The sequence below is a fragment of the Saccostrea cucullata genome, unplaced genomic scaffold (assembly GCF_032062105.1).
Source record: "Saccostrea cucullata isolate Sc308-1 unplaced genomic scaffold, CSIRO_AGI_Scuc_v1 ctg1331, whole genome shotgun sequence".
NCBI classification, from domain to species: Eukaryota; Metazoa; Mollusca; class Bivalvia; order Ostreida; family Ostreidae; genus Saccostrea; species Saccostrea cuccullata.
Genome location: NW_026940045.1, coordinates 411 through 72,499, shown reverse-complemented (window position 1 = coordinate 72,499; position 72,089 = coordinate 411). Strand labels below are relative to the sequence as shown.

The window sequence follows — 72,089 nt, the reverse complement described above, 5'->3', positions numbered from 1 at the left end:
TGAATTTGTTGGTCCCCGCCCCCCTGGGGCCTGAGGGGTGGGGCCAAAATCACTTAAATTATTGCAATCTTTAAAAATCTTCTTCTTTACCCCTGGACATCAAGCAGGCAAACTGTTGGCATGAATGTAATGAGCATTGAGTCCTCTACCGAAATTGTGAAATTCATGGCCCCAGGGTCAGGGGTTCTGGTGTTAGTGCGGGGCTATATTGATCATATAGTGAAAATGCATGATTTCTTTGAAAATCTCTCTGCTCCTAGGTATTAAATAAACTAACTAAGTACATAGTTATGATGAGCAAGAGTGCCTTTTCCAGATTTGTGAATTTTATGGCTCCAGGGTCAGGGGTTTTGGTGTTAGGGCGGGGCTCTATTGATTATATAGTGAAAATGCATTTAATCTTTGAAAATCTTCTTTTCTGCTTCTGGGTATTAAATAAGCTAACTAAGTACATAGTTATGATGAGCAAGAGTGCTTCTTCCAGATTTGTGAATTTTATTGCCCAAGGGTCAGGGGTTCTAGTTTAAGGGCGGGGCTCTATTGATTATATAGTGAAAATGCATGATTTCTTTGAAAATCTTCTTCTCTGCTACTGGGTATTAAATAAACTACTGTAACTAAGTACATAGTTATAATGAGCAAGAGTGCCTTTTCCAGATTTGTGAATTTTATGGCCCCAGGGTGAGGGGTTCTGGTGTTAGTGCGGGGCTCTATTGATTATATAGTGAAAATGCATTTAATCTTTGAAAATCTTCTTCTCTGCTTCTAGGTATTAAATAAACTAACTAAGCACATAGTTATGATGAGCAAGAGTGCCTCTTTCAGATTTGTGTTAGGGCGGGGCTCTATTGATTATATAGTGAAAATGCATTAAATCTTTGAACATCTTCTTCTTTGCTTCTAGGTATTAAATTAACTAACTGACGTTATAAGCCTCTTTTTTCGGTGGCTTTTCCTACTGACATCAAAGAGATGCTTGGGTTTCTGATTGACCAAATCTATGTGGTTTTTGAAGACCAGGTATTCCAACAATGTATTGCAATTCCAATAGGTATCAATTGCACTCCGTTATTTGCAGACCTATTTTTATATTCATATGAAGCAGAATATGTACAAAATCTTATGCGTGAAAAGAAGATAACACTTGCTTTGGCCTTCAACTCGACATTAAGATATATCGACGACGTATTGTTAATCACCAATGGATATTTCCATTTCTACGTCGATATGATATATCATGGTGAGCTTGAGATAAAAGATACCACAGAGTCCGACACTTCTGCTTCATACTTGGATATTTTACTTGAAAAAGACGTTAATAGTAATCTAACAACCAAGCTATATGAATAACGTAATGACTTTAACTCTTCTAGCGTCAACTTCCCTCACTTATGCAGCAATATACCTACATCACCAGCGTCTATATATATATATATATATATATATATATATATATATATATATATATATATATATATATATATATATATATATATATATATATATAAAGCACTAAAAAACCAACAACACTGTATATCCTATATGTCGGATCTACCAAGTAGATACAAGGTCACGGATGGAAATTTATATAAAGCAATAAAATGACCAACGACAAGAACAATAAAAATTGTCAAATTTTCGGGACGCCCTGTCCCTTCCTCAGGACAAAGAATAAAGTTAAAAGGTCATAAGAACAAAGGAAAAACAAAAACAAAAACAACTAGCACTACTACTAAAATACTAAACACTATATATTTACAAACTTAGTTACATGTTGAATTGGAAATTTTTAAGAACACTATAATTAAAGAAAGAAATCCGGACCGCTATGAAATGCGTCCTGTCTATCGGGTATGCTCGGGTATATATATATATATATCAGTAGATTCGAAACGCAAGAGCATGCTCAACGTATGAACATTTTCTAAAAAAAGGTTAATTATTGACAAGCAAGTTGATGAAACAAGAATATCAGCAGACTTGTTTAACGTCATCATTTCGTAAGTTCTATGGTCGATACAATGACCTTGTCGGCAAATACAATTTATCATTGGGACAAATGCTGACCGACGTTTTTCATACTATATTAGTACATTATTTATACACTGAATTGACGACGGGTTTTTCCGTTATTTCCTGATCATGACAAGGAGCACAGGGCGGATGTGACCGGTCAGCAGGGGATGCTCACTCCTCCATGGCACCTGTTTCGGAGGTCCGTGATTGTTCTGCTCCTATTTTGTTTTGTTTTATGGATGAACTTTAAGATTAAATACTGTTCGTTATCTCCATATCCTTCTTGAAACTAAATAGATTGGCGTTTCATACTACCGAAATTATTAAAATTTGTATGTTTCTGACAGTGATGCATGTATCACATTATATCAGTCGTGAATAGACCAAATGATGCTGATAAGATCAACCTTCTTCTTTCATAATGTTTGGAAACAAATCAACATAATTTATCAATATATGTAGTCAGGCTTACGACAGGGTTATTTAAATACAATGTAATACTATGTGTCAACAAATATTCAAGAGTTATCAGGCTCAGCGTGTATAACAATTTATAAAATAAGATGGTAGTTTTCCAATATTATACGTTAAAATATTTCGATTTAAATAAAGTTTAACATTGTACAACTATTATCATAAGTGCGTAAATTGGTTCATTTATAACTTTATTTATTGCAATTAAAGTTACAAAAAATGAGAGCTATTGCCATACTAATTTTGGGTTGTCACTCTCTCGCCCTACAAAACAACAAAAAAAGATATGGGTCATATAAGATTTTATTTTGTAGCAGTTTATCCTTATTAAACATTGAATAAATTGTCAGTTTTCTAAATGATTGTGAAAACACTGTGAGATATAATTGGGTCATAGACAAAACTCCATTCAGTTTTAGAGATGATGTTTATATTATCAATAATCATTTAATCTAATGTATCTGAGCGAATTTAATTCTCACTGCAGGATTCTCCACGAGCTGTTTTACTGTGTCGGTTCCGACGCAGTAACATTTTTTCCTACACAGTAACGATTCAAATTTTATGCGTGCGACAAACTAAAACAAATTCCGACACAGTAAGATCTGTGATAATCAGAAAATCGAACCACATAAATTATCTCTATCTGAAACATGATTAATCAAACAATTCTACCGTCTTTCTATTCTAAAAGGTATCTAGATGAAGGAACAAAGACAGCTAATTTGTTTTCACATTCATGAAATGGTTGATTGGTAGTTGCAATAAAAATACATTGCATTATTTAAATAAAAATCTTTCAATAATTATGTCTTTTCTGTAAAGTCACGGCTCTAGAATTATGTAGGCACTGTAAATTAAACATAACATCGCACCATGTAATTGATGTAAATAAATTGTTTTAAATTTTCAGGAAACTCTTACAAGCATTTTACTATTCTGAAGTTTCTTTTTTGTGCAATTCGCTAATTTGATCAAGAAAACTGACATAAAAATCACAGTAAATTTACTTTAAAAATCGTAAATCGGCCAGAATTACATCTGCTTTTCAGAACATGTGCTTTTATTTTATCAATATGTACGACATACCATTTATATAAAGAATAACTGATTTTTTTTTAAAGTATGTGCATGTATTCTTCGGTAATTATAATGTTGCAAAGTTGATCGCGAAAATACCACGATCGATATTTTGGTGCTTTTCGTAAACTCTGCAACACAGTAAAATTTCAAACGATGGAGGCCCTGACACTGTATTATATGTAAGATCATATACTGCATTCTTTAAGAATTCACATAAATATTATCATGCCTTAATTAACATCAAAGTCCATTCCTTTCCATTTACTTCTTAACTGAAAAGACAAAGAGTCATCAATGCACTGTATGCATAACACAGTATCATTTTAATGCATGTTTATTTAATTATTCAAGCTAATGTACGTGAAATGGTATTCTTATCTTTAAAGTCACATGTTAAGAAACAAAGCTAATGGTTGCAAATCTCTTTAAAAAAGTATTACTTAGTAGTTACATGTAAGTATGAAGTAATTTATATTCTGTGATGCTATTTAAAGCTTTATTTTCAATTTGAGAAGGACGTCCATTTTCGTGAATATTTGAACTTTAAAATATCGATTTTTAATGAAATTGAAACATGTTATTCAAGTAAAGACTGTTTTTAAAGACGCTGAATGTTTTGATTTTTATTCATTAAGGTATGTGAAATCCTAGGAGAAAAAAACATTCTTTCTGTACGTATATTCTAAACTGTAGCAAATCGGAAAAATATTGTATACATTTTTTGAAAACAATTCTGATATCAGATAAGGAAAGGATTTTTTTTTTACTCTTTTTAATTTTCCTTGTGTTTAGAAATAGAATGACTTACTTAGAATTTTTTTAAGCCTATATTTGTATCTTTATCTTTACATCGGATTCTGTAATGAAGTTTTGTTATTATTATTATTTTGTGTGTCTTTCATTCAAGAGATTCAAAGTAGCCTCATTTAAGTTGTTTAAAAACAATAGAGAATGAAACAAAAGCCTTTTTTTTAAATAATGTGAATGTGAAAAAAATAATATTTGACACAATTTTTTTCGCTTCAGAATTACATGAAGGAATTTCTTGCAGAGGAAGAAAATGTAGAACCATTAGGTAAGCTTGTTTGATTTCACAAGTAAAGGTGTTTTGTGTTCAATGATTGATCAGAAAAAAGCTTTTCAGTGAATGATATTTTTTCGTCTCACAATTATGATAACAGTAGTTACATGTAGACAATAGAAATAAAACTGTTTTTGTCTTGTTATTTTGATTTCCTATTTTTTTTAACTATACGAAAAAGAAGTATTTGACAATTAAAGACATTGTATATTGTTTTATCAATTTACAAAATTAATTTGATTATCATCTATTATTGGAGAGTACGCCCGCTCCTCATTTAGAAAAGTTGATGCGATATGAAGGTGTTCGTCGTTTGTCTGCATTTATTTCAATCTGTATGTTTGTCTGTAGGTATTTTTTTCAAAATGTGACTCATTCTACAGTTTTCGTCCGACTTCAGTATAATTTGGTAATAATTCACCAAGATACATGATGCTATGCATTTTTTTTTATCTCAATGAATGATGTTCTCTGGTAACTAAAAACAAAAATGTCTTTGAAAGCTACTACAGTTTTGGGTTGATTTCGATATAACTTGGTAGAAAGCTATACTAAGAAAGATTATTCTTATATCGGATTATGTTTTTTTTGTTTGCCATTTTTCACCATTACTATATTAAAGTTTGTGAAATTCTTTTCAAAATCTTTCAAACTATTACAGTCACACGCGAGGCGTAGTTTAGAGTGTCTGCTCTAGAGTCGCGAAGTAAGGATTTGTATCCCACTGTTCAATCAAAATGGTACTCCTTTATACTGTTTTTTTTTCGATTTCAATTTAAGTTGGTGTACAAGTAGACTATATTAAACCTTATTCTGTATATAAGTTTTTGATTTTGTTGAAGTGTTTCCATGATAATTATTATTTTCATAAATGTATAAAAATCCTTCAAAATGTCATGTCTACTCTATTTTTGACAAATTAATAGTATTATCAATCTTGATTTAGAGAGGTATAATCAAGAATCATTATTCTTGTTATTGCTGTTGCCATTCTTTAAATTTCAAGTGCTACCTTTATCCCTTTTTGCTAAAGAAAACCAGTCAGGTTATAGTTTTGCTAAAGGTTGAAACTTCTGTTACTGTAAATGTATCTTATTTTGTAATGTGTTCTATATCCATCGTTTACTAAGATTTCCAACTGGAAATGTTAAATTCGATTCACTGTTTGCTGCCTAATGAAAACTGTCATAGTAATACTGGTATGGGAACACTATAAATTTGAAGAACAAACGCAAGTTTAATTGAGTAACTTAACAACAAATCGCTGAAGGAAAAGAAGATTCAGATTTAAGATTTTCTTTATTTTGTTTGTTCTAAATCAGTTATTTAAAGATGATTAAATTATAAATAGAATTTTTTGGATATTATGTAACCCATATCTTCATATCTGTGAATATCTTTAATTGATCCCTATTCTGTATTGCAAGCTCCTTCATCCTATGAATTCATTTTTTTGTAGCTCGTGAAAACATAATGGTGATGTTCCTCACTGTTATTTTATGTAAGTTAAGAAGAAGAAATGAGATTGATTTATGCAATCATCGACAAATATAACAATATGTAAAGGCATTTTGCAAATTGCTATTTAAATACGTCAATGCTGAACTGTTTTGTTTTTCTGTGAATTGTAGTATTATCAAACTTCCTGTCGATGGTTATTTCCTCTCGGAGCAAAAAACGATATTTTTTACTTTGGACGGACAAAGCGCTGTTACTTGTGCTATGGACATGTGGAGATGTGGAACAGAATCCAGGACCAAATAAAACCACTCCTGGAAAGAGAAGATCTGAAATTCTACGCGAATTCCGAAGATCCGTCCAGACAATACTACTGGAATTGATCTACAAAGCTTATGGCGAAGAAATGCCATCAAAACCATATAGCAAAAATCCACCTGGATGGGATGAGTACCAACCAGAAATAAAGTTTGGGAACATCTCAAATCTCAAATCTAGAGAAGATAAGATATTCAACAAGATGATATATCTCCTAAAGAACCAAAAGCCCGTGCCTTTATCATCTGAGTGGGAAGCTCTACTGAGTCACTACACCAACCTACATGAAAAACTTGAGGTCGCAGAAAGTAAAAAAGCATTAAATTGTTGGATGCTCGAGAAAAATCTGGCTCCATTGTTAAAAAGTTACTCTGAGGATGTAGATGACCCATCAGGAGAAGTATTGATCATGTGCGTAAACATTTTGAAGGTATGTGTTATTATAACAATAAATAAAAAATTATATTCTTATTTATTTTGAGTCAGCTTTTTACATGGACGCTAATGAATGAAACTGATTTTTTTTCGAATTTTGGAACCTCACTATATAAAACAATACACATTTTCAAACATAACAATCATTCACAAAGTATTTTCGATTAAAACGATTACTAATGTGAAGTAATTTGAATAAAGAATGATAACATTTGAATTTGCTTTGGAAAATCCAATTAAGTCTGATGGCGTACATTGTCTAATGAAGATGTGATTTTTATAAATATTTTTATGTGAAATATTGCTTTTAACTTTCTTAGCATATAGATTTCGTTTTTGAAAAAGTGATACAAAATTGAATCAAACCTCTTAATGTTTCCATTTACAGTAAATTATTTAAGTAATGTTCAACATTTAGTACAAACAATCTTTAAATTTGTTTAGAAGGCCCATGGAGGTGTTTTAGAGACCAAGGAAACCGATGGCAAAGATTGGAAAAAACAAGAGAGTAAAACAAATGGGCCAGAGCAGCTCATTGCAGAAGCAAGGAGAGAAAATATTTCCTCGAAATTATTCAAGCTCCAAACATATGTTTTAGAGACCAAGGGAGACGATGAAAAAGATTGGAAAACACATGAGAGTGAGCCAAATGGATCAGGACTGCTGATTTCAGAGGCAAGAGAAAAAAACCTTTCCTGGAATTTATTGAAGAGTAAAGAAGAGTGTAAATCTGATTTTGAGGAATCAGCAGGTTCGAGCAGTTCAAGTGATCATTTTACCGAGATTCAACGTGTTGAAGTTCCAGATCATTCGCAGGTACTTGCAAATAATTTTTACACGATCACCAACGAGCTAGATATTTTCATTTAAAAGAATGGACTGAAGAAATTACGTTTACCATCGCAAAACATTTCAAATGTCCATATAATTCATCAGAACCTTTTGCATGAAATAAAAAGAAAAATATTAATTTTCTGTTATCTCAAGTGTGCGAAAAGTTTTTTTTTTGTACATTGTGAAATATTTTGATACGTATGCTTGAAATAAAACTGTTTTTTACATATGCTTGAAATAAACAATATTGTTTTATTTTACAGAGGAAAAGAAAAAGAATGGAGACAATAAGTACAGTAAGAATGATTAAATATTTTATTTACAAGCGATTTGTGAGTAGACTGCAGAACAGAGCGGTAGTAGGGGGTTCACTTTACCCGGTTTCCGAATTTCTGTCCTTCAAGCAATACCTATATATGTCAAGAACTGTAAGATGTATGGTTTCGATATTTTGCACATATGTAGCTAGAAACCATTGCTTTTGTAATTCAGTCTGCCTTCCGACCTAGGTATCCTTCAACTTAACATTTGACCTTTTTTGAATGACTCTGTTTTACTGGGAAAACTATAGTCTTTCCCATAACCTTTGATTGAAAGAGGTTTTGTCTATTATGTTGTATTCCTTTTGAAAAGACCAGTGTGACATCTTCACCATGACCTTATAGTTTGACCCACTTTAACAAAGAATACTAAACGTCAAAGCCGCTTAATCCGAAACATCCATATATATATATATATATATATATATATATATATATATATATATATATATATATATATATATATATATATATATATATATATATATATATATATATATATATATATATATATATATATATATATATATATATATATATATACACATATACATATACAGTGGACCCTCATTTATCCGGACGCTTTGGTTCCCAGTCCATTTGTCCGGATATGTGAAGCATCCGGATATCTGAATCACCAATTAAACAAGACAACACAGCATTTAAAAATTTCGTTCCGATGGAAAATCGTCCGGATACTGAAGCATCCGGATATCTGGCGTCCGGATATCTGAAGGTCCACTGTATATATATGGATGTTTTTATATGGAAAATAATATATTTGTAAATATTTTTTTAGGAATTTTAGCAACGATGGCTTAAATTAAATGTTGTCGATTTACAGTACTTTGTCGTGAAAAGAAAATGTTCGAGTTTGTTCTTCATGAGATGTAAGCGATAAATTTAATTTTTCGAAGGTGATTTCACGCGATATCAACAAGAAAAAGACTTTATGGATATGATTAAAAAAAAAAGTTGAAACAACTTATGGACAATTATTTTTTAAAGAAGAAAAACAAATATATTTTTCGCGATTGGGATCGGACTAAACGGTTTAAATCTGGCCATTGACTAAACTTTCTTGGGCAGTGTAAATTTAAATACAATTTGTAAAAATAGTTTTCACGTAGAAAGGATGGTTCACAATTGAGAATTTTTAATTTTACATTAAATATATATTTTTTAAAAATCTCTACAAATCTTTTTAAGAATCACAGTACTGAAACTTATATAGAGGCATCTTCAGATAGTTTTGATTCTAAATTGTCATCCATGCCCTCAACGGGAAGATTTGGGGCCACAATAGATAATCTAAATACATTGCAATTCATCAGAAAAACACCTTCAAATATCTTCTCAAAAACCAATGGACCATTAAATCTGAAATCTATGTGGAAAAAAACCCTAGTTTAATGTTGATTCTAAATTTTTAAAAGAATGATCGATATGAGGAAAGGATGGACCACATTATAGATTACAAGAGGACATATCCGGTGAAGAACTACACCGCCATAGTTACTAAGGTGAGCGTTGTAGCTCTTTGGCCGAGTGTCTTAAGCTAACTTTCTATATTTTTGATGCTTGTACCACACTCTTAGATACAATTGACAACAATTATGGATGTAAACATATGAATTTAAATTTAACTATAAGAATTATTTGACAGTCAATAGATAAAAATATTACAAACTCCTACTAAAAGAGGGTTTTTTTTGGTTGGTTTGACTGTTCTTTTTTGTTATAAAGTTTTGATAATTACTTTCTTGACAGAAAACTCAGGAAACATCAAAGGAAAACAATCCATTATTCACATACAACTATGGATTAGATACCCTGAAAACGACTGGTGAACAAAATATACGGATGAATGAAGAAAATGTTGATCTAAACATGGCGCGAAGCAACAGCCCTTTTAACGAGTCAAGTCGTGACCAAAGTTCTAAGACTGGCGACAAATTCGGGGTACTAGCATTTACTGTTTAAGGAATTGCCAAATTGCAAATGAAATAAAATCTATCTTCTTAATCACAAGTGAAGCAGATATTAGACTTTTCATATTAAAGCAAGAGTTGGATTAAAATATTTTCAGTTTTATATTTGATACGTGTATGTTAAAAATGACAGGCCCTGTTAGAAATTTATTTTATGTATTTATTTTGAGATGTACATTGTCTTTGGTTTAAAAAGCAACGTCAGGAGACTTTTCCCAGCACCCTTTCCTCCGGTGAAGAAAGACATGACAAAGGAACTTGTCAAGAGCTTATTACAGATTTGAGACAAAACGAAGGAACTAGTCAGGATGTTTTTCCCGATTTAGACCTCATCCTTCACACTATCTTTGATGAAATGGAAGAGATGCAAAATGACAATTTAATTGATGTAAGAATGTCATTTAGTTTGATTGATATGTGCAACAAATGAAAATGATTTTATCTCATTTATCTGTTTTATTATTTCAGATATCTCTTTATGAGGTAGGTATATTTGATACTAATTATCAATTAAATATATTGTATTACATGTATCAGTTTCCTAAAAAAAACATCATTTGAAATAAAATGAAAGATGTACATATCTTATCTAATTCATATTGTGCAGGAAGATATGTTAAGAATGTCCCTGAGGTATTTCAAAGAGCTCGGAAATAATAAACCATCATCTACAATGATACAGTTGTGCATGGAAATACTGAATAAATGACATTGAAAAGAATACGTGAAACACTGAAGCAAAATGTGATCAAATGCATGTTGGAATGTTAAACTTCTAGAAAGAATAATTATTCTCTTCTGTTATATTTGGTAAAGGTTCATTGATTAAAAACGGTCAATTATATCAACATGTTTAATACCGTTTATAATTCCACAAGAGTCTAATTTCTGTATTGGGTTTTAAGTCCAATTTCTTTTAGATTATTTCTTTATTATATTGTGTAGCATGTGTGTTCCTCTCTTTGTGACATTTTTGATATATTTAGTTGTGTGACAGTTTTTTTAGCGGTATTAAATTGTTGACTAAATGCTGTATTTTATGATTTATATCTTATGGATTTTTATGTTATGGCACATTTATATTATGGCAATCGGTGTTCTTTGCTCACAATGGTTATAAAGGACGTGATTATACCTGTAATCTTTATATTTTATTTGAAATGGATCACATGAAATGTAAATACGAGGGTTGTCCATAAAGTAAATGAAAAAAAATGATGACAAACGAAATGAAAAAAATATGAATATTTATTTCAATCACATATTTATGAACACATACTATGTCATTTTTATTATGCAATGGAGGACCATTTAGTTTCACAAATAACGTCATATTTCATAAATTGTATGGAAAGGTCTCGCCTATCCTTTTATTTTATTATTTTTACAAAGATATACTTATATGATTGTGTGCTTCATCTACGTGTTAATTACAGTAAAAAACAATGCTTTGACTATTTGTTTTGATAACCAATTGGTTTGATTTAATGTAAATTTGAGAAAAAAGATACCACAGAGTCTGACACATCTTTTAATATTTTGATGTATAAATTTGACAAAAGACGTTAATGGTTATTTAACAGCCAAGCTCTATGGTAAACATGATGACTTCAACTTTTCTGTCGTCACCTTCCCTTACTTATGCAGCAATATACGTTTGTCACTTGCATACGTAGTTTATGTATCTCAACTGATTCGATACACAAGAGCATGCTATACGTACTTATAATTTCTAAAACGAGGTAAATTATTGACAAACAAGTTGATGAAACAAGAATAACTGCAGTTTCTTTTAAAGTCCGTTTGTTAGTTCTATAGTCGATAAAATGACCTTGTCAGCTAATGCAATTTATCATTGAGTCAAATGTAGATTGACATTTTTCATACTGATTGTAAGTCCATTATTTATACACTGAACTAATGACCGGTTTTTCCGTTGTTTTTCGATCATGACAAGGGGCACACGGCGGGTGTGAGCGGTCGGCAGAGGATGCTCTGTGGCACCTAATACCATCTCTAATGTTTTGAAATTCCGTGTATGTTCTGCTTATATTTTGAATTGTTCAATGACTTCTGATCTAGAACACTGTTCATTATCTCCATATGTTTCACTGCAAATTCCTCCTGTCATCACTGTTATTATTAGTTCTTTGTTAACAAGAATTAAATGTTCTCTTTGGACATACACATCTAAAAAGGCGTAACAATCATATTCTTATGTAAAAAAAATACAAAAAACGACAATTGAAACAATTTTTTTATTTTCTGAAAAAATTACTTTGCGGATAGCAAAAAATATTCAGACATTTCCCGAATTCTATTGACACCCTGCTTGCTTTTGAACAAACTTTTTGTCCCTGGTGCGAAAGTAAAAGAAGAAAGCTAATTCTCCTTATATGGCACAATAAAAGTGGGTCTCTCTAGGAAAAGTCTGACACTTATATTTCTAAATTGATTCGATACACAAGAGCATGCTCTACGCATGTACAATTTCGAAAACGAGGTAAACTATTGACAAGTAAGTTGATGAAACAAGTATATCTGCAGTTTCTTTTAAAGTCATCATTTCGTAAGTCCTATGGTCGATACAATGACCTTGTCAGCAAATACAGTTTATCGAATCAACTGAGATATATATACTCCATATGCCGGTGATGAAGGTATATTGCTGCATAAATGAGGGAAGTTGACGATAGAAAAGTTAAAGTCATCACGTTTATCATATAGCTTGGTTGTTACATTACCATTAGTGTCTTTTTCAAGTAAAATATCCAAGTATGAAATAGAAGTGTCGGACTCTGTGGTATCTTTTATCTCAAGCTCACCAGGATATATTGTTTCGACGTGGGAATGGAAATTACCATTATTAATTGACACAACGTCGTCGATATATCTAAATGTCGAGTTGAAGGCCGCAGCAAGTGTTTTGTTCTTTTTACGCATAAGATTTTGCATAAATTCTGCTTCATATGAATATAAAAATAAGTACGTAATTTTCTGATTAATTAAGAGTGATTTTTATTCATTGACACTTTTTTGTCTTTCAACGTTTTTCCCGATGGTAAATGCCACGCACCATATATAGTGAAAATTAGATAAATAAGCACAATATTAACTCATTTATACAATATATTTTTCTCAGTCCATAAAAATTGCATTTGTGTAGAGAGGGTCTTTAAAATGTCAACATTGAAGAGAAAACACAATAAATCAATATTTTTTAAAGACATGATGCTACAACTTGTTGTAAAAATTTATAATAATATAATGGCAAGCATGAAAAAGATATCATTCATTATCAAGTATAAATTATCAAATTATTGGTGTGTGTCTAAAAGAATCACATCAGTTTAAAAAAAAGTATTTTCAATTTAATGATAAGAAAAGTAATATCTTTATATTCTTAAATAAAAGAAAAGGATACAGATTCAAAACTGAGAGTGGGTCCCTTTATATTAACCAAATGCAGAATTTTTTTTTTTAAAAAAAATAATTGAAGTTTGAAGTTTATTTTAAAAATAAGACACATTAATTATTTCTTTTGGTTACAAAAATTTATTTACGCAAATATACAAAAACGCAAGCTTTCAATCTTTAAAAAAGCTCTTTTTTTTCTTACAATATTGGATTAAAGCGTTTCCTGAGTATGTGATTTGAATTTAATGACGGAAAAAATATTTTATACACAGCATGTCTTCGACCTTGACGAAAACAAATACTTTTTTTAATTACACCATGATGTGAAAAACAATTTGAAAAACTGATACGTTAAAATGTCAATATTGAAAAGAAAACACAATAAATTAATATTTTTGTTAGATAAAATACATACTCATATAATGGTAAGTAGAAATAAATATCATTCATTGTCAAGTAAGAAACAATTAGATTTTTGGTTTATGACTAAAAGAATCATAAAGATAAGAAAACTAATTTTCATATATTTTTATACAAAAGATGTGTATTCAAAACTGAGCGTGGACCACTTTACATTGACTTTGTCCCTAATTTTTTGATTATGTGATTTTAAACACAAAATAACGTTACATCTCATAAACAGCAATGAACTGAAATTTACAAGAAAAAAATATTCATTAGCCGTTTTACAGTATTATTCAAAGCATTATAATAACCTGATAAAAACAATGTTGTAAAATGTATCTGAAATTGAGGTATTCATATATTTAAGCAAAGTTTTTGTTGATATCTAATTAAGAAAGTGTTCGTTTTTCTCGTCCCTTTCGTCTCTTTTCATGACGATTTCCTCCTTGTAGATGATGTAGAAGTAGCAGGTGGCGGAGCACAGGATACAGTTGAGGAGGGACACCCCCAGGGGGACGGTCAGACCTATCACGACCTTCTCTTCGTGGTCAAGATTGGCGTCCTTCTCCTTCACTGTTAATTAATAATGAAGATAGATGATGTTACGAGGAAACGCATAGCTATGGATACAGAAATAAATGAATAAAATAATTTTTTTTAAAAATTAGAAAACCTATTGAAATACGCTTATGAATACTACATAGTGACATAAGCAGTATCTTTCTTCCTTTCTCTTGTGGGAATTAAGAGGCTACAACAAATCTTACAGTGTTTTACCACATTAAACATCGTGGTCAAGGTCAGAGTCCTTCTCCTTCACTGTTAATTATACTAGAAGATAAAAGGCGTCATGGTGAAATGCATAGCAATAGATACGCAAATAAATGAATATATTTTTTTTTTCTCAAAATAGAAAGGAAAACTTATTTAAATACGTTTATGAATACTATATCTTAATTATTTACTTTAAAAGGAATGGAATAAAAGGAACACGGTACCTACTATTTTTACACGCCTGACCAGTGTACCCCGGCTCACATCCACTGACACACGTGCCTGACACGTGATGACAGGCCACACCATCTCTACACTAACCACACTGAAACTTAAATTCCTCCCCGTATGTTCCGCTAGGGCACACTAAAGTTTGTTTGAAATAATTTTAATCATTGGAGAAGTGTTAACACATGTTCTTATATCTTGATAATATTTTTGTTCATGACAAGAAATATAGATCACTCTACACAAATACATATAGGCAAACTTATATTATTGTTCCTTTGAAATATGACAGTTCTTTTGACATATTACTTTTATGGTCATGACAGATTTAATTGAAACCCAAAATAATGTGGGAAGTTCTTCAATAGCAATAGATAAGACTTAAATTTGAATCAAAACCTTAACCAAACCTATTTGGACTGTTTGCAGCTGTTTCTCTGTAATAGAACGTGTTTTCCATGCAATATATGGAGATAAAAAACATTATTCAAGCTGAGAATATATTAAACAATACAAAATAGGGGCACAGCAAACACAGACTTCCAAACCATAGAGCTGGTATGTCCTAAAGCCACAGTTTAACAATTATTTGATGTCACTACAACCACCCTCTAAAACAACCGCTGATGTTTTAAAGTTCATGCTTGCTCTGCTCCAGCTTTGTGTTGTTTGAATTGACACACGGTGTATTAACTTGATTACAGTAAGTTATCTCCATATTTCAGTCAAGGTCCCAGTATTCACTCAGGAAACAAAATCCTACAGAGAGACTCAGAAAACAAGAGACTCGGGAAACATTATTCTTTTTAAAAAATTTTACTGACAAAATACTACGTTCCATATATTGAAAATTAAACTGATATTTAGTTCAATAATAAAACCTTTATCTAGAAAGATGAACACAGGGGTACACTTATAGCTTAGAGATTTTTAAACTAAATATAGTATTATGTATTGTATTTTTCAAAGGGCTCGGTCTACTTTATGCATAAAATGGCCCTCGCAGGTATGTTAAGGAAGCATATACGTCATTTCTCGGAAAATTTAGACTTTTTAAAGAAAATGAAGTTTGATGAATTACCAAAATCGCTGATAAATGTAAACTGTTATTAACTATTGCATACAGTTAAAAGGGTGTCTAGCGCAAAGACGTATACCATCCATACGGCATCATGTGACTTCTATTAATAGCGACATTTTCCTTAATTTAACAGCTATCAGAACAACAATACCCTGGAGTTTAATAATTTCTTTGAGTAAATAATATTGTTGAAAAACATCTATTCTGTCTAAAAAGTGCTGCTAGAAACTCACTGTCCTGTTAGTAAAAATAATTATTCCACACATTCGCACGAAACCTTACCCTATGTTTTGAATTTTATGCATATGAACCGAGATTTTTCGTAGAGCCATGCTTAATTCGGGATTCTAGCAGCACTTTCCAAGTTTGTTATAAGAACAGCTTTCCATCAATACCATTCTTTTGTTTTGAAATATGCAGCTTATTGTTGTTCTGTTGCATTATTTTTGTCATGAACGACAGAGGAAAGGCCGACCTGTATAGGTATATAGCTGACTGTCTTGGAAAGAGAATATAATCAATGAAAATAAATTAGCATACCTGTTTATTTAATTGAACTCCATATAAATTTTACATAATATTTCCTTTTAAACTCCATTTTACATATCTTTGTACATGTCATCTTAGCCAAATTCTCTTTACACGACATGATCGATACCCAAGTTACTTGATGTACACATATGACGTCATCGGTGGTAGATTTTAATCAAGATGACAGATACATCATAAAAAATTAAAAACATTTTATTTTTGTTAATGTTTATACGTTTCTATTCATTTTCTAGAGTTAAATTACATCTCTAAATACCAATATTACGAAAACTTGTTTTCTAAAATTGACGTCATCTTGCCTACTATGACGTCATAATAAAGCACTGATTTAGTCAAGGTAGAATATTTTGTATGCTTCCTTATCACCCCTGCGCTGTATATATAGCAATTGGTTGGTTAACACTTCATTTTCCATTTCAAGCAATAAAATAAAATGGAGACTTTGTGTTTTCATTTCCTATTAAATATTTTCTCCTGAAAGTCCATGTCTTGGAGAACTGGCTTTGTGAAATTGTAATGTTTATTAAATTTTTAAGGTAAACAGGTTTAATTGAATACAATCAGTGAAGAAAAATAGTATAAGCGCACTCTCTGATCTAAAAAAAATATTTAAAAATCCCCACAAACAGTTCTTATTTTAGATCAGAGGTTGCGCTCTATATCAAAAATTGACCGATAGATTTTAAAATGTAGACTTTTTCCGAATATAAGGAAATTGGCGCATTTTGTGGCTTCATAATGCATAGACTAGACAGAAAATAGCGTCATTTTTATTGATACGCAATCATAAAAGATCTAAGTGATTATTCAATGCATTGCTAAGTAACACTATTCAGTTTCAGTTCTTCAGAAATTCACAAGGCCAAATAAAGCAAAAGTGAACCTTGCTCTTTAATTAAGATAAAGCGATTGATGCGATTTCTTTCAATTTATATTTTAAATGTTGTGAATTGTTATTAAAAATTTTTTTTTGCCTTTCATTTAAGATTGTTTTTGTAATTCGTTATTACTTCATTTGACTTCATAAATTCTGCAATTAATAAGTTTTCGTGTCAGTTTCAGATTTTAAAAAAATATTTTGAGTTTGTTCATTCCTTATCATTTCATTTGGAAAAATGAAAATAACTGCAAAAGATTTTATTGTTATAAATAAAATCCAGTGTTTACTTAAACATATTTTGATTTTTTTTTTTATTAATACAGATATTCAAATTAAGTTATATTTCATAAAGCATACCTAATTTTGGAAAATAAGGAGAGATTTTACTATAACTTTCATAAAATGTATTTTCCTTAAGACATCAATAGGAGACGTAATGAAGGATATGGAGAAAACGAACATTATTTAAGTTTATAAAACAATACGAAACGGAACAGAACAGAGCAAACATGCGCCTCCAAAACATCAGAATTGGGATCAGGTGCCAGAGAGGAATGAGCATCTCCACCTGACTGATCACACCTGCCGTGTGCTCCTTGTCCTAACGGAAAAATCCGTCGTCACTTCAGTGTTTAAATAATAGACTAGCAATTAGTTTGAAACATCACGTGAATATATATCACCGTCAATACATATCTCAGTTGATTCGATACGAAAGAGCATGTTCTACGTATGAACAATTACTAAAACGACATAAATTATTGACAAGCAAGTTGTTGAAACAAGGACTTCACCAGTTTACTTAAAAGTCATCATTTCGCAAGTTCTATGGTCGATACAATGACCTTGTCAGCAAATACAATTTATCATTGAGTCAAATGATATTGAATACTGTTCGTTATCTCCATATCCTTCTTCTACCTATATAAAAGTTTATCTTGTTTTATGAAAATTAAATTCCTGGTCTAGAAAACGCATTACTGATATAAATTGAAGGTAGATTTTAAATTCAAGAATTCCCATGTGAAGGTTTTATAACGACAGTAAACACCTGTAATCTGGACCTCCTCTATACATATCAAGGATAAAATGTTTTAAAGCTGTTTTTTTCTTTCTTCTTTTTACAAAAGAGAAGAAACTTTAACACACATTCTTATAGGTAGGGAGATTGACCTATAGCATTAACGAAAAGTTCAATGAACTGTTTCTGTTTATATTGACAATTTTGTTAAAACAATTTATGACGTCACTGTGATAAATAAAACTAGATAATCGTTATATTTACATTGAAATCATAATCTAATTCATTGATCTGCTAACATAGATGCGTTATTTTACTAAGATCCTATGAGTTTGAAATTCTCATTATTTTTTTTCACAAGGAAATACGATTTTTCAGGTTTCGGTTTATATAGTTCGATGTTATATTTGCAATTAGATGCTTTTACCTTCTTCTTCAAAGATACATATATATATTCCATTATGAGGAATTTTCTAAATAACTTTTGAGCAACATTTGTTTGGAAACAGGGTATTGAGGTCTTATCATATAATACGTGTTTTCTCCACGGAGAAAAAATCTGTTTTGTTTAAGTGAAAAAAATTGATATGTTGACATGCATATAGTTTGCCCCTATATTGTATAATCTGAATGTAGCAATTAAAATTGGGAATTGATTTTTATAACTCAATTTGAATGAAAAAACACATCGATTTCATATCTCTTGCATTGTAAAAGTGGGGAAATAATATATAACTAAGCCAAACTGGTATGTCCTCTCGATGCAATAGTAGACATTAAATTAATTATTAAATTAATAATATTGCAAAAAGGTTCACTTGGAAATTTATTAACCAGTGGAAAAAAGGGGAAATTAAATTGCTGTTTTATTAAACAGATGGTTGAGTGGTAGTTGATAGAAGTTAACAATGGTGGATTTCGACTGTGGTGGTTGCTGGGATTGCGATGACTGTAGTAATTGTGATTGAGGTGACGTTCAATGTGGCGACAACTGAGGTTGTCAATATTGTGATGATTGTGGTGCGTTTTGTCACTGATTATTTATACCATGGACGAATCTATGTTTGTTTTCACGAAAATTGTTATATCAATGATTATGGAAATTTTGCTCTGATGAAAACAGTAATCTCATAGATAACATCATATTATTTGTATTTATCTCTATATCCTTCCTTTAATCTGACATACAATAAGCATATCTTGAAACATTCCTTTTAGCAAAAATGACTTTGTCCACGAATGTTTATAGACAACTCGAATATTACTCTAATGACAACCATATTTATATTAAGATTTGAAAACAACAAGATAATTTTTTTGTTTTATTTACAATAACAATGAAGTTAAATTCAATTGAATTTATGTGCATTTATCTTTAAATACAATTGCTTTTCCTGATAAGAAATCAATAAATGGTCTTTTTGTGTGCAAACATACATGTACATTAAATTCATAATGTAGATAAATAAAATGAATTTTCCGACTACAATTCTGTATGAGAAAAATGGTCTTACAACTTGTGTGAAAAAAGTCAGTCAGCAATTCACTCAATGATAAACTGTATTTCCTGACAAGGTCATTGTATGGACCAAAAAGCTTTAGAAAATGAGATTGATGATATTTTTGGTGAATCAAATTGTTTGTGAATAATATGATTAAGAATTGTACATAAGATGCAATAATAAAAAAAAAATTACAAATTTTAGATTTTTTGAAGTTGGAGATGTGCACTTTTATGTTATTAACAGCTGCTTTTTCAATAAAAATCGAACTCGTCAATTTACTTTTCTGGTCATTGGTCATTTGCATGATTATTTTGTTAAAAAAATATTCTGAACATGATATTAAAAGCTCTGTTTTGTTCCTCCCCTATTTGTTTATGTACTTTTGATCTTGAGTACTGTTTGTTATCTCTCGGTAGTGATATCGCTAGAACTTGCTGAAGTACAAGGGTGTCCGATGCATGGTGAATTCACCCTAATTATATCACGGTGAATGATTAAATACAGTGTAGAAAATTCGTGTCCTTTCATATTATTGATTTTTGTTTAATGTTTAGGATACAAATTGTTTAAACTCCTTTAAAGTTTAAACTGTCACATGAATTTCACCTCTTCTAGAATACATTGATAAATATTTAGATATGAAGTGAAGATAAGGTTTATTTTAGTAAAAAAAGATTATTGGAATGCATATTTAATTTATATTTCTATTTCTCTGTAGTTTAGAAAACCATTAAAAGTGAAACTCATACATTTAAAACTTAATAAGTAACCTTATCTAGATCTGATTTAGTGAAATTTTACTTTTAACCTAAGAGTGTTTCTCGGAAAGTTCATATTATGATACTCTTCTTGACATCAAATATTGTGGAATGTTATATTCTTAACCTCAAACTGATTTTTCATGACGCTTCTCAGAATGCATTTACCTCAAAAATAAAATGAAATGAAAATAGATAGAGAACAAACGTAATATGAGACAATTTTTATTATCTCTCACGAATCAAAACCATAATCCCGCATTTCCCAAGCTACGAGAGGTGATCAAAAAGTTCGCAAACTATCTCAAAATCTACAAACCACAATTCAGAAAAGAATGAAATTCGGTAAAACACATAACCATACAAAAGGTCTTTAAATAGCATATGCTTAACAAAAATATTCCCTTTGTTTGTGACGTCACAATGAGATAATTACGTTAATCACGACATTTTATGGTACATGTAGTACAAATTTAAGTGAACGTAAAGAGTGCGTTGTAATATTCTATGGGAAGTTAAACGGTCAAAGGCCATTTTTATTTCATCGTACAGCTGAATAGATAGAAAGGGTCCCTGTAACACTTAACAATTCAGATTTCTAAAACGATTTAGATTTTTGGAATGTTAATACAATGAATCAGATATCTAACTTTAAAACACTCAAACTAATTTCGTATATTGACATTTGATATTTTAGTTTAAAAATCTAAAATTACAAGTTTCCAAACACCTTTTCGAATATTAATATTTCAGATTTTTACCTTAAATGTTCAAAAAAAAAATTATCCGAAAACGATTTTTGGAATTTAAACGTTTGTTTTTTAGTCTACCGTTTGTTTAGAAAGTTTAATTTACACTAAACAATCTAAAGTTTGATAATATTTTTCATCTTTGGATTATTTTAAATTAGCTTCAAACTTCTAAAATCCAACTTTGAAACGTTTTAGGTTTCTAGAAATTTGAAATTTTGATTAAAATGTTTTAAAATTTCAAATAAACGTGAACATTTTGATTTTTAGAATTTTACTTTAAATACCCAATTTTTAAACCAGATATATAAAACACTGTGCCGGATAATTATGCAACTTCAAAAGTTGCATTTTGGCGCCCGCCAAATATTCAATTTTCAGGAAAATGAAAGATGCCATCTGAAAGACCTTGATGTGTAGACTTCATATCTACCTTTTGTTATTGTGTATCTCACCTGTCAGGTGAGATACTCACCTTTAATTAAAAAAATCCCTTAGGAGAAACTCACTCGATCCTCCATGGCATCTGATCCGACTTCAAATGTTTTAAGTGTCTGTGATTGCTCTGCTCCTATTTTTTATTTTTTTTGTGTGTTTTTTGATTTTGAATATTGTTCTTTATTTCCAAGTCCTTCATGACTAAGACAACTTGAATAGTTTTTGATGAAGAAAATGAAAATGATTTAGTAAACAGTGATTAATTTTAAAAAATCAAGCAATACAGATTTGTGAGCATGGTATAAAACACGTTCCGCATGGCATTACAGAAGTAGGATAAGGTGTCCAGGAGATGTACATGTAATGACCTGTAAACGCCTAATTTTTTATAGTGTTACACATGTAATATAATTTTTCATTTTTCTTTTAATCGATGATATTACATGTAAAATGAATATATAAAATTGTATACATCACAAAATTGGAGACTTTTTTGAAAATGCTAGCCATGCTATAATTGTTTGTATTTTATTCAGAATATACATTTGCTTTGGAAAATCATAAAAGTTAAAGAAAAATTTCAGATGAGTGAGCATAGGGTTCATGACCCTGAATACCGATATAAATTCCTTAATTAATAAAATTATTCAATATGTAAAACATAAAATACTGTTTCTTATTGGTAAAAAAGCGCACAGTGAAATATTTTAAAGAAATGTCATTTAAACACATGCATTTAATCCTAAAATAACATATGGATTTTCCCTCTTTAAAAATATATCGTTTGCCGTACGGCATTCATTAAACACAAAGGCATCCTATTTTTAGGATCGTCGTCAGACATTTTCCGGGTCATAGTTATCGTTTACTTTGCCTTAAGACAACATCACGTTTTTCAGCGATTTTCACTATAGAGACATACAGTTCGCATGTAAAGGTAAGCCAGTTTTTGTTTTCTTCAACTAACTAATTATCAACATTTAAATAAAAAAAAGATTTGATAACTGAATACAGAGTTTTGTTACATTTTAAAATTTGATGATATATTTTTATATGTGGTAAAATTTATTCCTAAATAATATTAATTACTTCAGTTTATTTGAAATACTGTGGACATACATGTTTTAAATATAGTATTATGTGTGTATTCCAAAATTTTCTTCATCGTTCGTGTTATTAACTCTATATATATGTATCACGTAAACTCAGCTCTAATATACAGTCTATAATTCATTTTGATAGGAATAATAATAATGAACTTATAGAAAAAAATTCTCACAAAAATGTCACTTTGTGCTACATGTATGTCCTTTATTCATAATCTATTCATAATCTATTTACTTTCGTTTTACACAATTGTGTTTTTCATTGTGTTTATTTTTAAACGCATTGGATATTTCACCGTTTTATTATTAAGTAAGTGTACAGTAAAAACAAGAAATAAAATGAAATGTGATGAATTCAGAAGAATTTAGAAAAGGATTTACCTTATTTTGTTATTTTATTTTGTCTACATTCCTAACAGGCATGTATCATCGTTTTTGGAAGTGGAAGGGGGGGGGGTAGCCAAAGAATGTTTTCTATTTGCCTGGAAAAGTTGACAAGCCAAAAAAGAACATTGCCCAAACTCGAAAATCCTATTTCGGGGGGGGGGGGGGGGGGGTAGAGGTAGAGGACAAGTCTTTTAATATGCCGGCTTCTTTCAGTACAATTTTTTTGGGCAAACAATACTTCCCAGCAGGCACGCAACGTTGCTTCAACGTTGAAAGGAGGTGGAATATAGGTTGCAACGTTGATCAACTATATTTCAACGTTGTTTCAACGCTGAGGTTTCAATGTTGAATCCTCAACCCTTTTTCAACGTTGAAACAACGTTGAAGCTGCAACATATTTTCAACGTTGAATGTTCGTCGATATTTCAACGTTGAAACAACGTTGAAGCTGCAACATATTTTCAACGTTGAATGTTCGTCGATATTTCAACGTTGAAACAACGTTGAAGCTGCAAGATATTTTCAACGTTGAATGTTCGTCGATATTTCAACGTTGAAACAACGTTGAAGCTGCAACATATTTTCAACGTTGAATGATCGTTGATATTTCAACGTTGAAACAACGTTGAAGCTGCAACATATTCTCAACTTTTCATGTTCGTTGATATTTCAACGTTGAAGCTGCAACATATTTTCAACGTTGAATGCTTGTCGATATTCAACCTTGAAACAACATTGAAGCTGCAACAAATTTTCAACTTTTGAAGTTTATTGATATTTCAATGTTGAAACAATGTTGAAGATTCAACATGTTTTCAACGTTGAGTATTTTCTGATATTATAGAATTGAAACAAGGCTTAAAAATGCAAAGTTGACTGTTTGTTGATTTCAACGTTGAAACAACGTGGAAGATCCAACATATTTTCAACTTTAAGAAAGTTAAGAAAAGAACGGGTAATGAGTATTGAGCATTTTAGTTTTTAAGATCAAAATATAAAGGTGTCTTTAACTCTTAATTTATGCGATTTTTCGCAAGATACACATGGCTGTATGCATTGTTAGAAAATATTATATATATAATTATACATAATAAATGAAACACATGCATTATGAATTGATTTACTCAAAAGAGTTGTGCCAGTTCAGCTAGTACCATTGTGAAATTTAATAAATTGTGAATGTAGTTTTTTTTAAATACATATTTATGAAATATGTTAAATATAAGCATTAAACAAATAATGATATCTTTATCCAACATCTCACTGTAATTCCATGTTACTTTAGAATTAATAAAAATAATTATTTATTCCGAATTAATGTTCATAAAATTAGACTCATATAGATCCGTGCCGTATACTCATGCGCAAAATGTTATACAGAGCGAATCTTAGAAGTCTTATTTTATCAGATTGTGCTTTTGTTGTGTGTATTAATTCTATAATCTTTCTTTTCACAAAATATATAAAAGAAAAATTCAAATTTTCACACTGACAATTAACCCCGGTCAAATAGCATTACTTAAGATCCACTCCCCAAAAACCTTTCAGATATCAGATAAGGAGTGCCTCTCACTTAGTTGGTCAGTTTCAGTGTCAGGATAACCTTGTTATGCAATTTTCTTGCTGGGCAGAGTATAGCTGCAGCTTATCTAGGTCAAAATTTGAATTCAACTGATGGACAAGAAGTGCGCGCTGTTCATATTTAATGTGTTTTTAAGATACATACACAAGGATTAAGGCTGTAATATCAACTTCTGCTCAGTAAGTATTATTTCCTTTTCATGGATTTAAGAAATTAAGTTTATTTAGTATCTGTACATCATTTAATTCTTGTTTTATAAGTATATGTGAAATCTACGTGAAATGCACTTCCTTTGTTCGTGTATTATGTGTATTGTTGATATTCATTTGGTTATGAAATATAAGTATACTAATATATTATACAATTTAATTAATTTTAGTTCATCGTATGGTTCAGCCAGTGGTGAGGGAATTGATTGGATATAGTCAGCCTTGATTGCATCAGATTCTTCACCCGTGAAAATTATACAAAGGAATGCAACATTTTGTAAGTACAATTTGTCTATAACATTTTCTTCAGTAATATTTTTTTAGGCATACTAATACAAATTTTAATATGATGTTAACTATAATTCTTTTTAATCATGTTAATTAAATCCAAGTACCGGAAAATATTCCTTTGTGTGATTTTTAAAATTAATTATGTATATTTATTTTTATCGTTTGAAATAACGTGTTACATACGTTGTATCGAAGAAATTTCTTTCACATCTTTATTTCTTTTATTGTTAGGCTGTTGCTCTAGAGGGTGGATTCTCCTGTTCATTTCTTTCATTCGTAGGACTTAACTACAGATGTATATGCGTGATTAAAATCAATGCATCCGCCACTTTGTGGAACTTAGTAGTGTAAGACAGACGCGTACGAGGGCCGTTCAAAAATTACGCGGACTGGGCTATTATTTACCCTTACAGACGTCATATAGTTATGAAAGTTCACAGAAATATGTATCTTAAAGATTCTAATAAATTTTGAGCAAAATTTTTGTATTTTAAAAATTTTTTACGAAAATTATCGGTATGTTGATATCGCTGATGGTGAGGTACGGAGCACGACAAAAAAATTAAAGCAAAAGCATGCAGAGTCCAAAATTTAACTCATTTATTTTCTATATAATTCGCGATATTTTTCGACAATTTTCTCAAATGTATCTTTAAATTGTTCTATTATTATGTTTTTAGATTTCTAACGTGATATTTGAAGTATTTAGAGAAATATAGTGATTTTTCTCTGATGCGATTCCCGTGAAAACTGTGAAAATGACGTCTCCTGAAATGACGGCGCATCACACTATTGTAAAATTATGTATAATGCTCGTGATATCGACAAGATGGATCCAAAATATGCATAATCAAACATGTAGTAAACTATGGTATTCGTAACATTCGGCCACAAATAGCAATTTGAAATTATAGACTGTTAGACCTTTGTAAAAAGGCTATACGGGAGGACGGGAAGAATATTTTCGACGAAAACTTTATCCGCGGACAATAAAGAACGTGAATGAGAGTCACTAATATTACAATATATCTCATAAATACCTGAAGTTTGTGGTTCTAAAACAAAAATGAACATTCTCTATTTGTTCAATCGATTTATAAGCTTGACAAGAAATGGTGTTTGGATGTTGAGTAGATAAAGTAACTCAAACTGTACAGGTACTCTTGGGAAAATTTTGAGAAAATGAGAGATCAATCACCTATTTTTTTATTATGCCGGTGACGTCGAATATTTTGCTGCTCCGTAACTTAATGATATGTCCTGAAAAATCACTCAAAATTGATACCAATTTACAACTTTTTATGTGAAATTTTGAAGACCATATAAGTAAAGATTCTTTAATATTATGTGTGACATTTTGCCCGATTAGGTCGTCAAATATTTTTTCTGTGCAACTAGTCCGCGTAATTTTTGAACGGCCCTCGTACTTTGAAGAACCTTGATGTGATAACTGTGACCCCCTTTTCACTAGGAATATAAATTTTATCAAGCAGTGATTTTTTAGAATTCAGTGAATGAATCCAAATTTGTGTTTGTCTTTAAAATACAACTAAAATGAATTCTCTCACAATCGTAATACTGGATTATTACTTATATAAATATTACGCAACTATATGAATAAAAAAATTATTAGAATTTGAAATGTATTTATTTATAAAGTAAAACGTTCACATGTAATATGACTTCAACGTGATTTCAACCAAATATCAACGTTTGTACAACCAAAAAATTTCAACCAAATCTCAACCTAATTACAACCAATGTTTACTTTTGTTCAATGTTGATATTTGACGTTGAAACAACGTTGAAGCTTCAACATTGCATCAACTTTCATTTGCAACCAAAAATCAACCATAAATCAACCAAAAATTCAACCTATTTTCAACGTTGATTCAACGTTGAAAATTGACGTTGAAACAACGTTATGTTTCAACGTTGCCTCAACTTTCATATGCAACCAAAATTCAACGTTGATTCAACGTTGAAGTACAACGTTGATTCAACGTTGAATCAACGTTGAAATGCCTGCTGGGTTAATTCCCAATATGTCACTTTACCGTAGTGAAAAGTCGGGGGACCAGCCTTTTAATATACAGTTTTAAAAATTCCACTCTTTGCTCCTAAATACTTTGTATCATACCGCTTGATATTTTATAGATTATTAACAAAGCAATATCATTATAATTTTGTACGATTTTTCATTTTTTAATTCTATACAATTATTGACTTTTGATGAGGTCTACTCATGACTATACAGACCTGGTCAGGTATTGGTTGACCGAGGCCGAAGGCCGAGGTTAACCAATACCTGACCAGGTCTGTATAGTCACGAGTAGACCGAATTCAAAAGTCAATAACCGTTTTATTAAATTATGAGGAATTTTACAACACTGCTGACTCTTTCATTCTTGTCTCCATCAAATATAAACATCCATAATGTAAAGTGTAATTACACTTTTTACATGTTGATATACTTCAACAGCTTAACAAATATTAGTGTTAAAGTAAAAAACAATATTATACAAATATGGACTCAATGCAGGTCAATATGCATTTATAATGACCCAGGATGACAGATATTGACCGAAGATACATGGAGTATATCGACCGAGGGCGCTAGCCCGAGGTCGATATGCTCCATGTATCTGAGGTCAATATCTGTCACTCTGGATCATTATAAATGCATATTGACCGTGCATTGAGTCCATATTTATTATATTATATAAATAATAGTTTCCCAAATTTATAAATGCAATGTATATCATCCTATTATTTACAGAGATAGTATTAACCACAAATAAGTTGAATGTAAATGTTTCAGAATTCATTGAATATTACTCAGAGGAAATTGTTTTGGCAATATATGGCATATCATAATAATGACGCAAGATATCTTTCTCCGAATAACAGAGTACCCCCTCTCCAGATTGAGAATCGCTCTCGTTTACACTTGCAGACGAAATGCACTGACAAAATATAAATACTTATGTCTTATAAGAATAGATACAATCTTACATGGTATGCTTGACGTCTATATTTTCTTTAATCTCCGTAATCGCATAAACAGCGTCAAAACTCTGCTGGCTGATTAGAAAGGTCGAATCAACCTTGAAATGGTATGTGCTAATTATTCCCGAAAAATATTCACAAATATCCTAGTAATTTTTTTGTATTATCAGTCTCAGAGTTCTTCACTAGGCCTAGATGTTGAAAAATTTTCCTCACCTACAACTTGCGAACTTCCATGTTTGCTTAAGCGAAAGTGAAAACGAGGCAGCTCGTGCGAGTCATTATTCGCTTTCAGCGGTCGTTATTAAAAAATAAGTACTTCGTATTGACCAATCAGATTACCGGATTTCACAAAGTTAATCAATATTAATAAACAATAAATACTCAACAATTTACTTTCAAAAGTTCGTAATCTTCTTGGTAATGGCGTCTGACATGTTTACATTCTCACCGACACATGCCTTGAAACACGCAGTCTGATTGGTCGAAAAAGCTGTAAGCAAATCTATGGTTGATCGAGAGGGAAAACCCGAATAAACCTCCCAGAACGTCATATGAGGTGAATTCACTCTGAGGTACACACCAGTAAATGGCGTCTAGACCAATCAGAGAGCACCAACATTCCTTATCATTTAATAAATGCGTATGTTTACTTCTCCTTTACACCCTTTTCTTTGTTTTAGAATCATGTTTTGATTAATTGAGGTTGAGGGTGAAGTACAATGCCAATACTTGATATCGCGATTACTTAACTTTTGCGATGGAGGTAGGAAACATCTATTGGCTGGGGACAAATGTGCTGTTGAATACAATGCAAGATCGATCAATGTAGAATTTATAAGGACAGATGAGTAAAAAATCCTGGTGGAGTACCTTGCCTAACAATCGCTGAACCAGCCTACTTAATATTTTAGAGGAGCTAATCCTAAAATGCTTCATTTTTCACGATATTTTTTACTAAGCGGGCTCTTCTAATTAAATTTTCATTAAAAATCGTCGCATTTTAAAGCTGACAAAATAATCTATACTTTCCTTCTTTGACAATCTACTGTAAGGAATTTAATTTCTGACACTAAAAAATCTTGTTTCTTTTTTGTTTTATTCTTTCAAAATCCTGATCACGGCATACAAGTGGCTTTGAAATAATGTCAACATCTGTTTCATCAGAAATTTATACCTCCTGGTCTTTGTATAGATCTCAATGATTATCATTTTCCAACATAGTTCTGCAACATATATACTTATAATACACTGTTACAGAAAAATAATACTTTAAACGATCTAATTCAGTCTTATGATATGACCAGATTGTATCATAGGAAACAAACTCTGGACTGAGCACACATACTTGAAAATATGTTTTCAATGAATGTCTTACAATTTGTATTACATTATTTGTTTGCCTGCTAGATTCTTTATTTCTTACGCAATAGAAGAATATTAATGAATTTAGCACTTGTCATTGCTATGAAAACTTGTTGCCTGATAATTATTAATGAGCAAATAATTCAATTATCAAAGCCATTGCATTATTCATTTAATAATATTAAACTTCTTTCAATTGTGAAATTCCGCCTTCTATAATAATTCAATCCCCGATAAGCACGAATATAACAATTTTTGATGACTTTTTTCCTTAAATTATCATCACAACAAGTTCAAGCATTTTTGTTTATGGGTAAAAGGACATTTTCAATAGATTGATTAAAGCTATGATTTGAGACCAATTCAGTATACCCTCTCTCAGTAAGAAGGGTTGGTCTTATCAAATACATTATGAGTCAGTATTATAATCATTTGAAAGATCAGATGAACAAGCATACATACAGGAGGGTTATTCGAAAAGTTCGTGGACTTCTGTCATATCTTATTTTTATCTAGCGTCATATGTCATCCAAATTTTTAAGAGATATTTTAACAATGAATCCAGATGATTTACAAATATGGCATTCTTTTTTTTTAAATATCAAGATTTATTCGAAACTTATCCAGATATTATATAGGCAAAGTTCGGATAGCGAAGCTGGTCAAATTTAGTTTTAAAAAACATAGTTTACTAAATAATACCTGTAGTAATATTTTCTGTAAAATAGAGCAAAAACCTAGAGATTTAAATTAAGGACGTTGGTTCCTGCCATGAAAAGTAATAATAATTTTTTATCTTATAAAATTTCAGAGTTTACACACATAGTTTCATTAAAATTTAAAACAAAGAAATGGGGGTAAATGCTCTTCTTTAGGTGCTACAGAGCATTTAGCTATTTGTACTGTGGTTTTGTCTTACTCATAATGTGTTTCTTTCAAAAACTTTTGTTTAAAAAAATTATGGGAAAAAACATAGTCTTGTTTCATCTTGCATAGATGACACATTAAAATTCATGACAACGAAGAAATATTTAAATTATTCCGTTTGTTCAATTATTTGATATTTTTGTGCTCAAATATTTTCATTTGCTGGCATTAAAAATTCATCAGGCGAAAAATTCATCCAAGAGTTATGGCATTTTATTTAATTTAAGGTATTCCGATCCTCAGGTTTATAAAATTACCCGTAAGTAATCAAAATACTCATAAAAGTATCCTGAATCCACAAAATTATGTAAATTTATCCACAATATTTCTTTCAAGTTAAAGATTAAAGTTAATCATATTATGTAAGAAAAATTGTCATATCATAAATATGTTTGCAGAAAAAGCAAATTTGAATATCAGCAATGCATTTTCTGATTTCAAATTGATCGACAAATATATTTTAGGTTAAAAACGATATGTATATTCAAAGACATTGTCATGATTTTATACTTATTTGATATTAATTGCCTTCTATTTCCGTCATGTATTTTATGATTCCTAGTGTAAAAGGCTTTCGCTATCATTGCAAGACACCACAAATCACTTCTTATTCGATAACATGCTAATAAGCATTGGCATATTAGTCTGAATTTAAGAAGATCTTATTTCTTTAAAACTGTATTATTTTTCCTCCTTTTTTAGAGTACAAAAGTCAACTTTTGTAAGGCCTTTTCTAAGACTTCCAAACACCTTGCATGTTATCAAGGTGAGTAAAATAGAAATTGTTGCATGAAACAAGATTATCAGCAGTCTCGTTTAAAGGCATCATTTCGTAAGTTCTATGGTCGATATAATGATCTTGTCAGCAAAAACAATTTATCATTGAGTCAAATAGTGACTGGCGTTTTTCATACCAATTTTTAGTCCATTATTTATACACTGAATTAACGACGGATTTTTCCTTTATTTCCTGATCATGACAAGGAGCACACGGCGGGTGTGACCGGTAGGTAGGGGAAGCTCACTCCTCCATGGTATCTGATCCCAGCTCATGTTTCGGAGGTCCGTGTTTGCTCTACACCTCTTTTGTATTGTTTTATGAACTTTGATATTGAATATTGTTCGATACGCCCATAAAAAGCTTATTTAGGTACATGTATCAGTCAAAAATATGTTTGATATTATAATAATATAATAATGATTTAATGTAAAACATTTTATCTTTGTTCAATAAGAAAACTCTTCTAAAAGAAAAACAAACATGTTTTGAAAATGTTTGTTTACATTAAAGAAACCGAGAACCAGACCAAGACTTCTGACATTGACATAAATTCATATGAAAATAAAACATGTTAAAAATATTCTATCATTGGAAAATCTGCCTAGAGGTCTGTATAGAATTTAAATGGGATGTCTACTCATAAAAAATGTGCTCATTAAACTCCTGTTAAATATGAACATGAACTAAGATTGACATCAAAGAAATTGATTAAAAGCTAACTTTATGTTTAATATATACAGATATTACAGTGGATGTGATACATGCATGATTTGGGCATCTCAGATAAATTTCTCGGAAGTTTGACTTTCCAGACAAACGTGGTAATCTCATTGAACACAACCTATTCTTTCGAATCGTGAGTTTTACATAATGGTAGGTATATTATATTTTATGTGTACTTCGTTATCATTGAAGGTTTCGATATGAGAAGGAAACAATAATTACGATCTTTTCTATATATGAGGCGGGTGTGATTTACGTTACAACCTCATTTTGTAAAAGTACTTGTTGAAGCAGAAATAAAGATTTAGATCTATCTTCATTGCTCCACAGAAACATTACGGAAATTAAGCTTTAAGATGTATAACTGTTTTCAATAGTAAAAATTTAATAAAACAACATTCTCATTTTTCAGTTGCGCTTTTTCGCACAAGTATCGGTATTCAATAATTTTAAAACTGTAAAATATTGCTTCAAAATTGGTGACTCTGCGTTTGGGATGCTCACTCCTTTAAAGCACTCCTCCATGGCATCTCTGATGTTTTAGATGAACGTGTTTGCTCTGTTCCTATTTTGTAATGTTTTTAAGACTTTAATATTGAATGCTGTTCCTTATCTTCATATCCTTCATCACCGAAAATATATTTCTGTCGCTTTAAATTCTTCTTGCTGGGAAAATGTAGGAAAATGAACACTAATGAAACATAATATTTGATTTGAGACAATGTCAGCAAAATTGTTCAATACAATATGAATTTGTAAAGCATGTTATTGAATCTACTAAGAAAAAAACGTTTTAAATTCTACTTATTACATAACTGTTTCACCTAAATAATGACAGACCTAGCTCTATGCATTTGAATTATTTCATTTTTTAGTCAGAGGTGTTTCAAAACATATGGAATGAGGTAAGTTTCTCTAAAATGTAATTTTAAAACAACAAGAACATTATTTTTCAATTTTTTTATTATTGTTATTATTCGATAGAAAAAAAGTATGATTTACTTTTCTAAGATCGATCTCTTGGATTTAAAATTCAGATTGCATTGCACACGAGCTATTCAAATTCAACGCAAATCGTTTTTACGTAGGTTACTTACAAAAGACTTTTGTCTAATTCAAAGAAACTGTAACGTAAATGCATTACAGTAAATGATACGAAAGAGGTGGGGTCTAATTTTGACAAGGAGCACACGGCGGTTGTGACCGATCAGCAGGGGATGTTAACTCCTTCATGGCACCTGATCCCATCTCTGATGTTTTGGAGGTCCCCGTTTGCTCTGCTCCTATTTTGTTTTGTTTTATGGACTTTGAGATTGAGCACTTTTCGTTATCTCCATATTCTTCTTGGAAATATGACAAATATACAAAATTGTTTAAAATACCATAGGATAAAATTATTTCCGATTAAAGCAATAAAATAATAGTTTTATTGTAATGGCATGCTCTCAAAAGTTAATTGAAAGCTATTACATAAACTCTAGAAACAAAAATCTATCTGTAAAATGCCCCTGTTGAAATCTTGAAAACGAATTAATTATCTCTATATTTACTGAACATTACTACATATGAATCACAACATTCACAATGCAGACGGAACTGTAAAATTAAAATTTAACAATTGAAATAGGAACGCAGTACTTTTTTTAAAAAAGCGCTTCGCGGTTTTTAAAGCGTAAACTGCCCCAAATTTATGTTATATCGCATAACTTACAATAAGTTTCATTCCTTAAATGATATATTTTTTTCATTTGCGATTTTTCAAACGTGCCCTTTGGCCGGGGATGATCTTTCTTCCAAGGAACCTAATCCTTGTCTCTGATGTGATTGCTCTTCCCCTGTTTTGTATTTTTTTTATGGAATTTTGATCTGATCTTGATCACTATTTCCATATTTCATTCCGTGATATAAACTTGACTGAATTTCACTAAAATAGATTACTGTCACACGACTTTTACCTTTTTTTAAACCGTATAAAATAAGTGCTATTGATAATGAAGCGTTTAGTTTGAGTCAATATCAACGAAACTGTTCTAACACCTTCAGAAGGTTATGCCAACATTTTTTTTCTTTATTTGAGACATTTTTCTGAATTTACTTATCGTTGCCTTTATGATGGTAAATATCTTTTTTTTAGGAAAAAAAAGATTAAAGCAGTTTTCTGTAAAATGCAATAATTTATTCGGAAAAATCAAAATCAGGAATGAATTGTAGAATTATTTTAATCTGCATTTTTCAAAATTGAAAGCCAAAAAAAAAATAATAAAATAAGGGCAAGTTTGTTAATTGCAACAGTTAATAAACACAAGAAAATATAATGCATATATTAATTTTGTAATTTCTTTTAGGATTGTAATACGAAATTTCTTTATTTTTATGTTTTTCAAAGTCAGTGCTGTTTTTTTTCTTCTTCATTCTAGAGGGAAATTTTAAACAGAATGGTAACTTTTCAATAAAGAAGTGTAAATTACAACCCGTAAACATTGATAAAAGCTATTCAATATCATTTTTTATGCAATAAACCTTTAAAACGTAATTAGATTTGTTCTCAAAATTTCTTTTTACTTGTTTTTGTATATGATAAACTTTTTTTTTCTTAAACCAGTTTGTGTATCCTATATTACTACCAAATTACAATTCTGCTATCAATACATATGACTATTAATTTAATCACTCCAAAAAGTTTCTGTCTCATAACACTCTTCTTCCTGGAATAATTATGAAATTAATAATTTTAAAATCAAGACATAATGTTGAAGAAAGTGTGTTGATTGCTACGTCAAATACCCTATACATGTACACAACTCCCTTTTGTTGTTATGATGGTTATAATTGATTGCTTTTTTTTGTTTTTTTTATATTAGTTGGAAGTCAGGGAAAAAGAGGTAGGTTTCAGTTATATATTTTATTCTGAACAGGTTTAACGTGACGTCGCAAGAAGTAATTTTGTTAATTATGATTGACTTGACTTTTAATTAAATCACTTTAAAAAGTTTCTGTCTCGTGACAATCTTCTTCCTGGAATAATTATGAAATTAATAATTTTAATACCAAGATATAATGTTGAAGAAAGTGTATTCATTGCTACGTCAAATATGTTATACATGTACACAACTCCCTTTTGTTGTTGTTATGATGGTTAAAATTGATTTTTTTTTTTTTTATATATATATATTAGTGGGAATTCACGGTAAAAGAGGTAGGTTTCCTTTAAATATAATTCAGAACAGGTTAAACGAACATGTAATGTCGCAAGAAGTAATTTTATCAATTATCATTGACTTAACTGTTAATTTAATCACTCCAAAAAGTTCCTGTCTTATGACATTCTTCTTCCTGGAATATTTATGAAATTAGTAATTTTAATATCAAGACATAATGTTGAAGAAAGTGTATTCAGTGCAACGTCAAATATGTTATATATGTACACAATTCAGTTTAATTGTTGTTATGATGGTTAAAATTTATCGTTTTTTTATATTAGTTTTGGGAAGTCGTGGTGAAAAAGGTGGGTTTCCGTTAAATATAATTCTGAACAGGTTTAATGTGATGTCACAAGAAGTAATTTTGTTAAATATGATTGATTTAATTCTTAATTTAATAACTCCAAAAAGTTCCTGTCTTATGACATTCTTCTTCCTGGAATAATTATGAAATTAGTAATTCTAATATCAAGACATACTGTTGAAGAAAGTGTATTCATTGCTACGTCAAATATTTTATACATGTACACAACTCCCTTTAATTGTTGTTATGATGGTTAAATTCTTTTTTTATATATTAGTGTCGAGAAGTCATGGACAAAGAGGTAAGTTTCCCTTAAATATCATTAAGAACAGGTTTAACGTGATGTCGCAAGAAATAATTTTGTTAATCATCATTGACTTAACTGTTAATTTAATCACTCCAAAAAGTTCCTGTCTCATGACATGCTTCTTCCTGGAACAATTATGAAATTAGTAACTCTAATATCAAGACATACTGTTGAAGAAAGTGTATTAATTGCTACGTCAAATATGTTATACATGTATACAATTCACTTTTATTGTTGCTATGATGGTTATAATTGATTTTTTTTTATATTAGTTAAAGAGGTATGTTTCCGTTAGATATAATTCTGAACAGGTTTAACGTTACGTCGCAAGAAGTAATTTTGTTAATTATCATTGACTTAACTGTTAATTTAATCACTCCAAAAAGTTCCTGTCTTATGACATTTTTCTTCCTCGAATAATTATAAAATTAGTAATTCTAATATCAAGACATACTGTTGAAGAAAGTGTGTTCATTGCTACGTCAAATATTTTATACATGTACACAACTCCCTTTAATTGTTGTTATGATGGTTAAATTCTTTTTTATATATTAGTGTTGGGAAGTCATGGACAAAAAGGTAAGTTTCCCTTAAATATCATTCAGAACAGGTTTAACGTGATGTCGCAAGAAATAATTTTGTTAATCATCATTGACTTAACTGTTAATTTAATCACTCCAAAAAGTTCCTGTCTCATGACATTCTTCTTCCTGGAACAATTATGAAATTAGTAATTCTAATATCAAGACATACTGTTGAAGAAAGTGTATTAATTGCTACGTCAAATATGTTATACATGTATACAACTCCGTTTTATTGTTGCTATGATGGTTATAATTGATTGTTTTTTTGTTTTGTTTTTTTTTTAATTGTTTTTTTTTATTTTAGTTGAAAGTCATTGTAAAAGAGGTATGTTTCCGTTAAATATAATTCTGAACAGGTTTAACGTTACGTCGCAAGAAGTAATTTTGTTAATTATCATTGACTTAACTGTTAATTTAATCACTCCAAAAAGTTCCTGTCTTATGACATTTTTCTTCCTGGAATAATTATGAAATTAGTAATTTTAATATCAAGACATAATGTTGAAGAAAGTGTATTCAGTGCTACGTCAAATATGTTATATATGTACACAACTCACTTAAATTGTTGTTATGATGGTTAAAATTTATCGTTTTTTTTATATTAGTGTTGGGAAGTCGTGGTGAAAAAGGTAGGTTGCCGTTGAATATCATTCAGAACAGGTTTAACGTGATGTCTCAAGAAAGAATTTTGTTAATTATCATTGACTTAACGTTTAATTTAATCACTCCAAAAAGTTCTTGTCTCATGACAAAAGACTGTAAATCTGCTAGACGGAATTTTAAAAAAGCACAACAATTGTTTAAACGATTCTGAGGTAATATTTTTAAAGAAGATTTGTATGAAAAGGAAAAGTTGTTTAAACAAAAATTAAAATCTGCTCGAAATTTTCATAGGACAGATATGAAAAGGAAATTACAATATTTAAGTTCATATAACCCAAAAGAATATTGGAAAATATTAAACTCTGATGGTAACAATAAATGCTGTAATGTAGAATTATCCAAACTATATGATTTTTATAAAGATTGTTGCAACATTGGAGTAGAGGGAGAAAACGAACATGTTTTGACTGAAGATGAACTAAAATTGTTGTCAAATTTAGAACTCAATAACAGCATAAATCAACCAATCACACATGAAGAAATTACAAAATGTATACATGCTCTGAAAAATGATAAGTCAAGTGGACATGACAACATTGTTAATGAATATATAAAATCTACTATAGATACTATGTCAAACTTTTATGTAATATTATTTAACAAGATTTTTGATTCAGGAATCATACCTTCACAGTGGACATTTGGAAATATTATTCCATTATATAAAAACAAAGGTGACACTATAGATCCTAAAACTATAGACCCATTACTTTGATAAGCTGTTTGGGTAAATTGTTTACATCTATTCTGAATGAGAGACTTAATTATTATGCAAATACTGTCCATCTTATTTTAGAAAATCAAGCTGGTTTTAGAAAAAAAACTACTCTACTTTGGACCAAATTTTTACTTTGTATACATTGATTGAAATATCAAAGTATCATAGGAAAAGGTTGTACTGTGCCTTTATTGATTTTGAGAAAGCGTTTGACTCTGTCTGGCGTTTAGGTCTTTGGAATAAAGTTTTATTAAATAATATAGATGGTAAATGTTTTAATGTTATAACACAGCTGTATAAAAATATTAAATCAAGAGTAGTCTCAAATGGTCTGTACTCTGATCCCTTTCCTTGTACTGTAGGTGTTAGACAAGGGGAAAACCTATCCCCATTTTTGTTTGCCATCTATCTAAATGACCTTGAAGATTTCATGAATTTAAATAATGTAAAAGGTTTATCATTTATAACGTCTGAATTAGAATCGGAGTTTAATTTGTATCTTCGATTGTTTGTTTTGCTATACGCAGATGACACGATCCTTTTGTCAGAAACACCAGAAGACTTACAATACCAAGTATTTAACATGGATGTATTTAACAAATATTGCAAACAATGGCATCTGAAAGTTAACACCAATAAAACTAAAATTGTAATCTTTGGTAAGGGCAATCCAAGAATTGAAAAATGGAATAACATTAGAAATCGTAGATAATTTTAAATATTTAGGAGTAAGTTTTTGTAAAAATGGTTCATTTAACACAAATGTCAAAGAATTATCTCAGAAAGCAACAAAAGCTATGTATAGTGTTATTGTAAAATATAGAAAACACAACCTTAATGTAGAATGCACACTGGATATGTTTGACAAAATTGTAAATCCTATAATTTTATATGGATGTGAAGTGTGGGGTTTTAATCAGTCACCATTGATTGAAAAATTGCACTTAAAATTTTGTAAGCATATTTTGCATGTAAAGTCATCAACACCAAATTTTATGGTATATGGTGAATTAGGTAGATACCCTATTTCAATTAATATAAAGGTAAGAATGATAAGTTTTTGGTGTAAACTATCTTTTTTACAAAGGGATAAATTATCATCGAATTTGTTAAGTGTTTTAAAGAACTACAATAATCCATGGTGTAACTTTGTCAAATCTATATTGAATGAATGTGGACTTTCTTATATTTGGCATACTTGTCAACCTGTAAATGTATCATGGCTGAAGAAAATAGTGTTTAACACTCTGTGTGATCATTTTAAACAGAAGTGATATAGTGAAATGTTTAACTCGTCTAAAGGCCTTAATTATAGAATATATAAAACTTCATTTTGTCTAGAAAAGTATATAGTATCTCTGCCTTTTAAGTACTGGAAAATATTTTGTAAGTTTAGAACCTGTAATAATAAATTACCAATAGAAGTGGGAAGATGGCATAATGTACCAAGAGAAAACCGAATTTGTAAATTGTGTTCCAAAAATGAAATTGGTGATGAATTTCACTACTTATTTAATTGTTATGATTCACTTATTTTGAATTCAAGGTTATTATTATTATCAAAATATTACTATTCACATCCAAATGTGTATAAGTTTGGTCAACTTTTTAATACAAAAAATACAGTTAAATTGACAAAACTGTGTAAATTTATAAAAATTATTTTTGAGAGAGTTGGCTCTCCTGGTTAGCTCATTGTTAGTTTTGTTACTTTGTATTTTTTTCTATTTCACGCATGCACATATGTTTAACTATACTTGTAATCTGTCTCAACACTGTACTTATGTCAGTTCATGAGAATAAATTCATTGTCATTCTTCTTCTTGGAATAATTATTAAATAAGTATCTTTTATATCAAGACATAATGTTGAAGAAAGTGTATTCATTGCTACGTCAAATATGTTATATATGTACACAACTCACTTTAATTGTTGTTATGATGGTTAAAATTTATCGTTTTTTTTTATATTAGTGTTGGGACGTCGTGGTGAAAAAGGTAGGTTGCCGTTAAATATCATTTAGAACAGGCTTAACCTGTTTTATGACATTCTTCTTCCTGGAATAACTATGAAATTAGTAATTTTAATATCAAGACATAATGTTGAAGAAAGTGTGTTAAGTGCTACGTCAAATATGTTATACATGTACACAACTCCCTTTTATTGCTGTATGATGGTTAAAATTAATCTTTTTTTTTATATTAGTGGGAATCCAGGGAAAAAGAAGAGGTATGTTTCCCTTAAATATCATTCAGAACAGGTTTAACGTGATGTCGCAAGAAATAATTTTGTTAATTATTATTGACAGTTCCTGTCTTATGACATTCTTCTTCCTGGAACAATTATGAAATTAGTAATTTGATATCAAGACATAATGTTGAAGAAATTGTGTTCAGTGCAACGTCAAATATGTTATACATGTACACAACTCCTTTTGATTGTTGTTATGATGATTAAAATTTATCGGTTTTTTTATATATATTAGTGTTGGGAAGTCAAGGACAAAGAGGTAGGTTTCCCTTAAATATCATTCAGAACAGGTTTAACGTGATGTCGCAAGAAGTAATTTTGTTAATCATCATTGACTTAACTGTTAATTTAATCACTCCAAAAAGTTCCTGTCTCATGACATTCTTCTTCCTGGAATATTTATGAAATTAGTAATTTTAATATCAAGACATAATGTTGAAGAAAGTGTATTCATTGCTACGTTAAATATGTTATATATGTACACAACTCACTTTAATTGTTGTTATGATGGTTAAAATTTATCGTTTTTTTTATATTAGTGGTGGGAAGTCGTGGAGAAAAAGGTGGGTTTCCGTTAAATATAATTCTGAACAGGTTTAACGTGATGTCACAAGAAGAAATTTTGTTTATGATTCACCTAGATAAAATTATTTACAAATACCTTATGCTTAATCAAAAGAAAAATGACATGTAAAATGTTTCAGCAGACCTCTGCTCTTGAAAAATATAATATGCACAAAAACACTGATCGATAGTATTTCCATGCAAAAAAGACAGTTTTGTCATTTTTACACATCATTTCATTATGTATTCTAAACTTCACAAGTAAGTATTATTCAAAAGTTGTTGCTTGAAAAGCGAATCAAGAAAAGAATTTGATAGGAGTCAGGCGTTATCTTCTTAGAACTTCGTATAGTAAATTTACGATCAAGAGGATTTAATTTACAGTCTTTAAGGTTTCATACATGTACTACATAATTACCTTTTATTGTTTTTATGGTGGTCAAAGTAATCTGTTTTTTATATTAGATAGAAGACGAGGGAAAAAAGGTAGGTTTCCATCAAATATCATTTTGAGCAGATTAAACATGATATCGCAAGAAGTAATTTTATCAATTATGATTCACTGAAATAGAATTCTTTACAAATATCTTATTATGGTTAATCAACAGATATACGACATGTAAAATGTCAATTGCCTTACCCGAATTCAGCTCTATAAAAATATAATACCGATTTAATTGAAGCTATTCAATATCAGTGTTAATTGTACCTGTTATGTAATAAACCTTTCAACCCATTTTGAAAAAAAATGAACTTTATGAAGGTATCGGTACTTGATAGCAATAACTTGTTAAATAAAACACAAATTTATTATTTATGATTATGGTTGTTTTTTGTATTTTTACTTAAGTTAATGTTTAAAACTGGAGGTTCTCTGAGCAATGATCTCACTAAATGATAACCCCCGCCTCCCATATGCATATTATGGCAGTGTACATGTTTTGCTCTGGAAAATCAAGAATATACGTCAGATCAAACAGTAAAATAGGAGGTGCACAATGACAATATGTAATTAAGAATCTGTGAAAGTTTCATTAAATTTCCTTCGGTTGTATGAGAGGAGTTGCGGATAAGAGATGGGTACCCCAAAGCGTAACAGACGGACGGAGGTACAGACGGACGGACGGAAATACTGATTACTATATACCCTCCCAAATTTCAAGCGGGGGTTATAATGAAAATATATGCTTAAAAAGTCATGGTAAAAACACTTTTTCTTTATTTGAACTTTTTTCAAGCAGGTTTGTATACCCTCTAAAGTAACTAAAATTCAATTCTGCCGTAAATACAAGTCACTTTGAATTTATCCAAAACAGATTTTTATCTCAAAACAGTTTTTTTTTCTGTTATTCAGCAGATTAACTTCAAAATGTTCATACATATACTTAAATATCTCAAGCAAATTAGCATCATTTTTATATTGCTATAATTAAAGTTACCATTATACTAATATATGATTATTGACACTTCATTTTCGTACATATACATAAATATCTCAAAGCATATAAGCATTATTTTTATATATAATAACAAAGTATACGATTAACACCAACAGAAGTATGACCCTTGTTGCAGTGGAGATTGTGGGGAGAAAAAAAAAGAAAAAAAAAGTCTATATCAATCTCACTGTAACTAGTATTTAGGGCCAGGTCACCCTCAAATACGGGTCTTTTTATATTTTACAGCATATAAACAATATGTAGAGTTTTGTGATAATAAAATTAGATTGTAAAAAAGAAAAAAAAACACATCACAATTGCAATGAATGAATTTTACAAAAAACATGAATATTTTTTCCTCACATATATAGTTTGAATCTGGCTTTACGTCTTCATTTTATGATATTCATCTTGAACATATTTTAAACATAAAGTTTCCAGTTACATGAAAAATAACATAGTAAAAAAAGAACCTTATAGTGGATTAAAAAATGTGAATACATTTACTATTATACACGGCATCGGATATGGCCATTAACAGAATTAATACTGTCATTAATACTATACCTAGTATTTGAAAGAATTTTGTAACATATGATTTATTTTCATTTTGAAATTTGTCAAATCATGTGATTCTAATAGTAAAAAATTCGATTTTATTTCATTTTTGAATGCATTTTTAATACTAAAGTCAGTTATTTTTATATTCTCATATTTAATTTTATTTCTTGTTTTCCATATGACCCATTTAAAGATACATATTAAGATGTTAACAACGGTTCTTTGGGTTTGCGGTTCCTTCAAGTATCCTAATATTATTGTTTGTTGGTCAATTTGTAAAGTTCCATTTATTTGTAGCACATTTTTAATTATATCTTCTAGTAATTTGAGTGTTGTTTCACCTTTGTGCAATGGTAAAAGAGATGTTGTTGATTTTCTTTATGATTTTTACACAAGTTGCATAAACCGTTGGATATAGTCCGATTTTACATAATTTATCTTCGGTGTACAAAATATTATGCACGCATTTCCATTGGAATTCTTGAATTTTATTTTTAACTTTCAGTTTTGAAATACTGTCCCAAACTAAGTTCCACTGTATGTTATTTTGATACATATTTTCCCATTTTTCTTGACATTTTGGAACTATTATCTTGTTTAATATTTTTTCTATGTTCTTTAACTTAATATGTTCATATGTTACCACTTTATCAGTATCTCTTTTTATGAGTAAATTATTATTCAATTTATAAGGGAGTTTTGTTTCGCTATTAGATATTGAGTTATTTCTTTTCAGTATTGGATAAAATAGTTTAAGAATAGCTGACTTTATTTTACTATATTCAAATATCCAACATCTTTTGTCTAATATTTTTTTTTAAAATAGTGTCATTATATTTAAAACTAATTTCCGCTTCATTCCAAATGTCTTTAATTTTTAATAAACCGCTTTTAATAAATGATTCAACATATAGACTTTTCCCTCGGAATTGTATAAGTTTATTACCAAAATAATGAGAGGTTGAGTATTTCCTCTCGGTTCTCTGGCTCGAATTTTGAACGAAATTCGCTATATGCGATGAGTGCTTTTTTTTATAAAAACTAGACATGTTATTTAAGGAAACTGGAGATAGATCTGAACAAGTGCATAAGAAATATTCCTGACTTAAATGTATATCTTTACTCTGTAACCAGTATTTACCAATAGCATTCCATGTTTCTAACTTTGAATGCATGATTTTATAAATTGTTTTTATTTGTTTACTTTTTATAAAGTTAAAGATATTTATCATGTTCATCCCTCCTTCATTCTTGCTTAAGCAGCATACATTTCTGTCAATTTTATTCAATTTATTATCCCAAATAAAAGACCAGACAATATACAGTTATTGACTGGGTATGAGGGCAACATATGATTTGTTGGACCTGAAGGTGAAAATGTTGCCCGAGGCCGCAGGCCAAGGGCAACATTTTCACCTTCAGGTCCAACAAATCATATGTTGCCCGAATCCCAGTCTATAACTGTTTTGTTATACCCTTCACTGCTCACTTAAGATTGATCAATTTAATCAATACACGCTATATTATCAATTATTTCTCGTATATGGAAAATTATGGCTTCTTCAGTAAATATAAACCATCAAGCTGAGAAAGAACAAAATCAATTATATATCTATTGTATCACAAAAAATATTTATCACAAAACATACTCTTCGCTTCTTCGTTACCTTGCTGTTAGCAACAACTCTTGTAGCTCTTAAGTTCGGCTATTTGCGGGTCGCTGATATTGAACAATGATTAATTACTTGTGACGTAACAGACGAGTGACGTTGCGGTCTAACAATTCTTATGTAAGACCGGTCAATAGTGAAATTGTTAGACCGATGTAATAAACAGTTCTTTTGTTGGACTTTTTATTAGTAATAAATATATAGAATGATATTTATAAGGGTATAACAATATCATTTATTTCTTTTGCATATATATCCGGTATTCCCCTCATTTCGATTTCATAACCAATAATTGGAATTATTAATTTTTTTATTATCAAAGTTTTCCCTTTTTATGTAAGGTTCCTAGTTTTCCAGACATGCAAGCTGTTCATTATTTTTTCTATTTTTTCTAACCAAATTGCATTAGTATCAATACCATATCCATGATATACCCCCAAAGTTTTTATATTAGTTTTTATCCACTGTATCTTTTTAAATTTTGGTGTTTTATCTTTTGATTTGCCAATAAACAGACCCTTTGTTTTTGAGAAATTGATTTTTGCCCCTGAGGCTTTTTCATATATTTCTAACACATTGAAGGAATTTATTATAGATTCTTCGTCCTTATTGAATAGCTGAGTATCGTCTGCGAACATATTTATTTTGCATTCTATGTGTTGATGTTTATTTGGAATTAAGATGCCCTTTACCTGCGGATTTTGCCTAATTGCGCAGGCCATAGGCTCTATTTGGAGAACATAAAGCAGTGGAGCAATAGGACAACCTTGTCTTGCCGATCTCGATATTGAAAAGTATTTTGATACAAAACCATTAGTTTTAATGCATGTCTTTGATTTAATAAGTAGCATTTTTATCCAATCGTAATATTTTTTACCAAAGTTAAATCCTTTTAATGTTGCTTCAATCCAACCCCATTCAATTCTATCAAACGCTTTTTGTTGATCTAGAAATATAATAGTCCCTTCCAAATCTTCATTATCAGCATAATCAATGATATCTTGAATCAGTCTGTTTGCGTCACTTATATTTCTACCCTTGACAAATCCTTTTTGGTCTGGATGAATTAATTTTGGTAGTACTTTTTTTAATCTCTCGGCGAGTATTTTAGCAATAATTTTAAAATCATTGTTAAGCATTGTTAAAGGTCTCCAATTTTTTATATCTTCTCTTTCATTCCCTTTATGTATGTTATGTATTAATGAAATGACTCCTTTTGTTTGCGAGTCACATAGTGTGGCCCTATGAAAAATGTGCTTTAGAACTTTCGAAAATTCAGTTTTAATTATATCCCAGTATATCTGATAAAAAGTTGATAAAATCCCATCTTCACCGGGAGATTTATTTGGTTTTAATGACATCACTGCTTGATATATTTCTTTATCATTTATATCACTTTCGAGCATGTTTACTTCATAATCGTCTAATTTACAGTGCACTTCCGCTAATAATAATTCCCCATTTTCGCTATCCCATCCTTCCGTATTCAATAATCTGTAATAGAAGTTAATTTACTCTTCGATGATTGAATCAATGTCAGTTTTATAGGTACCATTTTCTGTTTTTATTCTATTCCACAATTTTTTCTCTCCATTACTCTTTTCTAATTGAAAGAAATATTTCGAAGGAGCTTCTCCGTCTTTAAACCATCTACATTTTGATCGTATTATTGCCGCTTCTGTCTTATCTATATAAATTTCTTTTATTTTTTGCTCAACGCATTTTGATACTTTTTATTAGTTGTAGGTTTGTTTTTAATCTCTTCTAATTCTTTTTTCTAATTTTTCTAGTTTCTGTTTATTAACGTTGAATTTTTTTGACATCTCAATACACAATGTTTTTATCTTATATTTAGTTAAGTCCCACCAATATAGAATATCCTGACAATTATCTAAGCTTTTCTTGTAATTTTCCCAGAATTTATTTTTATTTTTATTTTCAGAGAAGGGAAGCTCTCAATCGGGTAAATATCTTTTTCAATTACACTTGTCATTAGTTTCGAAATAGATAAAATCTTTGCATTTTATTTTTATTTTATGAGAAGGGACGTTCACAATCGGGAAAGTATCTGTAAAATGTAAATGTAAAATTTAAGAATATTCGGAAGGAAAATTGTCAATTGACCTTTTATAAAAACCTTTTTTAAAAATCTAACTATCAACTGCCGTTAATAGTAATCTAACGACCGAGCTTTAACATACAAAATTAATTTAACTTTTCAAACGTCAACCACCTTACTTATAAAGCCACTTACCTTCATTACCTAGGTTCAGCATGCGGGGTTTCTATCTCTTAATCGATTCGATGCGCTAGAGCATGCTCTACGTATAAACAATTTTAAAACAACGTAAGTTATTGACAAACTAGTTGCTGAAACACTTATTGTAGTATCGTTGAAAGTCATTATCTAGCAAGAGCTTGCTCTACGTATGAACTGAACAATTGATAAACGAGGTAAATTATTGACAAACAAGATAATGAAACAAGAATATCAGCAGCCTCATTTAAAGGCATCATTTCGTACGTTCTATGGTCGATACATACAATGACCTTGTCAGCAATTACAATTTATCATTGAGTAAAATGCTGACTAATGTTTTTCATACTAATTGTTAGTTAATTATTTATACACTGAATTGACGACAGATTTTTCTGTTACATGAAAATATCAGTATCTCGAACATGGGATATCTCGAATACCCCGCTTATGTCGAAGTCGATCGCCGGTCCCGGTCGCTTTCTCTCTATATATGATGTAAAAAAAAAACACTTGATATCTCGAACACGGTAATCTCGAATACCCCGCTTATGTCGAAGTATATTCAAAGTCCCAAGCCCTTTTTAGCTCACCTGAGCCGAAGGCTCAAGTGAGCTTTTCTAATCACATTTTGTCTGTCGTCCGTCCGTCTGTCTAGCTGTCCATCTGTAAACTTTTCACATTTTCGACTTCTTCTCAAGAACCACTGGGCCAATTTTGACCAAACTTGGTACAAAGCATCCTTGGGTAAAGGGGAATTTAAATTGTTAAAATGAAGGGACATATCCCCTCGCAAGGGGAGATAATCAAGAAAAGACAAAAATAGGGTGGGGTCATTAAAAAATCTTCTTCTCAAGAACCACTGGGCCAGAAAAGCTGAAACTTATGTGGAAGCATCCTGGGGTAGTGTAGATTCTAAATTGTTCAAATCATGACCCCCGGGGGAAGGGCGGGGCCACAATGGGGAATCGAAGTTTTACATAGAAATACATAGGGAAATTTTTGAAAATCTTCTTCTCAAGAATCACTGGGCCAGAAAAGCTGAAACTTATGTGGAAGCATTCTGGGGTAGTGTAGATTCTAAATTGTTCAAATCATTACCCCCAGGGGAAGGGCGGGGCCACAATGGGGAATCAAAGTTTTATATAGAAATATATAGGAAAAATCATTGAAAATCTTCTTCTCAAGAACCACTGGGCCAGAAAAGCTGAAACTTATATGGAAGCATTCTGGTATAGTGTAGATTCTAAATTGTTCAAATCATGACCCCCGGGGGAAGGGCGGGGCCACAATGGGGTATCAAAGTTTTACATAGAAATATGTAGGAAAAATCTTTGAATATCTTCTTCTCAAGAACCACTGGGCCAGAAAAGCTGAAACTTATGTTAAAGCATCCTGGGGTAGTGTAGATTCTAAATTGTTCAAATCGTGACCCCCGGGGGATGGGTGGGGCCACAATGGGGAATCAAAGTTTTATATAGAAATATATAGGAAAAATCTTTGAAAATCTTCTTCTCAAGAACCACTGGGCCAGAAAAGCTGAAACTTATGTGGAAGCATCCTGGTATAGTGTAGATTCTAAATTGTTCAAATCATGACCCCCAGGGGAAGGGCGGGGCCACAATGGGGTATCAAAGTTTTACATAGAAATATATAGGAAAAATCTTTGAAAATCTTCTTCTCAAGAACCACTGGGCCAGAAAAGCTGAAACTTATATGGAAGCATTCTGGTATAGTGTAGATTCTAAATTGTTCAAATCATGACCCCCGGGGGATGGGTGGGGTCACAATGGGGAATCAAAGTTTTATATAGAAATATATAGGAAAAATCTTTGAAAATCTTCTTCTCAAGAACCACTGGGCCAGAAAAGCTGAAACTTATGTGGAAGCATCCTGGTATAGTGTAGATTCTAAATTGTTCAAATCATTACCCCCAGGGGAAGGGTGGGGCCACAATGGGGTATCAAAGTTTTACATAGAAATATATAGGAAAAATCTTCATCTCAAGAACCACTGGGGCAGAAAAGCTGAAACTTATGTGGAAGCATCGTGGTATAGTGTAGATTCTAAATTGTTCAAATAATGACCCCAGGGGGAAGGGCGGGGCCACAATGGGGAATCAAAGTTTTATATAGAAATATATAGGAAAAATCTTTGAAAATTTTCTTCTCAAGAACCACTGGGCCAGAAAAAGTGAAGCTTATGTGGAAGTATTCTGGGGTAGTGTAAATTCTAAATTGTAGGAATCATGACCCCCGGGGGAAGGGCAGGGCCATTATAGGGAATCAAAGTTTTACTTAGAAATGTATAGGAAATATCTTTGAAAATCTTCTTCTCAGGAACCACTGGGCCAAAAAAGCTGAAACATATGTGCCCATGGAAGGATCATGGGGTAGTGTAGATTTCAAAATGTCTAAATTATGATCATAGGGGTAGGGTGGGGATGCATTATGTATAACAAAGGTGAAATCTGGTAAAGAACAGAATGGTCAAAGTTTCTCAGGTGAGCGATGTGGCCCATGGGCCTCTTGTTTACCTGTCTTATCTCGAAGTGCAGTGAATTTTTCGGTCTACTGAACACACTTAGCGTCGTGACTTCACACACTCTCGCCAGTGGCTATTAATTAACACCTTCAAACTTGGGGAATCTTAATTAATCCCAAGCTCATTTTGATGTCGGGTATCTGTGACAGGTTAATTGGTTTGACAGCTTGGGTGTTGGTGTAGTCTAAGACCGATAAAACAAACCACTTCACAATAACTCAGAAATTAAATTACCGATATTGCATTTTTAATAATATGCTCTGTATAATTAAATTCCTAAATTCATAAAAAAAATATATTTCACAATAAATTTAAACAGTTAAGTTGCAGTGCATAATGCACAGTGATTGATTACCTTCATATTTATCTGCGTACAAATAGATAACCTTGACCGCCATTTGCATTGTTAGTTTCGTAAACTATGTGTTCCTTATGTATTTCCTGATCATGACAAAGAGAAAATGGCGGGTGTGACCGGTCGGAAGGGGATGCAATTTATCCTCCATGGCACCTGATTCCACCTCTGATGTTTTAGATGTCCGCGTTTGCTCTGCTCCTATTTTGTAATGTTTTTAAGACTTTGATAGTGAATACTGTTCGTTATCTTCATATCCTTCATCATCGAAAATATATTTTTGTGACTTGAAATTCTTCTTGCTGGAAAAGGGTAGGAAAATGAACACTAATGAAGCGTAACATTTGATACGAGACAATGTCAGCAAATCGTTCAATACAATATGAATTTGAAAAGCATGTTAGTGAATCTACTTTAGAAGACACGTTTTAAATTCCACTTAGTATATGACTGTATTAGCTTCATAATGATAGACCTAGCTCTATGTATTTTAATTATTTCATTTTTAGTTTGGGGAGTTTGAAAAATCAAGGATTGTGGTAAGTTTCTCTTAAATGTAGTTTAAGAAACAAGAAAAAGATTATTTTTCTAAATTCATTATTATTATTATTATTTGATATAATAAATAATGATTTACTTTTCTAAGATCGATTTCTTGGATTAAAAATTCAGATTGCATTGCATACGAGCTATTCAAACTCAATGCAAATCGTTTTCACATAGGTTACTTACAAAAAAAATTGTCTAATTCAAAGAAACTGTTAAGTAAATACATTACAGTGAAGGAAACAGAAAGAGGTTGGGTCTAGATTTGACAAAAAGCACACGGCGGGTGTGACCGATCAGCAGGGGATGCTCACTCCTCCATGGCATCTGATCCAAACTCTGATGTTTCGGAGGTCTGTTTTTCCTCAGCTCTTATTTTGTATTCTTTTAAGGACTTTGAAGTGTAACTTACCTAGATTATCGACGTTTCTTAAGACAAGTATAGCCTTAATAACATTTACAAAAATCATTTTTAATTTTTTTATCACTTCCTGTGACGGTTGACACATTTTGTCCTATATCTGTTGCCCGATCTTCATGGTTTATAATTCATATAAGTTAAGTGTCTTAATCTGTTACATTTCAAGAGACTTCTCATTTTGAGGACAAGAAATCACGTGACCGGAAGTAAATTTTTAGAAAGATGTTTTAGTTTACTCTAGACTCTCAGTCTGTAAAAAACATGAACCTTTTCAAATACTCTTTTTATAAAAAATATTAATGGGATAGTATGATACTAAATTTTACAGTTTTTCTCTCATGACCGGAAGTTGTCGTTTTTGTTTCCAGTTGGACTGACATATTTCAAAACTACAAATAAGATGCTATAATGTATTACTAAGAAAGATTCCAAAGAAAGTTTAAATTTTTAATTTTTTTGATCACTTCCTGTGACAACCGGAAGTGTCGACGAAAGATGTTAACCCAAATGGATTTGCCTATTCATCATGATCTACTACTCCTATAAGTTTGGTGTGTTAATCTCTTGCGTTTAAGAGATCTAGCTATGATAAATTCTCATTTTGAGGACAGCAAATCACGCGACCGGAAGTGAATTTTAAAAAGATATTCGACGTTACTGTATACAAATGTAGTCTGAATAACATATCCAAAAATTATTAGAAATACTTTATCTATAAAAAGTATTTATGGGAAAGATAAATACTTAAATTATGTAGTTCTTCTCTAATAACCGGAAGTTGTTTTTTTCCCGTGGGACTGATACATTTTGAAACTACAAATAAGATGCTATAATGTGATGCAAAAAAGATTCATCAAAGAGAATTTGACATTTTAGATTTGTTTTATCACTTCCTGTGACGACCGGAAGTGATGGCAGACAATATTATTCCCACTGGTTTTACATACTCATCAAGATCTAGCATTCCTATAAGTTTGGTGTCTTCATCTCTTACCGTTTATGAGATCTAGCTATGAAAACTTCTCCTTTTGAGTAGGGAAATCACGCGACCGGAAGTAAATTTTGCAAAGATATTTGACGTTATTGTAAACATTAGAGTTTAAATAACATATCCAAAATTCATAAAAAATACTTTTATCTATAAAAGATGTTTATGGAAAAGATAAATACTCAAATTATGTAGTTTTTCTCTTTTAACCAGAAGTTGCCGTTTTTGTTTCCGGTTGGACTGATATATTTCGAAATAACAATTTAGATACTACGAGGGTTGTCCCGTAAAATCGTAGATAAAGCGTTTTTCTCGAAAAGTAAGTGGTGCAATAAGCTGAAAATTTCAGTAAATGTTTATTTATCATATTTAAGTGCATGATAATTTTTTTAATAAAATATAAGCAAAAATAAAGGTTTTATTATGCTTGAATGTGCACGGGGTATTGTCCTACGGAGCACAGTCAAAAACCAAGGTTTTATTAAAGAAATACACAAGTTTTAATTCCAAATAAAAGTTTTAAATACATAAGATTTGGATTAAAATTATCCTTATTCAATTCCACAATCAATGTTGTGGTCTTTGTAAAAATATTAAGGCATTTGTTACATTTTTGGCAGTTTCTCGGGCATTCGAAATGGGAAAGTGGTAAACACAAGACACGAAAAATGGCGACGTTTTATGACGTTACGGCGCACCGGAGAACAGTCCAGTTTTATTTCGATGTTGTAATGACACCTTTAGAGACTTATAATGACCATAGAAGAAAAAAAAGATTTTAAAAAATATCACATATCTTAAGTATACAAATGAAATAGGAGTTTTCTAAGCGATTTTTTTTATCGAGTCCCCGGGGAGTACAAAACATACGGACAAACTCCTAATGTAATAGCAAAAGACGCTGTCACAGTAGACCGCCGATATGAGATTTTATATTAGTTGAATGATGGTGAGAATATTGTCCGTAACTTACTAATAAATCTTTTGAAAATCGTATGAGGGTACCAGTTGGTTCTTCGGCTGTTTATGGAGACAACAGAATGTGTATCAATAAAATTTAAGTCGGACTTATCCAACTTTATTTTCAGCAAAGATAAAACGTGACGCTGTTTTAGAAACTTTGACGTTATAATCAATGCGTCGTAAGGTGATACAATACATGGCATAAAATCTCATAACTTGTTTATTATACCCCCCGCTTGAAAAGCGGGAGGGTATATAGTAATCGTTAATTCCGTCCGTCCGTCCGTCTGTCCGTCCGTCCGTCTGTACGTCTGTCCGTCCGTCCGTCTGTTACGCTTTAGGGTACCTATCTCTTATCCGCAACTCCTCTTATACCACTGAGTGAAATTTAATGAAACTTTCACAGAATCTTTATAACATATTGCCATTGTGCACCTCCTATTTTACTTTTTGATCTGACACATATTTTGGGTTTCCCGGCCATGGCAAACCATGGACTTTGTCATCAGTTATAACCATATGGGAGGCGGGGGGTATCATTTAGTGAGCTCATTGCTCACAGTACCTCTAGTTTATGCATAAATCTATCTGAAATTTGATGTGTATATCACTAAAATATGTACTAAATAGTAGTGAAAATTTCAGAAGGCAGTGATGTTATTTTTTCACACAAGACGACTTGTCTACGATTTTATGGCACAACCCTCGTATAATGTGATGAAAAAAGAGTGTCATAAGAGAAAAGTTGAAATTTTCGATTTCTTATATCATTTCCTTTGAAGTGACGCTGGACAATCTTAACCCAAATGGGCTCGCCTACTTATCAAGATTTATTACTCATATAAGTTAGGTGTCTACATCTCTAACCGTTTCCGAGGTATGACTATAACAAAATATTTTTGAAAAAGACAGAAATCGGACATATCTTACGAACGGAAGTGAATTTTGAAAGAATTAGAAAAAAAACCCTCTAAGCGTAATTTTATTCTCTATCATCCGTAAAAATTTCAAGAAAATCCGTCCATCCATCTCTGAGAAATCCGCCTGACAAGGAAAGGGGAAAAAATAATGATACAAAAAAGAAACAGTGGAATCACTATAGAGTCTTCCGTCTGAAAAGGAAGACTTTAATTAGCGGATAGGAATGACAAAATTAGCGAATAGGAATCGCATGTTTTCAAATATGTCGGACATCGAATAGGAAACGTGTGTTTTCGAAAAAAAATATATATATTGTGATATAGGAATCATATTACCATATTTCCTCCTATTGCTATATTTCTTCCAATCAGGATAGCAATTTATCGAATGCAAATTACAAATTATTGAATAGGACTAATCAAATAGAAATCACATTGTATCGAATAAGAATGACATGTTTTAGAATAAGAATGTTAGAACGGTAGGTTGCAGGTAAAAATACGCAGCACAGTTTAGGTTACAGTAAAGAGGCGGGGTCTAATTTGTACGGGAAATGTTTACTATGACGTCACGCATAATATCAGATCTTCAAAATACCACAAAATGAAATTATTTGCTATTGCAACAGCTGGATAGCTGTATACTACATACAAACTTACTATTACATGCAGTTTTGTCGTTTGTTAAGTCCCACACAACAGTATATAAACGAAGGATCGATCGCAATGCACTTGTCAATGTGACGTCATCTCGCAAAAATGACGCAATTTTTACACAGTCAGAGACTGATCAAGTCACATTTTTTACAATGAAAAATGTCTTTTGTTCTCAAATGAAATATTATTTGCGGTAAAATAGAAAGCCATTTACTTGGATGCGATGTTTATTTTAGTATTTTATTCATAAATTGTACGTGCATTTATCAGACAAGCGACACTGTCGTGTGTTTGTAACTTTGTATGCAGATTCATTGAAAAAGTAACGGAAGGGCCCTAATAAATCGATTTATTGCAAGTGCATAACCTCGATGTATCTTGTCAAAATTTTACACATAAACTCAGGAAGCATTAAGTTATTTGAAAAGTGCTGTGAACCTCTTGAAATCTTGCAAATAAATTATTTATAACTATATTTAATGTAGTTGACCAGCAAAATATTCAACTTGCCGTCCAACAAATTAAATTTTACCAATTAAAAAAGGGAATCTATATAGGTTCGCAGCACTTTTCACAAACTACATATAGTGTTAAAAATGATTATAAAATAATCTAAGATATTTAGCTTGGTTATGCCCTTGCAATATTGAAATTTATAGATGACCTCTAAACTACGAGTTTAATTGCCAAAGTCATGTGACGTCGACATCAAATGACAAGTCTAAATAAAAAATCTAAATGTCCCCAACATGTAGAATTTAACCACATTAATTTTTTTTGATATCAGTGAATTCCTAAAAAGATTCGCCCGTCCTAATAAAGTATGTATTTTTTATCTTAAAAATCGCCGATATTTCCATTTGTAACCTTAACTGTGCTGCGTATGTATTATCTGGCGGTTGCCATATACGCAGCACAGTTAAGGTTAAAGTAAGGAGGCGGGTCCTGATTTGTACGGGAAATGTTTACTATGACGTCACACATGATATAAGGTCTTTGAAATATCAGAAAATGAAATCATTTGCTATTTCAAACAGTTGGATAGCTGTATACTATTACATGCAGTTTTATCATTTGTTAAATCCCATACAACAGTATGTAAATGATTGATCGATCGCTTTGCAATTGTCAATGTGACGTCATCTCGCAAAAATGACGAAGTTTGTACACACTGAGAAGCTGATCAAGTCACATTGTGTACATTGAAAAATTTCTTTTGTTTTCAAAAAAATATCATTTGCAATTAAATAAAAGGCCGTTAACTTGGATGCGATGTCTATTTTAGTATTTTATTGATCAACTGTCCGTACATTCTCCAGACAAGTGATACTGTCGTGTGTTTGTATGCAGATTCATTGAAAAAGTCATTGAAGGGCCCTAATAAATCGATTTATTGCAAGGAAATACCCTCAATGTATCTTGTAAAGTTTTACACATAAACTCAAGAATCCTTAAGATATTTGAAAAGTGCTGCGAACCTCATGAAATCTTGCTAATGAATTTATTATAGCTATATTTAATGTAGTTAACCAGCAAAATAGTCAACCTGCCGCCCAACAAATTAATTTTTTCCAATTAAAAAAGGGAATCTACTGGTATATAGATTCGCAGCACTTTTCACAAGCTACATTTTAGAGTTGAAAAGTATTGCAAATTAAACTACAATTTTTAACTTGGTTATGCCCTTGTATGGATGACCTCTAAACTGTATGTATAATTACTAAAATCATGTGACAAGTCTAAATAAAAAAAATCTAGATGTCCCCAATATGTAGATTTAAACCACATAACAATTTTTTGATATCAGTGAAGTCCTAAAAGGAATTATCCATTCTAATAAAGTATGTATTTTTATCGTAAAAAATCGTTGATATTTCCATTTGTTACCTTAACTGTGATGCGTAAAGAACAGGCAGCGCCAGAAAGAACAACAATTCTTTTTTTTTTTTTTTTTAAAAAGAACACTTCAGAATACAAATTTATTATTGCAGCCCGAAGGGTTGGGTTGCTCTAAAGATACAAGTTTGAGTTTTGGTTTATGGGGATTGAGGTGGGAGAAGTTAATATTAACTTTTACTTGTGTTGCAACATCTTGAATCTTTTTCGAACATGATGGAATCTACATTTACAGATTTTCCTGATAAAAAGTTTTATATGTTGAAATGTGATAGTCTGAGTTACTGCATTTTGCTTTCTTACATATATTCAGTGTCAATATCTAATTTTGATGTCCTTAGAAAAAACCTAATTGTTTCACATATTTTCTAAATATTGCTAAAAAGAAATAACTCCTAATCGAAAAGTACTATCGAAAATAGTTTACTATAGTTAGCTATAGTTTACTATGGCTTACTATACTTTACTATGTAAATCAAAGTTTTCACATTAGTAAATCAAGTATATCAATAATGAATTTCAAAACGATATACGTATCTTATTATATTTTAGATCCTAATTGAAATAAACACAAATTTTTAATAAAATTCGAAAGTAAAATTTCATAGTAAATCAAAGTATCAAAGTAAATTTTATATTTAATTATAGTAACCTAATTTAATCAATCGTAAAAGGCACGACTTGCTCATTCATTTTACCATTTATTCTCACGATTTTTTTTCTTTTTTTATTGTAGTATGCAATAAAGATAAGGCAAGGTATGTTTGATACACAACATATATGTTCAATCGACGTGAATGATTCATCAACCTTCGATGCATACAGGTTTCAATTCAAACCCACACAAGCTCTCAAACATAACACAAGCCATCCCTCTCTCAAACTTTCAAGCAACTTTTTTTCTCTCATTGCACACTTGTCACAACATACCTTTAACCATTCGCTATTATTGAGGAAAAACTCAGTAATGTTTCAAAAGATGATAAAGCTCATGTTTCATAGTAATTGTAGTTCATTTTGTATGAAAAGGACACATTGTGTGAATTTTTTCAAACATAAATATTAAATATTTACTATACTTGACTAAAGTCAATTATAACACCTGTAATGAAGCAAAGTATTTTTAAGTAATACATGTCCCTTGCAAAGTGACTAAATCTAAATGCTTCCGATAAATGTATCAGAAATCTGAGATTTTATGTGCATAAACCTGTTTGAAAGGAAACAATTCAGAAAGAAAACTGTAGATCATAAATTCCATCGAAATTTGTCATTCAGACTTTTCTGCTCAGATCAATGACATTGATATCTATTTTTGTGCAAAATCTTTGCAAACTCAAATGTCCAATATATATTGAGCATAGCAGTAAAGCCTGAATCACTCAGGTTACCTATGGCTATCAGTTTTTGTCCGTCGTCGTACGTCGTTTGCCGTCAATCGGTCGTAAACTTTTGAACATTTTCAGCTTCTTCTCTAAAAACTTTAGGCCAATTTCAACCAAATTTATACAGCATCTTTGGGTAAAGGGATACAAAAATTGTGAATTTCATGGTTCCTGTTCCCTGGGGCCTAGAGGTGGGACCAAAACCACTGAAATTTGTGCAATCTTTGAAAATTTTCTTAACCCCTGGATATCAGGCAGTCAAACTGTTGGTATGATTGTAATCAACATCGAGTCCTCTATCAAAATTGTGAAATTCATGACCCCAGGGTCATGAGTTCTAGTGCTAGGGCGGGGCTATATTGATTATTCATTGAACATCATTATATATCTTAGTTAATCTTCTTCTCTGCTCCTGGGTATTAAATAAACTAAGTACATAGTTATGATGAACGAGAGTGTTTCTACCAAAATTGAGAAATTTATGGCCCAAGGGTCAGTGGTTCTGGTGTTAGGGCGGGGCTGTATTGAATATATAGTGAAAATTCATTAATTCTTTAAAAATTTTGTTCTCTGCTCCTGGTTATTAGATAAACTTGGTACATCGTTATGATAAGCAAGAGTGCCTCTACCAAAATTGTGAATTTTATGGCCCCAGGGTCAGGGGTTCTAGTGCTGGGGGGGGCTATATTGATTATATAGTGAAAATGCATTAATTCTTTGAAAATCTTCTATGCTCCTTGGTATTAAATAAACTAAGAACATACTTAAAATGAGCAAGAGTGTTTCTACCAAAATTGTGAATTTTATTGCCCCAGGGTCAGAGGCTCTAGTATTAAGGCGGGACTGTATTCATTTGATTATATAATGCAAAATGCATTTATTCTTTGAAAATCTTCTTCTCTGCTCCTGGTTATTAAATGAACCAAATAAGTAAATAGTTATGATGAGGAAGAATGTTTTTACAAAAATTGGGAAATTCATGGTCCCATTGTAGGGGGTTCTGGTGTTAGGGCTGGACGCTATTGATTATATAGTAAAAATAGATTACATTTTTGAAAATCTTTTTCTCTGCTCTTGCTTGATAAGCAGATGAACTATCTATATAGTTATGATGTGCAAAGACTCTTCTTCAAGCATTGTGAATTTCAAGGCCCCTGAGTCAGGAATACCAGGGAGTGAGGAGGCTCTACTTATATACTGAAAATGAATTGTTTGAAATTTTCTCCTTGATATTAATTAAACATTTTTGCTAAGCATGTGCCTTTTCAAAAACTGTGCAATGTGTGGACTAGGGTCAGGGGTTGATGTGTGGAAGGGGCATTTCTGATTTAGATGAATATTACTGATTAGTTGAAATGGATTTTTTGTTCCCCTACCCTGCCTATGGATATTAAGTTAACAAACTAAGCAATTGCTGAGTGTATGCTAAGTGTATCGTTATGATAAGCAATGGTGCCTCTTTCAGAATTGTGAATGCCATAGCATCTAGCTTAAAACATGAACAAAATTCAATCATTTGAAAGTTGTTACATGATGCTCAGGTGACATATAAGGCCCATGGACCACTTGTTTATGTAGTTGGGTGTCTTCTTCATCTATTGATACTTTTATTTTTTCCAACTTACTTCATTTATTTAAAATGTCAGCAATGATTTGAATCTTATTGTTTCTTCTCTTTTTCATATTTTTGATTATGTTTCTGTGTTCATTATTTGATCTCTTCTTCTTACTAAATAGTTTTGTTGTTTTATTTTTCAGCTGGAGAAAAGCTTTTGCTGTTATTCCTAACAATTCTACTAGGTCAGTAAAAGACATGGCATATCAAATTCTATATACCTTGGGACAATATTTTGACCTTTTAGAAACGTTGCTAATACATACTACTCTCTAACTAAAAACTTATGACATATGCCGTGTAATATTTCTTGCAGTAGCTGCACACTTACTCTCTCTTTGCGTTTCCTCTGGACGCAGAAAAACACATGTATTACTTTGGTCGGATAAAGCGGTGTTACTTGTGTTATGGACGTGTGGTGATGTGGAACTGAATCCTGGGCCAGTAATTAAAAGACTGGCCAGATCTGAAGTTATACGAAAATTTCAGAGAAGCACCCAGACACTTATTGTGAAATTAATCTATGAAAAAAGTCAAACAAAGATTCCTAAATCACTCTACAGCCAGGGTCCTCCAGGATGGAAATGGGACCTAGAGTTCAAAAACATATCAAATCTAAACAAAGGAGGGGAAGAGATTTTCGATAAATTAATTATGCTATTCAAGGAGAAATGGAACCCTTTACCACCTGGATGGGATAATTTGCTGAAACATTACCAAAATCTAAAGGAAAACAACAACGAAGAGAGCAAAAACGCATTAGAGAGTTGGATGCTGGAAACGGACTTTGTTCCAGCAATCATATTACATGCGAGCATTAATGGAAAATCCTTAACAGATTCGCTTGAAGCTTTTGAAAATGTTTTGAAGAGATGGAAGGTTATTGACACCTTTCAATATTCACAAGAGATATTATGATTAATGTTTAAATAGCATCCTTTGTGTTATAAAGTGAAACAATAAAGACAAGAAAAGCATATCATAATAAAGAACATGCTCGCAAAAAGGCTGTAAATCTTTGAAAAAATTATTTTATCTTTTAAATATTGAAAATAATTTTTAAAAAACCTTCAAGTTCATTTATTTTAATTTAGTTTCTTTTATTCAGGATACCTGTGGGATACTTGAACCGACCCGTGTTACTGCCTTTTCATTTTTTACAAATGACGATAAAAAGACTCTTTTCTCTTCTTCATCAAAAAGCGCTACGATTGAAAGAGCAGTTCTTCAACAAAATGTCGTATCTGACAAAACAGACAGCATGTTGCGTGTACCTTCCATTAAAGAAAGTGATAAATCAGAAAGTCATGTTATACAATGGGAAGAAAATGCTCGTCAAAGGCAAAGTTTTGCCCGCCCTAACCCTGATACAGATGTGACACACGCAGTCAAAGACACAGAAGATTTCAAAAGCAACAAAGGAACAGCAGAGCACTTGCAACAGAATCCAGACTTGTTTGAGCATGTACAAAACAATACATTTATTTTTGAAAAAACAAAGTCCAAAGGTGATGACAACCAACAGTTCCCAAGAACGCACTTCTTGACGGAAAACAAACTAAGTGAAAAAGTGAGAACTCCAAACCAGATGCAGGTCATTATTTTCTTAACTGAACACATCTAAATCCTCAATTATCTGCTTAATATCGGACATATGAGCGTAAAAGAAAAAAAAATATTCTTAAAGAATAGTTAACGCCATAAGATACATTTCAGAAAATTCAAGAAACATTAAATATGTAAATATGTTTTTCGTAAATTCTATAGATGAAAAGAAGATTACCGGATGGAGATCAGTTGTTAAATAATTCAAAAGTACCAAGGGTTTGTATGATATTCGCAGTACCATTATCAAGAAAATACATGTACATTTATGCCCAAGCCTAACTTTGCATTGTTTATATGACTTTCTGAGATCTTTCACTGTTCATTACCTTTATTTCGTCTATTGCGTACTAATTCTTTATAATTTATGCTTCATATCTTATATTAAATACAGAATAACGTTTACATTTCTAAACAAAAAAGTGATAACATGATTGAGAATATTCATTTGGAGAAAACTACAGCTGAACAACTTACAAATGATGTGCAAAGGAACAACAACGCGGAACAATCACCAACGATTACATCGGATTCCGACAAAAATCAATCCTCCAACGAGAATTCATTAGATTGTCAAAGCAGTCCAGTCCACACAGTCCTGAATGATCAGGACAAAAGTTTCTTGGAGGTAGAACGAAATACTACTTTTTTAGAAATATCGATGAATGTTTAGTTGTTATTTCTGTGTCATCTTTTTTGCCTTTTTCATAGGAAGACGTATTTGATGATTTTTTGATCAATAATCTGTATCAGGTAATCCAAATTTAGAGTAACTAAATAGTCGATTTTGCAAACTTAAAAAGACATAAATTATCATGCAAATAATTATCTAGTTTGTACAAATATGCAGATATTATATATTTTTATTGTTGAAATTTTGCCATTCGTTAACTTTTATTTACTGGTATTTTACAGACGTTCCTAGTCCCTGATTTCCTAAGGAAATATTTAAGTGAGCTTAAGCTTGGCACTGTTCAGCCTCTGGCAGATGTTACCGAATTGTGCCAAAGAATATTGAATATACATACATGTTGATGCAGTTCTGTTGAAATCAAGCAGTGATAAAATATGTTAAAGATGATATTTATTAACTCTCTTCTTGTGAATAAGTGTTTCGTATAACCAGGACTTTGGGTTGAGTAGTTTTCTTATTTTGAGCAACAACAACGACCGCTTTCTAGTGATTGCGTTATAAATTGTACATAGAGAAATGACACGTTATTTTTATAAGCTCGGTGAATTAATGATTTAATTTTGTTTGAATTGTAGTCGCTCATTGGTTGATTTTCAAAAAAGAACGCAAATTATTCTGTGTAATCTGGTTTGGTATGGGGACACACCCCTTGACAACCAGCTTAATCTGCGTCGTTGATTATAAGCGTAAACTGACCCAAACCATGTTATACTGAATAATTTGGCCAAGAATTAGAGTCATTCCTTAATTAACATACCTAAAAATATTATCAAAGTGTTTTAAAACTTATTTTAAGCATAGTCTTCAATGTTGATTTATATATCAATTTTGTTTTCATTTTCTTATAAGAGTATTCATTATTTATGACCTTATTAAATGTGAATTGTGTTTTCAAAAATTATTCCCCATGATTGGATTGTATAAGATATAATACTCAATTGTAAGATGATCCGGATTCCAATAAAGAAGGATATGGAGATAACGAACAGTATTCAATCTCAAAGTTCATAAAACAATACAAAATAAGAGCAGAGCAAACACGGACCCCCGAAACATCAGAGGTGGGATTATGTGCCATGGAGGAGTGAGCATAAAACAGTTGAAAATGATGATTAAAAATATAAAGTTGATAATGTTAACGAGGCTGGGGGGTGGCAGCCATTTTCAGACTATTTCGATCTCCTTTAAAAGAAGAGCTCCATATAAATATATAAAAAATGATCAAATTTTAAAACTAAAATATATGAATTTTTTCTTTGCCAAATGATAGTTGACAGCTTAAGATACCATATCTTAAAATATAAGTTAAATCTGGTTGTTAATTTGTGATTAATTTATTGACCCCCAGCCTCCTTAATTATAAACATTTGTTTTGAAATTGTTGACGAGTTAATTGATATAAGGATATTCTTTTCTTTACTTTGCATTTACATTTGTGTCCATCTTCACCATGTGCAGCATGTTGTGCAAAATAAGCTTTATCATTCGATAGATTGATTGTATATTGTTTAACGTCCCTCTTGAGAATTTTTCACTCATATGGAGACTTCACCGTATGCCGGTGAAGGGCTTCATATTTAGACCTATACTCGGCACTCAGGGCAATTGAGCAGTGAGGGTTCTTTATCGTGCCAGCGCCTACCGTGACACAGGACCTACGTTTTCAGGTCATAGCTGAAAGGTCATTCGATAGAAATTCATGGTATCATCACCTACATGTACGTGGAAGTATTATTTTTTTTATCATCCGCCGATCTAACGTCTTGCATTCTTACAATTTTTCACTGATTTTTATATCGATGAATCATTTTGAAAAGTGATCTGATAACACCTACTTTTTTTATAATTTCTTTTTATATGCTTTTTGTGTCCGTTACTGAAATATCTTATCGTTGTCAATGAAGCTTTAATATGTGAAGTTATTTATTAACATGCTTATTGTGGTTATCGGTGGATTTGATGTTTTGTAGCAATTTAACTTGTAATATTTATATTGTATTTAAAATATATACTTAAATAAATGTGTTTTATTTGTTTTTTCTATTTGTTTAATTTTTATCAATTTGATTTTGCAAGTACATTCGAACAAAATTATTTCAATTTATCTCGGTAGTATACCGACCACATAAATTTTCACACACGGACCAAAAGCTTTCTATAAAAGGAATGACAAGAAACATCTGATAGCTACATTTCGAAAAAGCCATTAGTTATGTCAACATAGACAATTATATATTATACATAATCAAAATATAAAAGGCATATAAATGGTAATTTTTCCTAAATGACAAAATGACAAGAAATGGAGATCACAACAAAATTGAAGGCACATGAGATGATGATTTTTGATCAACACATGAGAATGATAGCAATCTGGATCAAAATGTCAATGAATCAATGAATCATACATTTAAGACAATTTTTTCAGTATTTTATGACAGCGAAATTTTCTGATTAAGATGAATTAAAATTGGATAACATAATTATATCGAAAATTCATGCAGAATGCCCATTTTTACAAGGAAGTGAGTGAATGAACACTTTCCTTGATAAAACTTGGATTTTTAGCTACAATCTATGAAGATATGAAGATGAAAACAAAAATAGAGACACCGGTAAAACATCCGGTTGTTTGCTTACTCGCACACGTCATACATGTTGTAGTCACTGTCGTCCATTCTATCTTTAAAAGTGTCCAGACTATCCAAATCACAGTTAAATAAAAATGAATATCTTCAGTTAATGGAACCGGGGATTTCAAGGCGTATTTAACTCAAAATTCATAATTCGGGGTGAAATTAAATTTTAAGCAAGAAAGGCTTTGTACTCAGCAATAAATTTGTCTTCCTTAGCAATCATGATTTTAAGCAATCTACTGTCAGGAGAAAGAAGATTTCAATATTAAAAAAACAATTAAAGACAGATTTAGTTCAGAGAATAAGGCTGACTGTTCTTTTTTCACTATTCCAATTTTCCACCGTGGGACATGAGCACCGGTCCTTCGAATGAGCCCGTATAGACTGTGATTGCGTGCTGCAGTAGGCACTGGCACCAAAAATATCTCACCCTGCTCACTGGCCCTGAGTGCCGAATATAGGACAAAATTTATAGCTCTCCACCGGCAAGTGGTGGAGTCTACATATGAGTGAAAAATTCTTGAAAGGGACGTTATTGTAGATTCCTCATTTTTCGCGGATACTTTTTTTTATCACAAATGGGCTTTTCAACGTCAAATCGCGAATAATAATTCGCAAATGGACGATTGCTCAAAAGATTTTACATAGATTTCAGCGCTATAGAAATAAAGGAATTATTTTATTTCGCGTGTGGTGCCTTTTCGACATTACTCGATAATTAACTCCAAGCGTATATTAAGGGATCTGAAGTATACAATATACAATCAATCAATCATATTTTCAGACAAAACTGAATCTTTCACATAACAACATCGAATAAGAGAACTTATTACAATTATAAAATTACATCAATAATTTAAATACATTACACAATTACATTGCACAGAAAATTTAAGCCTTCCTAGGCTTAGACACTAAAATTAGTAGTGCGCAACATATTATTCTTTAACTGCAGTTCCCTATCGCGGGTTTAATAAAAAGAGATATTTCACTCACAGTGGATAAGTATTTAATATCCCATCACCGAGCCGTCGAGGTTTTTGATAGATAGTGTGACAATGCGATGACGATAGAGCGATGGCACGATGACAATAACGCAATACGATAGCTATGTAGTAGGATGACTTTGGCGCGATGGCTGAACAATGAGATGACGATGATGCAATGGTACGAAGAGTTGAAGATGTCATACTGAGTAACTGTAAATAGGGTCTCACCTTTAGAGTAATGTTGTGTTTCGGCATGAAGAAAGATTATCTCTTATTAAGAATACGTTTACTAGGTGCATTTACATTCGACAATACAGAACCATAACACACATCACAATTTCACACATTTTAATTTAATTTTATTTATACTATTGGAAAAAAGCTCAAGGAAATCCTAATGACTAAACGAAAATTACACAGTAAATTAGGCCGTTATTTATAAATGATACAGTTAAGATATAAAGTACTTTGTATGTAAGTTATAATTTTAATTCTTTACTTATTATATCTCATCTCTTTGTTCATAGAGTTTCATGTAGTTAAATATTTTCGGGTATACTAAATATCTAATTTGTCCATTTTACAATTAGTTTTATTTACTTCCTTTACCTTACAAATTAATACTTGTAATACAGTTTTTAATTAATTTTAATTTACTTAAATACCATTTAAAATCACTACTTTTTGTGTTTATGTTATTACAGAATGTCCAATATCTTGGATAAAGTATATCAAGATCTCGTTTCTTCCAATAACCAACCTTCTGTGTGCTACTTTAACCATAGTGATATACCTTATTTCGAAAAGCAAGATATTTTGAACAAAAAATATTGCCTGGATTTCTGCAATTCTGATAAAGTGATTATCTGTAAATTTATTGGTGTTACCAACCATGGAATCATATGTTATACAGGCAAAGAAAGCAATAAATTATCTGGTTGTAAATATTTCCACAACTTTTTACTGTTTATGTATAATCCTACCAGTAACAACGGTATCTTTATTGCAACGCCGTATACACAACCTATTACCTGGGCTAACAAGAAAATGTACAAAGATTTGAAACTTATTACTTTTCAAAGAGTGTATAGTTTCTTTTTTATGGAGGACATTTTTTAAATACCAACTGGTTTACAGTAACATTAGTTATATAACATGTTATCATAACAGTGTGCACTACCAATATAAACATTGTACTTTGAATACCATCTTATTATAACTGTGGCCATACCTAACATAGTCTTTGTAATGTTTATAACTGTACATCCTAAATATATACATTATAATTATAATACTTGTACTTTCTATACTATTATATTATAACAGTGTAACTTACCATGCATGGCCTTTATATTTTTTGTATCATTATATCATAACTGTATGCCATAACTACCTAACTGTGTACCATAACTACCTAACAAGACATTGTACTTTTTGTACATTATATCCCAATTTGTAACATTACTACCTAAATTAGACACTGTACTTTTAGTACATTATATCCTATCTATGTCATAATTTTACCTAACTTAGACATTGTACTTTTAGTACATTATATCCTAAATATGTCATAATTTTACCTAACTTAGACAATGTACTATTAGTACATTATACCCTAAATATGTCATTAATTTACCTAACTTAGACACTGTACTTTTAGTACATTATATCCTAAATATGTCATAATTTTACCTAACTTAGATACTGTACTTTTAGTACATTATACCCTAAATATGTCATAATTTTATCTAACTTAGACTATGTATTTTGTGTACATTATATTCTGAATGTGTAACATTCATACTAACTCAAACCCTGCACTTTGTGCATTTTATGTCCCAACTATGACATAATTCTACCTAGCATAGACTTTGCAATTGTTGTACACCTTATCCTAACTGTATATCTTTCCCTACCAAACTTAGGCTTTGTACTTTGTGTACATTTAATCCTTAATATGTACCATACATACTTTGTTATACTTTGTACTTTTTGAACATTATAACCTAACTTAAACTTGGTTATTTGTGTACTACTAATTTCCAACTGTTTATCCTAATAACATTAATATTTATAGCATACAAGCTATAAATTTTATTAATTAATTCACTTGTAAAAATATAATTATATTGTATATTTAATATAATAAATAATTATCTTTATGCTATAATCAAATTGATTTAATTAAATCCAAATCAATCAAACCAATCAATACCAATCTAATTATATTGTCCAATATACAATTTTTAATCAACAATTAATTTTAATTTTATTATGATTAGTTATCTGTAAATCCTTGAGTATAATTTATGTAATTAATTTGATTTACTATGATTCCTTATGTACATTCTGTTGATTAAAAATTTTTTAAAAATCATTTATAAATTGTATTTGGTTTAATCCTATTATTCTTTATTTACATTCTGTTTATTTTAACTTCATAAATCACTTGTATATTGTATTTGTTTTAATCATATTAAATTAAAAATTAATTAATTGTAATTATAATTAATATTAACATAATAAATGTATAAACTTGTTCAACTGTTTTCTTTGATCCACCCACAATTGTTCCCCCGCCGATATAGTCACATGACCAATATTTGCTTCACGTGCGCGTCTTCTCTGTACTTAGTAACTGGCATTCTGGGATTATCTTTCCTTTCCTTTTGTTTACGTTATAAGCTTCGGTTCCTGGGTTTATTGGGTTCAACTTTATTTACTTATCTGGTAAGTTTAAGCTATAAAATTTGAATTGAAATAATACAGAGAGGATGTACAATAGCTGCGATATTGTTATGTCGTCTGCTTTTCGTTAGTCAGTGTAATACCTATGTCCGTAACTGTATTCATTTACATAACAGTACTACGATGTTATAAGATCAGCAACCTTTTAAATTATAGCACTATCCTTTATATGCTAACATCAGGTACATTGTTACCTGTTCTAACTCTTTGTAAGTTGTTTGTTTACAATTCCTATTTATGGTATTACTGCGATGTGCGTGTTCGCAATTTCAAAATTACAATAGTGCTACAATGTTGCGTGTTCGCAATTAATTATTTTATTATTTGGCGCATTCATATAAATGCTACGCCTGTAAACTATATGGGTGCTATGGTATGGTCGCATCTACGTTATTAAGGTGTTGATTACCTTTATTTAAAGTTTATTATAGTACATAATTCATGCATACTATACTTTCATCCTTATTTTGATTATACATTAACGTATAAGGAATTGATAACCATGTCGTGCTACGGCTAGTACTAGCTGCAGAAACATGGTATAGGGCTTGAGGTGTAGCACCTGATGACGACCTCAAAATTTATATTTGGGTCTTAATTATATTATAGTAGCACTTTTTCAAAATTTATCTTTGGCAGCCCTCCCCTTTTGCTTATCCTTTTAATTTTTGGTTTTTAATACAAGATGTTTTATGCACTTGTATTATACTACACACATAATCATAAACAGTTAAATTCACTGATCATATTTACTGCATAATAATAATCTAGTTTAGTTATTATTTAGTACGTTATATAAGTAATAATATATATTGCTAACTTGCATATGTATTTATAAAAATTTTTGGTTAATTGACCTTTAACTCCATGTATGGTCGGCCACCAAAAAATGTTTACTACGGTCTCCCGACTAAGTAACGAGGTGGTTATTTATTTATTTATTATTTATTTTTAAAAAATAAAAGGTAGATATATATATATATATATATATCTACACGACCATACAGAGGCCTGTCTTTCTGCATTCGTGTAGTAAGTTCAGAGATTTTTGAGGCTGGAACCACAAAGTGAAACAATAAGAATATTATATTCTTAGCACCAATGAATGATTTATCGTATTATGATTTATCAACAATATATATACACAAAATAACACAATTTCACACATCACAAATTTTATTTTTAAAAGAAAGAGCGCAAGGTTCCTTAAAAAGGATATTTTACGTATTCTGCACTTTTTACCTAAGCTGAAAATTATGTACCTTTTTATTTCAAAATATAATGAATAGTCGATAGCTTCAAAGCAAAGGCTTATAATATGTCAGTAGCCACTATTTGAAACATAAAATGGCTCCATTCCTCACAAATGCTAACCCCTGCGCCCAGACCTTAATATATTTAGAATTGCAATAACAGGGATGCTTGAAGACATCTATGACTTATTATGACCCTGCAAAACTTTTTGTAAAAAGTTTTTATTTTTTTTTCCTAACATCCATGGAAATGAGGAAATGCTAATTCCTGTTAATTTTATTATTTTCAAATTTGAAATTAATACTTCTTGGATTAGTGTAGGACTAATACAGATCAAATTTTATTACGAAAACAATTACTTGTTTGAAGGAAAATATGTTATAAATTTGTTTTTGAACAAATTGCTATTCATTTGTAGATATTCCTTCTTTTAACGCGATGTACATTCTAAACGCTGTGACTCATTTGACCTAACTTTGTATAAACATGAACTCGTTGGAACGCTACAAGCTCGTTGGCCAATTCAATCTAGAATACCTAACATTTCTGTAATACTTATCTACAATCTTAATTGTATAATGTACTAATTTAGGTCAGCTGTCACTTTACCGATAAATGTGTTTACAAACCTCTTCTTGATCATTTTTACATTTACGTGTTTTTAGGAATAGTAACTTTAATTTGATCTGATTGGAATAAACATAAATGTTATTCTGTAGTTCCTCAATATTACTTATTTGTTGATCTCCACAGTAATTGCAATTTTTATGTCTTTGACGTGAATGATTTTTGACATAACTCCCAAGTGTCAATATGTATTGAAGGAAGTTAAGGATTATGATATCAGTTTTTTAAACAACTTATCAAAAATAAACTGTTATACAAAAAACGCATGCACCTGAAAATGAAGTTGATATTTTTAAAATCTTCCTCTTTTTAATTGTTGTTCTGAAGAGGATGTTGGTCAAAAAATTATGAATTTTCAAACATATGTTCGAACTGAAACATTTAAAATAATCCAAACAATGTGTGATTTATTTTGAGTGGATGTAGAATTTGGCATGAAATTGATGTACTAAAAAAAGATGAAATTGAAATTTGGAAAAAAAAAAACGGGAGTACAAGCATGTATTAGTTTTCTTTAAAAGTATCATAATACAAAAGATCATATGTTAAAATTATTCCCCATTACTAAGGTTAAATAACACTTATTATAAAATGTACAAAACTGCCAAAACATCAACATTAAATGCACTCATTTGTGCGCATCCAGATATTTTGAACTCATGTCCCTGGTACTCATGTATAGAGATGGTGCCATGATCATGTGAAAGGCTTCAAATTTAGACCTCATCCGGGCATTTAGGGGCATTTCAAAGTGAGGGCTTTTAATGGAATCAATGCCTTTCATGACATGGGACACCTGTTTTAAAGGGTCTGAACCCCCCCCCCCCCAAATCCCATAACATTTTCCTCCAAGTGCCGTTTCGAGCGATTAGCAAAGAAAACCATTTATTTCTTATATCAAATTAAATAAGTTGCAGCCGAGGATCGTAGTCACGACCCTCTGGTCATAGAACAAACAATAACTTTATATGAATTTAACAAAATTGAAACGATTTCTTTATATATTTATTGAAATGTTAGTTTGTTTTCAAAACGCACGAACTTATTATACCTCGGGATAATTGTGAACTTACATTTAAAAAAAAATTATCATTATATTTTTTTTTATCTTTTATTTTTGCAAATTTCATAGAATTCAACTTCCTTTATCTACATAACTATAAACCACTGACACCAGAATATGTATGTTTTATTCCGTGGTTGATTCAAAACGCAAAGGTATGCTTCACCTTATGAACAAAATCTTAAAGAGCAAACTACTGGCTAACACGTTCATGAAACAAGGATAACAACAGTATCGTTTGGATGCATAATTATGTTTGCAAGCTTTTGGCTTTACTGGCAAAAACAACCTATCATTGTGTCAAACGCTGGCTGAACTAATATTTGTTATACTAATTCTTAGGCTTTTTTATCTACTGTTTTCAATTTTGAAAGATCATGAAAATTAAAACACATTGGGTGCATCAAAAAGGCAGGAAAGGTCTACTCTTCCAGATAACCTGCTGTTTTTTAGATCTGTTTTTGCTTTGCTCCAAATTTATATTGTTTAAATGGACATCAAGGTTTTATCCAGTCGGTAATCATTGCTGCATTGCAGAGGTTAATAAAGAAAAAAATGTCTATTGACAATATATAATCATGAGCTTGTTGATTCCAATGAAGTAATAGATATGTTTTCTGTAAGTGTTTCATTATAAATGAATGGAACTTATTTATGTTATAACCTCAAAAAGATTGCACTCCTGTAGCCATTTAACGAATTGTAGAAAACGACGTGAGAGAAAAGATACTCTGCCTATTTTTCTTACTTAAATATTTGTATTGTTATACACAAAAACATATCTCTTTCTTTGAATTTAAGGTCGTGTTATAAAAAAACGAAGAGCTTGAGGAAATGTCGATTCTTTTAAAAATTATTTTTTATTCCTGATTAAGTGAAATCATTGGATGAAATGTAATCTATAAAACATCAGAACAAAATACAGTTTTAGCTTTCATGTATGATAAGACATTTCTTAAGTCTACATATACACTTAGTATCTATACAGTGTATTGAAATAAATCAATATAAGGACTGACTGGCTCCAACCTTTAAGTGGTTTGTACCTTCTTATTAAAAAAACTTTCCTTTCATGTTCTGTCAATGTTAATACTTTTTTATTCATAAGAATTCTTTCAGTTCATAATCATTCGATCAAAAGTTAAAATAGCGACACTTAATTAAAAAACAAATAAGAGAAAAAAAAAATCAAAAACATTTTCTACAATTACCTGTGCAAAATTCAAAAGGTTGGAAAAGAAAGACTGACGTGTTATTTTATTTTCCAGAAAGTATTTAACCAAATGATGTTTAAAAGTTTTTGGATCAGAAGTTTATTTGTAATTTCCTAGCACTAAAAGGATTTTGAACAAATTTATAACTTGAAAGAAATTTCTTTAGAGCATATTTTTAAAAGAAGGAATGAAACCGGTTTATAGCAATTGTAATGTGAATGAAAGCCTAAATATTTTCAAAATAAACTTTAGAA

General features: G+C 30.9%; 2 protein-coding genes and 1 long non-coding RNA gene across 9 annotated transcripts in view; all 3 read left to right on the top strand.

Moving 5' to 3' along the window:
* The window catches only part of LOC134254662 (uncharacterized), a 25,269-nt gene extending 15,217 nt beyond the window's left edge, over positions 1–10,052 (top strand). The window contains exons 4-11 of one of the 2 annotated variants that reach the window (XM_062737199.1): positions 4,209–4,244; positions 4,600–4,648; positions 6,114–6,155; positions 6,286–6,860; positions 7,310–7,681; positions 7,963–7,995; positions 9,456–9,542; positions 9,799–10,052. In XM_062737199.1, the coding sequence (XP_062593183.1) occupies positions 4,209–4,244; positions 4,600–4,648; positions 6,114–6,155; positions 6,286–6,860; positions 7,310–7,681; positions 7,963–7,995; positions 9,456–9,542; positions 9,799–10,002 (1,398 nt within the window). In that variant the 3' untranslated portion in view covers positions 10,003–10,052. Of the gene's footprint in view, positions 1–4,208; positions 4,245–4,599; positions 4,649–6,113; positions 6,156–6,285; positions 6,861–7,309; positions 7,682–7,962; positions 7,996–9,455; positions 9,543–9,789 lie in introns of both variants that reach the window. The other variant, XM_062737198.1, reaches the window with a different exon arrangement.
* Positions 10,053–22,676: 12,624 nt separating this feature from the next.
* LOC134254660 (uncharacterized) lies at positions 22,677–36,208 on the top strand. 2 transcript variants are annotated; one of them, XR_009989353.1, is made up of 4 exons: positions 22,677–22,755; positions 32,216–32,348; positions 32,611–33,103; positions 34,616–36,208. It is a non-coding gene; the product is annotated as an uncharacterized LOC134254660 (long non-coding RNA). The 2 variants fall into 2 exon arrangements; XR_009989352.1 differs by lacking the exon at positions 22,677–22,755 and adding an exon at positions 29,012–29,045.
* Positions 36,209–40,014: 3,806 nt separating this feature from the next.
* On the top strand, positions 40,015–61,866 carry LOC134254658 (uncharacterized). Of its 5 annotated transcripts, none has more exons than XM_062737197.1 (14): positions 40,015–40,203; positions 40,460–40,483; positions 40,764–40,787; positions 41,254–41,274; positions 46,401–46,421; positions 50,124–50,153; positions 56,742–56,763; positions 59,149–59,190; positions 59,322–59,884; positions 60,114–60,599; positions 60,773–60,829; positions 61,050–61,238; positions 61,322–61,363; positions 61,526–61,866. In XM_062737197.1, exons 9-14 carry the CDS (start codon positions 59,660–59,662, stop codon positions 61,643–61,645), a joined length of 1,119 nt encoding a protein of 372 aa, XP_062593181.1. In that variant the 5' UTR covers positions 40,015–40,203; positions 40,460–40,483; positions 40,764–40,787; positions 41,254–41,274; positions 46,401–46,421; positions 50,124–50,153; positions 56,742–56,763; positions 59,149–59,190; positions 59,322–59,659; the 3' UTR covers positions 61,646–61,866. The 5 variants fall into 5 exon arrangements, with proteins under 5 accessions (XP_062593181.1, XP_062593177.1, XP_062593178.1 ...); XM_062737193.1 differs by having other exon boundaries at positions 61,005–61,238; XM_062737194.1 differs by lacking the exon at positions 40,015–40,203 and having other exon boundaries at positions 40,321–40,483; positions 61,005–61,238.
* The last annotated feature ends 10,223 nt before the right edge of the window (positions 61,867–72,089 follow it).

Bases quoted from the DNA above. Each gene is read 5' to 3' on its own strand.
- LOC134254658 (XM_062737193.1), top strand. From the start codon at position 59,660: ATGCTATTCAAGGAGAAATGGAACCCTTTACCACCTGGATGGGATAAT. The intron at 60,600-60,772 runs GTCATTATTTTC...TAAATTCTATAG, and splicing joins GAACTCCAAACCAGATGCAG to ATGAAAAGAAGATTACCGGA. The intron at 60,830-61,004 runs GTTTGTATGATA...TATTAAATACAG, and splicing joins ATAATTCAAAAGTACCAAGG to AATAACGTTTACATTTCTAA.